A 71923-nucleotide genomic window follows, 5' to 3' on the forward strand; every position below is an offset into this window, starting at 1 on the left:
AGCAGCGTTAAGTGTTGACTGTAGTACTGAACACAACAATACCGAATGACGCTGTGGAAAGTTTGTGATTTACATCCCACGTGAGCTGGACATCTTCGTGTGAAATTACACCTTGACATGAGTGTGTGTTTGTAGTATGGGGGTGTCATAAATTGGGTTAACACTTATCATGCAATGTGGGTCACAACAAAAATTTTAAGTGGAGCTGATGTATCTGCGTCACAGTCTCTGGAGTCACCCCTTAACCATCCAACACATGCTTTGCGTCTAAGAGCAGTGTGTCAGGCTGAGTTTGATCACACCCTCTCTGTGTAGCTTGTAGAGCAGCTTGAACTCGGTGGGCAGCTGGTGGGTCTCCTGCCACTTGGTGGTGAATTTGGTCCCTTTCTTGTCGTAATAGTGGTAAGGCAAATCATTGCCTGTGTTGGGGTCCCAGCCGAAGGGCCAGAAGCCGTAGAGATGGATCTCGTCACACATGGCGGAGGCCAGCGTGTACATGAGGATTCCAGTGCTGAGCCGTTTGGGAGAGAGGTTTTTAGTCTTCCAGTATCTGTGAGGAAAACGACAACTCAGTCATTAAAAATCCAAAATTAAATCAAAACTGCCTTTAAAGGTGCAGTGTGTAGGATTTAGTGGCATCTAGTGGTGAGGCTGCAGATTGCAACCAACTTATCACGCCTCTCCTCCCCTTTCAAGCATGTAGGAGAAATTGCGATGGCCATGAAAAATGTGTGTGGTTATGGTTTTATCATCTTTATACTTGGGGTCGTGGCCAGAATTTTAGAAATACTGAGGTCATGAGATGAATACTCGACAATAGACCCTTTTCAAAACGTCATTTTGACCCATTTCTTTATATGGTCATCTGCTCCACACACAGTATGTAAGTTCGCTGCTCTGCTTGCTAACATTATGGCATTTTTCCACTGTTCTAGGGTAGTCACACAGAGCCATGACTCAAATCTAGTTGGCATGCTATGAGTCGTTTTTTTATTACACAGCACGGCAAACATCAAATCAGCAGTTTACCTGTTGGAGGTGTGCTTGTTGTCTCATCATCATCACTGTGGCTGTTTCTGCCCGTACTATTTCACCCCTCATTCTTTCTAACTGATACAAAGTGCTCCAAATATCTTCAAGCTGGCCAATCAGAACAGAGCAGGATCATCAGGAGGGGGCCTTAAAGAGACAGGAGCTAAAACTGCCGCTCTGTTAAGAAACAGAGGCTGAACTGAGAGGCTGCATAAAAGGCCAGTATAAGATAAATAAGGATTATTTTTAACAGTGAATCATGAAAAGCTACTTTAGTGAAGTCCCAGAAAAAAATAATCATTTCAATCTTCTGGGAATACAAGCTGGATTCTGAACATCAATACTTTTTTTGTGCAGACCAAAATGTGTCTTGTCTGTGTATTAAAAGAGTGTCAAGTACTGAATGTTTAAAGATATTCTAGGAAACTCTTCTTATTGATCTCAATAACTTTGTTATTTCAATCTCATATTCTGTTTTTAAGGTCACTCTGTAACATCTGTTCAGGCAATACAGATGAAAAATTGTTTCTTGGCTAACTGTGGCACATTTAAGCAGTTTATTAATGTGTAAGAAGGAATTCTGTTACATTTATTTATGGGATTGACCAATGCTATATCTACTTTGGTCTATATTTTCGACCTGCTTTCCAAAATATAGAAACAAACATACTTCCCCTACAGAGACTGTGTTATCTTTGGATGTACACTCGATCTCCTCCCTCTAGTATACAAGCACCTTTGATGATAAGAAAACTGCTCCCCAAAAAACTGATTCACAAAGACTAGCAGACAATGATTTGACCTTCTTTCCAGAGATATTGATTTTTTTCGGGAAAAAAGTTTTAACAGCTTGAAATGTCTAAATGCCCTCAAAGATCCTCAATGCCCTAAGAGATGACACGGTTGTTGTCTTTGTGGTTGTTGTTTCTTTCTTACTTTGTTAACAAATAAATACTACATTAATACTTACTTCATGGTAAGAGTATTTTGTTGCTTAATGTTACTTTTGTACTGAATGTGTTCCTGTGTTTCAGTGTCTGCTGACATCACTACATATTAAAAGCTCATGAATAGAAACAATTATATTTTTAAAAATCTGGAGATTTATCTGATTTTAGACTGTATGTTATATAGCTCTATATGTACCACTGTTGCACAGTTGTTTGTTGCTTAGATACCCTGAGGGGAGATCTAATGCAGGCCCCAATATAACCCATTATATACACATATTTAAATCGTCATTTAAAGTTCTCAAATGTAAGCTTATTCAGTCTAAACATTTCTATAACCTATATCTTAACCATATGGAAGCTTTCAATTCTTGAAACTAAAGCCCCAGTTTCCTAAAACACTGAAATTGAGTTTAGTGTTCTCCATGGTAGCTGGTAGCTCATTTTGGTACATTCCAGTTAGCTTTTTAATAATTTAAGTTGTGTAAATATTAAATTACTAATCAGATCAACATTCTTACTTGTTAACATCGTGCATGATGTTTCCTGGCCAGGCCAGTTCGATCTTCAGTTGGCCCTTGTGCTCCACAAAGAAGTCCACCAGGGTCCGGGTCACTGTAGCTGAAGTATGGAGGAAGAAGGCCGGGATCCACAGGATGGCCCCCTCAAGCTTCTTCAGGTTGAGGAAGAAGTTATTCCTATCTTGTATTGTCAGCAGGTTATTGTAGTACCTCTCCAGGATGCTGGGGTTAAACGTGGTCAGGTTAGTCTTCCTTCCCACGTCCTTGGAGTAGACCTCCGTTGGGGCGAAGTTGCAGCGGAATACAAAGTCAGCCTGGTCAATTTCTGGGCCACAGTGGCTTCCAGTCAGGATGCCGCTGTTGCCCACCACAGCACACATGCTGTAATGCTTGTTGAGGATAGGAGAGAGGTCTGGGAGCAGGGACTTGAAGTTGTTACTGATAGAGAAGACATATTTGTGGCTGGAGTAGTCAAAGTGCATCAGCTGGCCAACGCGTACACTGTTCTTTGTGAGCGAGAAGTTGGTGGGAATGTCAATGTAGCTGAAGATATCTTTCCTGGAAGAAGAAGCCATTAAAGTAAACTATGGGTACATATAGGAATTACTTATTTATCTAAAAAGGGATGTGGCCTGGTGGTTAAAATGCCAACCATATAACTGCAATGTTCTTGTTCGATTCCCTACCTCTCTCCCTTGATTTTCTGTCGATATCACTACTGTCAACTATTAACTAAAGGCAAAACGCAAAAACTCAATTTCTTTAAGAACTAAAGACAGAAATTGGAAAAAGACCAAGTTCTTCACTGACCGAAGCCTCCATAAACACAAATGAAACCACAATGTGCATTAGTGCAGCTATCACTTAATGTAATTGACTCACAGAGACATTTAAACCACAGCTGAATGCAACAGATTAATCGCTGCTTTTTTTTAAAGGAAGGAAATACTAGGCAAAATAACTCTTGGAAAAGAGTTGAACATTTCCCCTACTGCTTAGTTATAGGTGGTCAGGTGGTCAGGACACAGTCTCAAAGTTCAGTCATTCTCTTTGTTTGAGGGAGCGTGCAGCGGAATCCATTATCTATGTTTGCTAATTGATTTTCTCTCACTATCAGCTGTTCAGTGGATGCATTATCTGTGTATGCTATCAATTACCACTTATCAGTATTGCATTGTTATCTATTTGAGGGCCTCTCTCTAATCAATTATTGTTTTCGTTACAGCTTCACAATCAATAACAGTCAGCAATGCAGACTGAAAAGTGATACTTGAAAAAGACAATAAAAATGTGTGAGTCATGTGCAGACAGTGTGTTGCTAGCAGTGTTATTAAAGAGTAAGAATCTGTTTATGCTTGATAGTAGTCAGAAATCAAAAGTGACGAAATCCGATGTTGAAGAGCTGTGGAGAGGAGGAGGTTTCCAAAGCTATTAGACCGATAAAACATTTCTGATGGAGCATAAGGCCCCTTAAGGACCACACCGGTATCTAACAGGACCTAGTGGTAGTAGTGGGCCTTCAAACTGACTTTTCCCTAGTGAATGTTTTTTCTGTGGCTTGGCTAAGCTGCAGGACAAGACTTTTATTCATGTTTGAAAGTTAGATAAGAAGGACACTTTAGCAGGAAAGATGATGTGAGTTGTTCACAGTTTGTGGCTCTTGTGTTGTGTAGCAGGATGCAATCAGTCTCAGTGTGACCATCTGCTCCTCCTATGATAGACTTCCACATTATTGTTTGATGTAAGTATTTGATTGGCTGTGTCAAAGTTCTCCATTTGTATAGACATACAACTAATAGTATTCTGTCAAATTAATGCAAAGCTAGTGGGCGCTATCATAAAACCAATAATTTGGACTTCCACTGGTTTGCCACTGCAGAAACTCTTTAACAGACTACTCGAATCAGCTACTAGAAACCCCCATTTCGAGATATAACTGTGAAACAACATGCAGAACTAGTCTTCCCCCCATTTTAAAGCCCTTGAAGCTCAAGACCACCTTGCTTCCCAAACTTTAGTTTGGATAATGCTTATTGCACATACTGCAGGGTGACAAATATTCACACAGAAACCTTCACAAACTAGAAAATAAAAATGTCAGATAACATCTATATCTTACCTCTGCTGATAAAAAGCAGTCTTGTTGAATTTCCATTTGTATGGTTTTCCTTGGAGCTCCTCATTTAGGGCATTGGTTAAGGGGATGAAGGAAGGGTCCAGAAAATTCATTGCAAACTGAGACCTAAGGACAACATTACAAGAAATAGGGTATTATGGCTGAGCTTCGCTGTTCTAAACCAATTTTATTAATAGTTAATAAATAATTTACTAAACCTGTATGGGTCAGCAACAAAAGTGGATATGATGTATGTTTATGATGATGATTTCAGTTATGTTAGTATATCTCAGCAAATAAATAACACAATCCCTATTTTAACAAATAAGGGCATAAGTTAACAAACAAACAAATGAATGAATGAATAAGGGTTAGAAAAAATGGTTAAAAAAACAACAACAATATATAGTTTTCCTATGGAAATGATCAAATTTGAAGTATTGTTTGGCCTACATCAATTGAATTCTGTATGCCTGAATCCTTCACAAAATATATAATTGATAACATGTTGTAAGAAAGAACAAAAGTCATTAATACAGTTATTCTGTACAGTCATTTATTCTCTAGCTGCTATCATTTGCCTTTATCCACACTACTGATGATTATTTATCAAAAATGTCATTGTGAACATCTTGTGAAAGCACCAATAGTCATCCCTATAATATCGTACGATCCATATCGAAGTATTTGGTAAAAAATATTGTGATATTGTGATTTTGTCCATATCATTCAGCCCTATCATTGAGGTCAATTAAAAAAAAAACAGGTAGTGTCATAAGCACATGGAAAACATGAAGCCTCTGTTGCAGCATCTTATTTAATTATTTATTTATTTATTTTTTTTAACAAAACGTAATGATATTGAATTCCCCCTCCTTATGTTTCTATCTCAACATTTTATTTATTTATTTCCCAGCTATGATGTCTGCTTTTTTAAGTAAAAAAAAAAGAAAAAGAAAAAAAAGGCACTGTGGCATCCTGGGTTTCAACATGAGCACCTTGGGCAGCTCACCAGTTTTTAATTGACAGAAAGAATTTGGCATAAATTTGAGGGAAAGTGATGTGTGGATCTGGCGCATTACATCCAGGATTTGAATCGTGCCCAGTGGGCCACAACAGCTCCTGTCTGTGTTTATATGTGCACAGCATCACATCCACCACCTACAATCTCTGCTGGAGACGAGCACTCACCGAAAACCTGCGTGAAACATAATCCTCGGGCCTCCCATGTAGTATTTTGAGGAGCCGAAGAGGCTGTCTTTTCTGAGGGACACATAGCTGATGAGAGACAATATGAGCACGGCGACGCACAGGATGACCAAACCCAGGGCCTTGGCGATGCGGACCATCTTGGGTGCTTTTTCATTCCCTGTGTGGATCTGAAGCGAGGCGTTGGCCTATGTTGTCATCACCGGGACTGCACACTGCTGCCTGTCTGCAAGGTAGAGACACACTGGCGACGGCGCGCATCGGCTCATACAATCGTGTAAAATGGACGGCTGGTGGTGGTCGGCTGCATGGTGGTGATGCCCCGGCACGGTGCGCTCTCATTCCTGCCCAGCCCCCGACCGCTGCTGCTCCTCTGTCCGCTGCTGCTGCTGCTCCTCTTACAGGCTGCCCCGGTTTTTTAATCAAGGAGATGGAGGAGAAATGCCTGTCAACACATCCAGTCTGCAACAAAACGAGCCTCGTCCTCCTCCACCACCAAATCCACCTCCTCCCCTTTCTCTCTCTCTCTCTCTCTCTCTCTCTCTCTCTCTCTCTCTCTCTCTCTCTCTCTCTCACACACACACACACACACACACACACACACACACACACACACACACACACACACACACACACACACACACACTGACCCAGCTCTCAGTATAAAGGAAAGCTTGTCCAGTAATAAAATGAATGGGTTAGAAAGGAATGAGGCTCTAAGGGAGGAAGCATCATCCACTAATTTATGGCCTCTCATATTTAATATGAGCCTGGCTGTGATGAGAGTACTAAACATCTGGCCCCCTCGAGACTTGTTTCGAGACATCAAACAATACTCTGCTTTCAGTAATTTGTGTATGATATGTTTTTTTCTACACTACAAAGGTTCAATTAAAGGCCGAAACTTTCAAAATGACCCCTACTCCCACTCCCTTACTAAAAAACAAATCCAGATTTTATGAATTGGCCTATAGAGATATTTCCTGCTGGACCTTTTCACTGTCAAATACATTCTCAGTGTCTGTACACTAGAGATTTCCCCATCACACTTCTGCAAATTACATTTTGGACCATATTTGGCTCAATGTCAGACATCATGCCCCATATAGGTAAATATAATTAAGGTTAGCAGAGAAACGTTCAGCCTTCAGCAGATAAAAAACATCCTTCTGAAGGAACAAGAAGACAAACACATTTTTGATTGGAGGGGCACTTTAAATAATGCTTCACTCATACATGGGTCATTATTTAATGCAAGATGAATCATGAATTCCTTGTGCTCAACAAAAGGAAATGATCGGGTCACCATGAGTTTATGTGATTAGATGATGCATAATAAGTAATCAATTAATGATCTTTAATTCAAAGTTACTTTATATGCAACAAAATTAGCATTAATATAGAAAAAAGGGGGTGCATGCATTTAATCAGCCTTTAATTCTAGTTACTTTAGGTTGTTCTGCAGTTCATGCCAGAACTGAAAACCAGTCTCTGAAACCTGTTAATCCATCCTGCTGGTACGGATGTTCACTTTGAACTCCACTAGGGATGTTAAATATCTCTGCAATTTATATAGCAAGGCTTTAAAAATAAGAACGGGTATGTTGATGCCTTCTGGAAGACCATCTGACACTTTAAATCACAGCGTTGAGTGCAACAGTTGTAAGTAACACTGGGGTAAAAGATCTTCAGTGGTTTAAAATAGTGGCAGCAGCAATACATATTATATTGCACTTTAATGGTGCATATTCCTCAGCAAATCTGCTTTTCATTAAATAACCACAACCTAATTACCACACAGTCAAACTAGGCCTGTTTCGTAATCCAGACCTGCATGCTGGTTTTCTGATTTTACACCTCCTGACCTTGGTTAAACGCTACTCGAGAACTGCAACTAATTATTATTTTCATTGCTGATAAATCTATTGAGTATTGCCTCAATTAATCAAGTAGTTGTTTGGTCTATAAAATGTCCTAAAATGGTGAAAAATGACACAAAGCCCAAGGTGATGGCCTCAAATGTCTTGTTTTGTCCAAATCAAAATATACTCAGTCAACTGTCTTATAAGACTTTAAGAAACCAGAGAATATTCACATTTAAGAAGCTGCAATCAAGATCATTTGGGGAGTTTTCTTCTTTAGACAAAATGATTATTAAAATAGTTGATGTAATTCTTGCAGCTCTACTCATCTTTAATATTAAAGTGTGCACATAAGTGTCTAAAATAAAGATATGACGCCTCATTTTAACTCATGACGGAAGTGAATTGAGTAAAACAAACAGGATAAAAAGTACTTTTTTTATTTGGTAGAATTATTTCTAACCCTTCCAAGATATTTCATTTTTAACATTATATCAAATACAACACACATAATCTCGCATTCACAAAAGCATGACATTTTTTCTTCTATTTTTACACATTATTTACATATTTTTAAAAAAAACTTTTCACTCTTTTTTTTTTTACAGTAAGCTTATCTTGGTGAACAAAGCATACAACAACCATTCATAATCATATATTTCAACATATCCATGCATATGGTATTTTCACACTACATGGTTTTTATATGTCACATTAGCAGAATACTATATGTGTGGTATCGAGTATAAAAACAGGTTTTAAAAAAAGACTGAGGATGTTTTAGCTGGTGTTCAACAGTAACTTTATGACTCACATCCGTAAATTCTCCTGTGAGCGTCGCTATTTTTCCTGGAATGTGTCAAAACTTGGACACAAACAAACACAAAGTCTTGAGAAAAAAGAAAAAAAAGACATTCTGATGTATTGCCATCAAGCTGCCGAGATTTTGCAATTTTCCACGTTGCATTAATACAATAAAAGACACAGACAGTAAACTGAATTAACACAGGCACTTAATGATCACTTGGCATACCTACGTACACGTGGCAAGTGAAACAGAGAGGTCTGCACTGAAACATGGGGACCACCTTAAAATTAATTACACTTCAGAGGACAATCACACATCCGTCGTTACTGCACAGAAAAGAGGGCGTCACTTTCTGCGGTTGAGAAAGGTGGAAAGGAAGAAAGCTCCTTCGCCGTCACTGCCTGGTGAACCACATGGGCTGTCTTCTCCACAGCTCATGTCCTCGCAGGAGTCCTCGCTACGAGAGAAAACGGGCCATTAATCATCAAAATGCATACTCATATAATCATGTACGATTGTTCTACTGTTGCATTTTACTACTACTGTGAATCTTTGATGATGTTTACTGGATTAATGTAAAGGGATAATTAGAAAGAACAATTATCAAATTATCAATCAGGAAAAGTGAATTTAAAATGTATCTGAAGCTAAAATGAAGCTTCAGTCGTCCAAATGATCCAAATCTAGCAGATATCTTTCAAAATTACAGTCATTTTAGTGTGAATGTTCCTCTTTTTGTTACTATACCTCCACCACAGCTCAACAGGGAAACACAAAGAGAATTTGATGCTAAAAAAAGACTATAAATGTGGCAGATATCCACTTGATGTGACTAACTCAGACTGCTGAAGCCTCATATGAGCTTCACATCAATTTAAATACATTTTTGCGCATGAGGACCAGATTTTGGCCCCAGGCGGCTGAGGCTCAGGAGGTAGATCGGGTCATCCACCAAATGGAAGCACAGATCCTCTGGTCCACATGTCAAAGTGTCCTTGAGCAAGATACTGAACCCTAAATTGGGTCCCATGGGCTGTGCTATTGGTGTGTGAATAATTAGAAACTCCTCCTGATGGATGTGAATGAGTAAATGTGGCATTTAGTGTAAATTGCTTTGAGAGTCTGAAAAAATAGAAGAGCGCTTTATGAGTGCGGTCACTATCACTTACAGTGAAAGCACATTTGAAGAGGATCTTTTAATAGCCAGTATGAAGAGGAGGAATGATTACAGCGAGGAAAACCTCTTTCAGTGTTCATATTGAGTGAGTGTTGTTTTAAGACAGAGTTGACAAATTGTGAAACTATCCTTCTAAGGATTTCAGGATGACACGAGCTAAGACACTGGTTCCCAGTATTGTTATTTGTGACTTCTTGGAATGAAGCAATGTCTCATCACAGGTCACAGCCTGATTGTGTGGACATGAGCTGCGAACAGCTCAACCAAACAGCGAGTTTCTCTTTTGGACTGTTTTACTTTAAGAACTTTTCAGGGCCACTTGCACCGGCAGTTGTTAAATTTTAACTTAGTGGAGTACCAAGTGTTGCAAACTACTTCTTACATAGAGATTAGTTGTGAGGAATTATTGACACATGCTAACTATCAGGTTTAATAGCTACATAGCTAACTGGCAAGGCGGACTTTAGCCCCAGTTGGGAACCAGTGTACTAAAGGCAATGACAAAGTCAGTGGGTTATATTAACACTTATATGTACGCATGTAAATATAGTGGGATTGGCACATCATGTGACTGTCAGCTGACCTGGGTCTTTGTGTATTTAAGATGGCGACTATACATTATGTCTTTAGTCTGAAGAAGAGAAGACGGCTCGAAACGTCACTTGTGACATCCTATTAAATTATACATGCATTGGGAGCTACAGTGTGCAGACTTTTTTCTGCCATTATATTAACACCAACCATGAGCACAATGGTTGATTAAGCAAGACTGTCTTTGCCACCAGATGTTTAACCAGCTATTGATTACAGATCTAATTCAACAGTTAAATGTAATTTGTTCTTAAATTTCTGTTAAACACTTTGAGTGAAGTATCCCAGGAGTTGAGGAGACTTAAAAACTAATGCAATGACATTAAAAACTGACTATTTTGTCAATAGTTCAGCACCAAAGCATTGTGTTTTCAGTCAAAAGAAGCAGCAAGCAGGTAAATTAAGGAAATCAAAGTGGACTATTAACCTCTCGCTCTCATCCCAGCTCCCCTCAGGAATGGTTGGCAGGCCAGGTACACTGAAATGACTGGCCTGAAGATTCGTCACAAGCATTATAAGAAGCAAAGAAATGTAAGAAATGCTGGAATTGAAGGAGTAAAGAAACAACTCCTCAGTGTATAGAGTTTATATGCTGCTACATGAGCCAATCTCATCTTAAAACTTAGTGTTTGTGCTCAAATAGTAACACAAAATGGGGAATTATGAAAGTCCAGAGAAACAGTGAAATCAATGTTATTTATCCAGAATATAAATGTATCACCAGAGTCTATGAAAAATGTAATAGAAGCATTAAAATAGAGCTGCAACTATTAGTAGGTTCATCAACTGATAGAAAATTATTCAGCTACAATTTGGATAATCGACAAATTTTTAAGCCCAATTTCAAGTGAATATTCTGCAGTTTACTAGTATTTTATGATAATGTATTATATATCTTTGGACCATTAGTTGGACAAAACAGGACATATGTTAACCCCATGGATTGTGGGAACTCATGATGGACAGTTTTTACTATGTGTTGTCATTTTGTAGACAAAACAATTAATTAGAAATATAATTAGTAGATTAATCTAAATAACCTTTAGTTGCAGCCATACATTACATTTCTCTTTTCATACCTTTAGATATCTTTGGAATTGCTGAACAATCTTCAACGCGGTGATGGACTGAAGGGCGTCAAACTCCTGAGCAATGAGGGCCAGTGCCAGCACTGATGGCTGCGGAGGAAAAAAAACGACAGATTTATGAGACATGGGACTCATAATCAGCGCTGCAATGCTGTGAAATTGTCACCTGAGAACAATCCTTACTTTTGCTTTAGAGAAAACAAGCCGGCATAAGCAGGCTTTGAGCTGTGCTTCCAGTCTCCCAATGCTTGGGATCTCCTCCCTTAAAATATAGAGGGAATCCTACTGTGATCCACCAGTACAAACCTCATAAATCAGAATCTGTTTTACCAACTCCATGCAAACGGGAGTAATGCTTCAGCGGTAACAATAAAAGAAAGTAGCAGAAAAGGAAATGCTTACCTTCCAGCAGACAGGGATGTGAAGGCTGAATAGTAGAGCTGTAGAAAGGTTAAGGCCGTCACTGCTTTGGGCTCCACGCTGAGCTTCTCTGAGATGATCTTCTCCATACGACAGAGGTCCGACACAGTGAACTTGCTTTGGCTGATGCGAATTAGTTCTTGGGTGGGTGAGATATTGCTCTCCTCCTCGACCATTTTGGCTGCAATGTGGAGACAGCAGACTCCAATACAGGGCAAGTGTTTGGGCTGCACCTGTCACAATAACACAACAGTGATAAGTGAGTCAACATCTCATGATCCAAAGTCAAACAAGGTCATTGTTGTCACGTTTTGTCTGCTGAAGAATCTAAAAAAGACAAAGTTATGTAGTAGATGCGTGCATATGGAATAAAAAAGCATGTTCTGAACCAAGTGACTAAATCTAACTAAAAAATTTAAATAAAACGTGAAGAGTTAAGAGTATATGGTTGAAAAACAAACTGTAATTGAGTTATATTATAACAACATCTTGTGCTGGAATGCTATATTAAATTCATACCTTCATAATGGTGAGGAATCTGTCAAGCAAATTGACAGCTTGCACAAAAGTCTGGGTGCTGTAGCCAAAGAAACTGGTCAGACCCCACAACTCTTCCACTCGGGTGTCTCTGCTTTTCGCTGACACTCCACCGTGATTCTGAAAAATGCACCGTAACATATTATAAATGAATCGCTAGAAATAGCAAGCATTTTATGCAACCTTAATATAAAATGCATGCCCAGACAGACACAGACAGACAAAAACTAAAAAGTGGGTCAGTGGGTTACCTCTGTCGACTCCATCAGCTTCAGGCCAGTCTCCCTTGGAAGAAAGTTGTACTCTTTCACGGAGCATGACTTTAACTCTTTCAAGAGTAGGCTGTCGACGCCTTGGAGATCCCTCATCCTGGAAAACAACATTATGTCTTACTTCTTCTGCATTGCGATACAAAAGCCAGATATGGACAGCTGTTTTCGTGCAGTGAGGAGTGAAGACAACAGAGCAAAGTAAATGTTGTCTTGTAAGTTAAGACCACACCTACTAATGGGTGTCAAGTATCATAGGAAAACCCCCCCCCCCCACCTACCGCCCAAAACCTTACAAATACTTTCTCTTAAAGATTATATCGCAGCTGTAACCGTGTTATACATCGATTCATTGGGATATTGTGCAAGAAATGACATGTTGGAGGAAAATAAACGTTAACCTTAATTTAGGCATAGTGGGTTTAACCTAAATATCCACTGACCACCAGAAAGTAGGTCACCAAAATAATCACATGAAGGGTAATGTTATGTCATTTCGCTCGACTTAGACGCTTTAATCTCCTGTGTAACTTTCACCAGCTCTTATCATACACAGTTCAGGGGAAACAACAACATTCATTAACAAGAAAACAAGTAAGCTATTCAACCTACCTCTGCTAGCTTGCTATTGAAAACCCAGAAACTACCCTTCTTACCTTCTTTGCCCCCCCAATAAAAGCAGCGGCGGTGCAGGATATAAAACCAGGGCTGCAGTTTAATTATCCTTCTCAGTTATTCACATTTCCATTTTGACTCCAAAGGTTGTGCTGCTAATGTTAAAAAAAAACACAAAATCCTTGACCTCTTTTGCTCCTAAGGAGGGTCCGCTCCGAATAAACAAACAAGCCTTTTATTTACTTCATTGACCAGCATGCACCGCGGTAGACGCATTTACTTTGCGTGGTTACATCATAATAAACTGGAGGGAGGAAAAAAAGCGGATGTTGACAGTCATGTTTGAAACGGTCCGCGCTAACTTTTCTTTTTACCATAATTTTTTTATGTCATTATACTAAATAACTACTTAACCATATGTAGCGACTGCTGTAGCTAGTCAGGTCATGTTACCTAACGATTAGTGCACAAATAGATCCAATTATCGACGTTGTAAGGGGTTGCTAGGTTAGCCATGGATGCTGTTCCCATGGTGATGAAACTTTAACTAAATGCTGTTCCCATAATAATGAAACTTTAACGTTAGCTTCGAGCAGCGGTCCGGATAGTTCATAGTTTTATAAATACCCTGTCTGCTAATGTGAACAGAAATGTCATCGAGGTTTCAGCCCTCTGATCCTCACAGTGGAAACACTGAGCTATCGTCGCATCACATGAAGCTGAGAGCAGCAGTAGCAACAACAACAGGTGAGAGAAAGTTCAGGGAAAATGTCTGTCAGCACTTTAATTAGATTGTCAAGTGTTTACAATTCATTTTTACTTTTAATTTAATCTACTTTATAGAGACCCATGACACCTGCTCACCGCTGAGATTCAACAGTCTGACCCTGGATGAGTTGAGGTAACTGTAATTTTTTAAACTATTATCATTACATGTAGTAGCGAAATACTTTTAAAATCTTTGCTAAAGTAATTTTACTAATGGATCTAGGAAAGTCACCAATACAATATATCACATTAAAGTGAGAACACTCACTTCCAGGATGGCCCTAAGATGTTAAAAAAACAGATACAACACTTTCTTATTTTTTTTAAAAAAAACTTTATTGCCATTCATACACATTAACAGGCAATTTTAACTGTACAGAACAGTACAGTCAAATCAACTTGAGATTGGGCTTCATTCCGCACATATGTAAGCTACCTACAAATAAAATAATGCTGCATAGGGTCAAAGTAGACACCATAAGTCCATCACGTAGAGAATGAAAATCTTAACCCAGGTATATAATAACAGGTTTCCATGTCCTCATAAATATAGGCATTTTTAGCTGTAGGAGTGCAGTCATATGTTCCATCAGATAGACATATCTGATTTTTTGTACCCATTGAACTTTTGCAGGATGGTTAGGCGTCATCCAGTTTGATACAGCACATTTAACATAAAATAGATAATAGAATCTAACCATAAAATACATTTTTACATCAAAGCATAGTTTAAAATACAACAAATTGATAGCTCTCATAAAACTTAATCAGTAGCTTTTTATTTCTTGCCAGTGAGGAGCTTAATAGGCGCACCAAGGAAACCCAGAGGCTTCAGGAGGAGGTGGAAAATGCCACCAAAGTGGCCTTGGAAAGATTTGGCTGCACATATGACATCAGCAGCACACCTGAGCACAGCGGCTATGAGTACGAGCTTAATGTTGGTGAGTGCAAACAGCTTCAGTCAACATTTTACTTATGTAGCAGTCAGGCAGATGAAAAAAAGTTTGTTTAGGATGAATTAATGTTAAGTAAGACATATCAATGTATACACTATACATTATGGAGAGAATTACATTAAAACTATGAAATTAAAATTGACTTAGCTTCCAATTTAAAACAATTTTCTTTTACCCCTCCAAGGGCAAAATTATTATGGGCTGATATGAATATATATGCACAAATGTGTGTGTGTGTGTGTGTATACAGGTGTGTATGTATGTACATCTGTATGTATATATGTGCCACATAATGTAGATTTTGTTGTGTATTAGAGAGATGGATCCTCCCCTTGTTGTTGTTTATTTTACTTTTTTTTCTAAAGAGTGTATTTTCTCTCTGGTTTGCACATGCAAACCACATTTGAATACATCTGCTCTAAAGAAAACCTGACCTGAACCTGACGAAAGCGTTAAAAAAAGAATTGATAAATGAAAAACAACACCACTCAATCTTGAGTCTACCGATTTGTTCAGGAAAGATTCCAAGGAAATCAAAATTTGAAAAATCAAGATGAGCAGTAGCCCAGCCTATGTAAATGTTTCCCAAACCCCAGTACCACTGACAACCTGAACATGTATATTTTATACTTACTTGGTCCAGGCGCAATCAATGAAATTAACTTGCACAACTCTTGATTGCACTGCTTTTTTAGCACAACTTTAAATGATTTTGTAAATGAATGTGACTGTGACCTGTTAATGGATGACAAAGTTCACTCTTTTATACTCTTTTGATACTTCTGCTTTTAACTGTGATCTTGATTGTTTCTTATCAAGTTTGGTTGTGCTGTATGCTGCGATGATGTTCTATGTCACTGTTGTGTTAGTTGTTTTTTTGTACTGTCACTACAAACCAAATTTCCCCTTAAGGGACAATAAAGCTCTGAACTGAACTGAATTGAACTGAACTGTTTGTTTTGCAGATGGCTCACTTGATGATTCAACCATTTTCTCAGCCCACCAGCAGACAGGGACTCAGCCTCTTATCTGTAGTCCAGAGCGTTTAAACCAGGAGGTCAGCACTCGTGGAAAGGAGGTGTTGGAGAATGTGTTAGATGACTGCCTCCAGCAGATGTCTAATTTGCAGCTCAACGAGGTTCCTGGTTTTATTTCAGTCATAAATCCTGCTGTGTAAATGACTGAAATAGTGATGTATGTGTTATTTTACTTTCTGAAACACAGATGTGTGACCAACCTGAACAAGAGACATTCGGTTTTGACAAGGCCATCATGGACCTGCAGATCAAGCTGCAGAAAGTCCAGATAGAGAAAAACGTCCTGTCTGACCTCAGGTGAACACCCTGATAACATTTTGCTTGAGTAAAGAAATTGTTTAAAATCCCTTTGACCCACAGATCTTATCATGTGTAGAATGAAGGATTCGAGGAAACACGTTGATCAGATGGAAAAGATGCTGCGCATGTTGGAGGAGATCCAAAACATCAAAAGTTCTGAGGACCAGAAGCTGCAGAAAACGGAGAATGAGACGTTGGCACTTAACAGGAAAGTAGAGACACTGGAATGGAATATAAAGGATTTGTACCATACGTTGTTATCTCATGAGAAACAGTGTGCACACAAATCCATCACCAGTCCTAAAGTCACCAATATTCCAAGACAGCCACCGTTAGCTGTTAATGTAACTGAGGATCATTATGAAGAAAAAGAGGAGCTACAGGAGAAACATGTTTTAGTAAGTAATAGAAGTCAGTTAAAGATCAATGTAGTTTAGATTGTGGAACTTCTCCTCTTAAGCTTTCATCTGATTGTTTTTTATCTGTTTTATGGCAGTCAGTGGAACATCTGGGGAATGAACAGTGCAATGGAGTAAATACGCAAAAAGAAAGGTAAATAATAATTTTAAATAGTTGCATATTAAAATCAGAAAAAGATGTGATAAACTTTTTACATTTTTATTTTTATTCTTGTAATGCAGTTTTATGCAAGACTTTTTAGCATGTGTTTTTCACTGATTGAGTAGTAGTCAAGTTCATTGTTTAAACGAGGATGTGAAAGTGTAAACAGAGTTTTACCTGTTACCCGTAAATCATGAAGTGTGTCCTGACCAGTAAGTCATCTCACTGTTATGGACAGATATAAATGCTAAAAATGTGAGTACTCACAGCTAATTTAACTTCATGTCAGTCAGGTTCATACGAATAGTAAAAGAGGTTTTCCTTGCTGTAATCATTCCTCCTGTTCACACTGACTAAGATCCCCTTCACATGCACGTTCAATGTGCATGTGAAGTCATTTTGTGCAAAAATACATTTAAAAGTTGATCTGAAACTTATATGAGGCTTCAGCAGTCCATATCAAGTGGATATTTGCATCCCTCTTTGTGTTTCCCTGTTGAGCTGTGGTAGAAGTATAGTAACAAAAAGAGGAACTTTGACACTAAAATATACTGTAATGTTGAAAGATATCTATTTGACTTGACTAGTAAGCTTCAGATAAACTTATAAAAACATTTCTGCACGGAAGGACAGTGTGATTTTGGCCCCCATCACTTACATTGTAAATGCATTATGAAGGGCTCTTCTAATGGTCAGTATGAACAGCAGGAATAATTACAGCAAGAAAAACCTGTTTCAATGTTCATTTGAGCTCCTAACTGTTGGTTTAAGACTGACTTTTAAAATTGGGAACCCATCCTTTAAACTCTGCACATCTCTGTCTTAGAATGGAGCAGCTGATAGCGAGTCTTGGCCAGGAGGTGGCGATGTTGACCGACAAACTGAGTTCATCAAAAGACAGCGGCGTCAACTTAAGTGTCAAACTGGAGCTGCTAAAGTAAGTTCTCACATGGGTTTACAAATATAAATCTACTTGGCTGTGTTTATTACTCAGCAACCACATGTGTTTAATCACAGTATAAGTCCTGTTACTGAAGTGATCAGACATGAATTTCATGTGTCAGAAATCATCACACATTTTTAAACATTCATTTTTATTCTCAGGAGACTTGCAAAGGGACAGGCATCATTGCACCAGCGTAAGGTCAGTGAGATGGAGTCAACCGTCACCAGCCATAAAGATAAGGTAAGGTAGTATGTAAAATATTATGAGCAGTGAGTCACTGGATCTGTTAAATTTTCATATAAACCAACCACATGTTACACACTCCACTGAATGCACAGAGCACAGTGACACATCCTTATTGTGTGTAGTTGTTTGTAAAAGTGGCTCAAAGATTAAACAAACATAACAGCCACCACCTTCATTTTCTTGCTGGTGTTAAATTTCAGCAATTATTTAACTCTTTGAATGTGGAAAAGCAACAGAGTTGGAAACTTCTGAGTTTTTCTGATTCAGAATGGCAACTAAAACTTGTTTTTTGTTTTGGTTTGTAAATGGGATTTACTACACTGTAGGTTTGTCGTCTGGAGCAGCAGCTCATTCAGGCTCAGTCACAGCTGGTGAACGTCCAGAGAGAGAAAGAACGATCACTACAACAGACAGAGGAGCTTCGGTCTCAGCTCGGACAACTTAAGGTGTTGCAGCCAATTTCCAAGTTGGTCTATGTTTCATAACATTAAAAAGATCCCATTTAAAGTGGCAACTGCAGAGTCAGGTTAATTTCACATGATGTAATTTTAGTAATACTAAAGTTGAATGTAGCCTTACTCTGCTGGAGCTGCATTACAATCTGGAGGTGTGTAATCTGCTGCTGAAAGAGCTTAAGACTGTGGTGGAAACAGTCAAAGAGGATTGCCAGGCTCAGACGGAGGCTCAGGTTCGGGGGTGGGTTTTGCTGACTGAAACCACACTTACTGTTGTAGTGCAACCTACTGATTCAGAATGGCAAATGCAGTTAGAGGTACCTGTATCATGGTGCAGACATTTTGTGGCTTATTGGAAGTTTTTAGAGAAAAGATAATGAAAAAAGAGTAGTTTCATATTAAGATCACACAAATCATGCTTATGTAAAAATCCAGTGTTTTATACCATTATTCTAAAGTTTAATGCATCTATTCATGTTGCATTTTTACAATTGAACTGCTCAAACTTCATCGTCTCTACTTTCACATGAGCCTGCAGAGCCAAGTGTCAATGTTCAGTAGTTTGTTAAAACACAGAGCATGCTCGGTTCATCAGCAATACAAGAATAACAACAGATGAAATGTCAAACTAGTTTCTCTCCGTTATTAATATCCTATTTCTTCACACTGCCAAAATATTATTTCCTGCCCATTTAAATGCAGCAAGCCCACTGTGTCACTGTGCTTCATCTTCCAGAGATGCAGTGAGCAGCAGCAGTGTGACCTCCGGGAGGAGGTGAAGGTCCTGAGAGGAGAGCTGGAGGTGGCGAGGGAGCAGCTTCACAGAGCTGGGGAGGAGAAAAGAAATCTACTGGCCCTGCTGGATCAGAGGGCCCAGGAGGGGAGGAAATACCAGGAGGAGGAACTCCAGCGCAGGCAGCAAGAAGCCGAACAGGTAACACACCAGTGTGTGTGTGTGTGTGTGTGTGTGTGTGTGTGTGTGTGTGTGTGTGTGTGTGTGTGTGTGTGTGTGTGTGTGTGTGTGTGTGTGTGTTATCCTTAATATCATCATCAGTTATGAAACATACTGCCTTGATCTGATAACTACCTGCCTGTGCCTGTTTTTGCTCATCGCTTTAATCAAGAGTAATTCATTTTTTCAGCACCTTGCCAGACTGGAAGACGCTCAGAGCCAGTGCCAGATCCTTCACGCAGAGAGAGAGACACTGAGGCTGACACTGAGTGAAAGAGAGAAAATGGTAGAAATTCTCAGGTTGCAGATGGAGAACAGTAGCCAGATGACGGCGCAACACAGCCACACCATCGACAGCCTTCACCAGGAGAACAGCCACCTCAGCAACCAGCTGAACCAGCACAAGTTGGAGATTCAGGAGCTCAGGGTTAGCAGCGATACAATTTGATGAAAAATTACTTGACTTTTCCTAACTATTTCCATGTAGTATAGGTCTCCACACCATCGCTAACTTCACTTTCCTCCTGTGCCATCAGGCCGAGTTAGATTACCACAAGTCAGACCTGGCAGCTGCGGAGCACGAGAGGTGCCAGCTACAGGCGTCTGTGATGGAGCAGACTCGACAAGTTCGGGAGGAGACACTTGAGAAACAGCACCTCACCACCCGGCTAGAGGTGCACCGTGTGCAGTTACTCACCCTCAATAGTGAGTTGAGCTTCACTGAATGTTTTTCACCACACTGGAGGCCCATATCCATCACAAGCAAACTTTATTCATACAACCAAATTGAAGTGCTCTTATAAGACTATACATCCTCTTCAGCTGGTAGTCTTGTGCTGGGAAGGGACAGACTCCTTCATATTTTAATACTGATGTGTTCATTACCACTAAAAATACAATGTTCTGGCTGTGAATTTTCACCATTTTGTATGATGGGAAGTTAAGAAAGGACTATGGCCTGTAGGAGTTTTGCTACCTTTAAGCAGCAGACTGCAAAAACTGGTCCTTCCACACTCTAGGAATTATAGATCACCACAGTGCTCTTTCTAGAAGAAAGCGGTCAGGTTTTTTGGCCAAATCAAATGATCTTCTTGTCCTGCTGTGTTAAGAAAGCAAAGAACCATGTTTGGTATGTTTATATTGTCAACCAAGCCCTTCTATTGTTGCGTGTGTTTGCTCATGTGTTAATGTGCGTGTCTCTCACTGCGGATATAATGCATGTGTTTTTGCGGGCGCAATTTCAGAGGAGCACAAGGAGCTGCAACGGCTTCACAGCTGCAAGAGCGAGGAGCACGAGGGTGTGGTGCTGAAGCTTCAGAGTCAGCTGAAGAACGCCCAGGCAGAGCTGGACCAGGTCAGGAGCACCCTAAGGACCCTGGAAGGAGCTGATGGACACGGTGAGATCCAAGTCATTATTTATTATGAGGCTTAATTAAAAGACACACAGAGAAACATCTGTCGTTTGACATCCAACCTCTGATTGAGTGTAGATAACTGTGAATTATTTGGATCTTAATGAAATCTATGAATGCCGACACCAAGAACTAAAAAAAAACATTAGTGAATTACAGTAAATTTCAAAGAAAACTGCATTTATTCATGTCCTCCTTCTGCTGTATTGCAGACTAAGAGATGTAATCTGACATGTGTAACCATTAACACAACCTTGATGTGCACAGATACTCTCTGAGATCAAAACGCTGTTGATTTATATTCTCAATACATTATGTCCATGATGTTTTCTTTCACTTGTTAACCCCACTGCTTTCTTTTCGTCTGTGTTTCTCTCACGTGTTTGTCTCCACCTCAGGCCTTCAGGTGGCCATGGGCATGCAGAAAGAGATCACTGCCAGGAGAGAACAGGTTGACTCTCTGCATAGTAGGATCCAACATCTGGAGGAAACTGTGGAGAAGCTGCATCAGGTGAAAAGCTCGATGTACAGCTGTTTGTGTAGATTCTTTACTGGCTTTTCTCCAGGCAACTTTATTTTTTGGTCATCAACAGTTTATTCAGTAATTTTACTTTGCTGTGTAGTTTTTCATTTATTGTAACATTCATATACCTTCATTTTTGTTTGGGTGAAATTGAATGCCTGGAAAGCAGACAACTTGAGAAGCTAGACATTCACCTCATGGAGATCCGGATATCTCAAATCAGGCACAAAAGAGAAACTACTAACCATTTAACTTTTATAAATTACTTTTTAAAATCTTACTCAAGTAGAAATGAAACAGTGAGCAGTAACGACATTTGAGTGCTTCCAAAGCATCGGAGCTATTATAAATCATTAAGTTCTTCTAACGTCTGTAGTGCTTTATCTTGGAAATTCCATTTTTTTCTACTGAGATAACATTTCTCAGTCCCACAAAAATATCTATATTTCAGATGCTGGTATTGTTTCACCATTTTCTCCATTTCTATGCTTTCCCCATCCAGGAGAAGCACTACCAGAGCCTGGAGAACCAGCGTCAGCTCCAGGAGCTCACCTTTGTCAGGGAGGAGAAAAGACAGCTTGCTAATGAGCTGGAGGCCCTTCAGTCCAAAGATAAACAGTTAAGGGACAGGATCAGCAAGCTGGAGGGAATCCTTCACAAGGTGGCGCTCATTTACACTAAATGTTTGTCATTATATTACCACCAAATGAAATCTGGCTTTTAGAGTAACCTGAATAAGATGGTGACAGGTGTTTTTTTCAACAATGAATAATAAGAATTTACATTAAAATAGATTCAGTTTTCAATAACATATAGTTGGGGCAGCCTAGAGATTGATGTTTGCAGCTCAAGTCCAGCTGGGGCCTTCACTCCCCATCATTTGCTGTTATCTTTCTGCTGTCAGCTGACTATTGAAGGCATACTTTGCACCAAACAAGTACATGATTAGAAAAGGTCAAAAAAGGATAACAGGCATATTAATGAAATTTAAATAACTTTTACTATCTGTGGTGTCTCCCCCTCTGGAACGAAACTAATGTTTGAGTTTATAAATTCAGGTAAAAAAAGAACAGTATCAGTGTTTTCCTGCTCTGCTTCTGCTCTATTTGTCTCTATCACTGTGTTATTGTTTCATATGCTCTGTATCTTACCAAAGATGTCAGAGAGCTTCACAGACTGTCAGGATTTTATCCAGCTGCAGGAGCAGGAGTTCTTTCGTCTGAAACTCAAACATGCCCTGGATTTGAAGGTAGAGCGGATCACACACAAATAGCCCGTTTTAAATATACAGTACCAGTAAAAAGTTTGAAAACACTTTCTCTTTCAAGTGAAAGGAAAAGTATGTCCAAACATTTGACTGGTACTGTATGTGTATGGTAAATATATGTATATAAGTCCTCTGTTTTCTCTTCATTCTGCATGTGTGATAGTAATATCTTAATCTAGTTCAACTCCATGTCATTAGATATCTTGAGATATAACCTATTTTATCTTTTCTTTTAGGAACTCCAAGGTCAAAATTTGCGCACTGCTCCGAATGTAACTCCACCTGTCCTGGACTCTCCGAACCCGACCGCACTCCCTGCTCCACCCTTCTCCCAGCACGTCTCCAACACCCACATGAAGGTACAGTCAGAAACTCCCTATATCTCACCCTATCTCGCATGATTCCGGCTCATCGAGTGCATGTGTGAATCATTGTTTATTTAGCCGCACAGACACAAGCTCAGCACATCTGCTCGGCCTTTAAATAAAAAACATACACAGCGTTACATTCCTGCGGCACAGAGAGACATCAGACAGTGAAATACTGCCATGTTTTGTTGATAAAGTCACACTGCTAATACAAGATTATGTTTTAACTCTCTTCATCATGATTAAAGATAATTCTCACAGAAATTGATTGTGTGATATTGGTTTCTATGTTTATGATAACTGACATCACTACAGCAGTATGTTGACTTTGTCTCCGTCTCCTTTGTCCTCCTTTCGCTGTTGGAAGTCAAAGCAGCAGCAGGAGAGCCACACCTGGGAGCTCAGGTCTCTCGTGAAAGAGCTGCGTGGAGTGATTTCGGAGAACCGCAGACCACACACCGATAACGGCGCCACCGGCAACAGTTTCCACAGGAGGCGGTCCGCACCGGAGAGAACCGCATTGTACGTCTGGCTCCATTCCCACACACTGGAAGGATTAGCTTCATCCTTAGGCTAGCTTAGGTCAAAAGTTCACATCTGAAAATCATGTGACGCTACTAAGTGACTAGGAAGTTATTCGAAGGAGGGAGGGAGGGAGGCAGGGAGGGGCTGTCCATACATGATTAGTGTCACTGACCACATTGTGATTCATGACCTGTACTGTAATGTACTTGTAATGGACTCCATTAAGAGAAAACAAGCTGTTGACTGTTTCATCTCTGTTGGAATGTGATAAATTCATTTTGTGAAGTCTCACTGTATGTTTTAATGTTCCTCTGTTACTACAGCAGTGCTGACGAGTATGAAGATGTAAAAACTGGCTCCAGACTGAGAAGAAAGACTTGTGGCAGGTAGGGAGAGCATCCCAGTATAACCAGCTCTGTTTTTGTTTGAATGCTATGAGCATGATTTGCCTTAAAGCTCGAGACGGTCACACCATCTACCCTCGTGACCTTTTTAACCCTCATGCAACATGCAAGGCGCTGCTAAGTGCTACAGGCTGTGTAATTTGATGTAATGCGTGTGTACAGTGAGCCACATTTCCTGAAGACAGCTGAGCTGAAAACAATAAGCAACAACTCCTTCAGTGAGGGTGAGTCTTCATCACTAGTTCCTGTCATTTTCCTGCAATCCAATGAAAAGCTCCCTTTTTTCCATACAATTTCCTGTTACTCCTTTCATTAAAAACGGTGTTCATACAACGTGACGATTAATGGGTTAATTAAATGGTCAATTGGCAGAAAAGTATACATTTGGCAATTATTCTCTGTTTGCAGCTTCTCAAATATGAACAATTCCAGCTTTGCAACTTTTAAGCAGCTGTTAATTAATTATCTTTGAGATTTGAATTATTGGTGAGGTAAAACAGGCAATTTGAAGATGTCACCTTGGACTGTGATGGGCATTTTTCATTATTTTCTGACATTTTATGGAGCAAATGATTAATTGAATAATTCTGAGAACTGTCAGCAGATTCATCGATAATGAAAATAATAATTTGTTGCAGCGTTACAAAGGATGGAACAAGTAAATGAATGGATTTTCACAAGTATCACTATTTAATTCTCTAACATAGACGTTGTGGCTCTTCTAGGTCATCTAATATCAGGTCCACAGTACACTTCCTCCCCAAAGCTACACTCACCAGGCCGCAGGTCGCCCGTGCACGCTCTCCTGACCTTTGACCCTAACAGCTAACAGTGACACAACACACTACAACAGTCCTGAGGCTGGCTCCTCTCAGCAGTAAGTTGTTTTGTAAATATGCAAAGTTTATCACATCATTACGAACACAGTGTAATAGATTGTGTTCAAGAACACAACATTTCTTTGTAGCAGGAATAAAAGCAATGAAAGTCTGTTGACCTGGTTACAACGACTGGACTAAGTCATTGTGTTGTTGTTTTTTTTTTACGATACCGTATCAGTTCAGTGGCTCCTCCAGAAGCTGAGATAAGAGTCACACTTAACTTAAAGAGAAAGTTTGGCAACGTACACACAAAAGTCAAATACTAAGAGCTAATCAGTAACAGACAACGTCATAATTTCATGTTAAAGTGCAACAAATGTCACAGGACGGGTCTGAGGTGTTGAGAAGATGCAACGAGCGAACTGAAATCTAATTTGTTCCTTCAATAGTTATCAGACTTAACTGTGTAAATGTTGTTGATCATTATCTGTGTCATCTCATAAAACTTTCGAATTAATATAATTAGAAGTCATTTTGTTTGTCTTGCAGAAAGCTCACCGGGTGAAGTTGAACGCCAAAGGAAGGTTTCATAAAACTACTGATCAAGTGTCTTTTTGTGATTGTTTAAATAAAGTTTTTTTTCAAAATGCAAGTGTTCAAGTACTTATTTCAAAAGAGCAATGATACCAGTTAAGTTTATTCTACATAGTTTAGGTTTATCCTACATTTAATGATGATAACAATGCAGCACAGACAGTATGTTGTTTCTATTGTTCCTTCTCAGAGATCATTCAGAAACGACGAGACATGAGTTCTCTTTTCTCTTTCTCATATGTCTGCATTTCCTGTTTTCAAATGCTCTGCGTTCACACTGAAACCAAACACTGGTCTTTTGAAAGCCTCTTCTAACTGTGGCCTTACTTTTACCCTTGACACTGTCAGTCTATTGTGGATTACATATCTCCTTACAGCTGAGTTAACATACATCTGTTTCAGCTCCTCATCTTGTCAACAAACCAACTGTTTCACACAGAACATCGAACGGATGGTGAAGGGACACGAATTGTCGAGATTTTGTGTTTGGATTTGAAAGAGGAGCTCTTTAGACGTGTTGCTTGAGTCTGGCAGTGGTTAACCTGCGTCAGTTTTCATCCAAGTTTTGGGTTGCGGGTGACATGTTTCATACGTTACGTGTTCATGTAAAACCTGCACATTTCATAAATCCCTGCTATTCATGGGATTAAGATTTTGTGAGTTTTAAAGTCCCCCTCCACTCAACTTCACTGTGCTGTATGATGCATGTGCAGTTTGACACACCACAAAAAAAGTTCAGTTATCTCGTTAAAATTCTTAAAATGCTTAATACCCCTTCTACCCCATTAAAAACCTATAATCTATTAGTCTACAAATATACTGTATTTCATTTCAGAAGTTTTAACTGCTGCACACATGATGTCTCCTACTTCACTGTTCAGTCCATTCTCAGTGTTTGTGCGCTGAAAGCTTCCCATTTCCGCATCACACTTCCTTGTTTCACTGGACCACAACTGGCTCCAAACAAGTGGGGATATTATGCTTGTCGGTACATGTCTTTAAAAAAAAATCTGATTTAAGGTGAGTTCAGAGAAACGTTGTTCCACTTTACGGCAGGTGAATGTGAAAACAGGCCTCTGGGTGTCAAACTATGTGCATGCGTCATTCAGCAGATTGAAACTCAAACATCCATGATGGCAAAACATATTTTTGAGTAGAAGGTGACTTTGTTTTGTACTTACATGCTCTCTTTGTTTTCTTAGTTTTGGGTTTAAACATCACTGTGCTTTCCTGACTTGAGAAATCGTTTTTTTTCTCCTCTTGAATGGCGAAAGTTGATGTTGAAGACTCTTGAAGGCCACTGTCAAAACATCCCCCTGTGATGGATTCAGTCTCTTCGTCCTGCAAGGAGTCAAACACAAGTCGCTTGTTTGTTTATTTTAGCAGTACACTCGTTGTTGTGTAAAGTCTGGAAACATAGAAATATTCATGTTGTCACTCCACTTTGTTTGCTGTCTCTTAAGTTGCTCTGCTGCTTTTACCTTTGGGGCCAACCGGTATCTTGAAAAGTTTCGCGGCTACTTTTATGTCCTCATGAGAGCTCAGGTGATTTACTTTGACTGCCCGGCCTTTGTCGGTATGATTCCTCTTTATCTGCAGCATATACAGGTTTTTGAAAATCAGTGCTGCTGTCAAATGATTCAGAAGTAATGTGCAGTCTTATTACAGAAAAGGTGCATTTTTTTGCTAATGGAAAAAAGGATTCGGGTCATTAATAAGTTCTTTTTGTTGTCAGTTTACTGGCAGTATTTTCTTGTTTTGCTCTGTCCACCTCTTCCTTACTTGGCTCTGTGTAGGTTTCCTCTTCCTCCTCCTCCACACATACTAATGCAAGTGCAGGAAGTGCAGAGGAGCTGTTTACGCACATGTCTGAGTCTAACACAAATGCCATCTTGTCAAATGACGGGGGAAATAAAAGAAAAACAAGACTGAAAACACAAGATAAACTTATTTTGCTTTGTTCAGGGCCTTCATTCTCTCATCTGTTCTGGCGCATTAACCCTTTACATGCTGTTCATATTCTCACTCATGATTAGTCTCTATATTCACGTATATAAATTCCCCATCAGTCATTAATAAATGTTTGATTAATCCTTAATGGAGCTGTCAGAGAGCAAACAGAGTGTATTTCATTTATTTATTGAAAAAATAGACATTCACAATCACTATTTTATGATCCAGCAGAACATTTTATAGAATATAAGAATAAGAATACAACATGGTTAATGGTGATTTTTGAATTAATTTGAATAAACAGGTCAATTGTGTAGAATTACATATATTAAAATGTGTATTAGCTGCACAAAAAATCAAAAAAATGCATCTTATATACATTTTTGTATTCTGTGGGTCACATTCGGAAAAGTCTGGCTTAAAGAAATGTATATAGGGTGATTCAGCTCTCAAATAAAAAAATTGGTCAAATTTGACCCTGAACAGTATTTAAGGGTTAAGGGTCTCCGCTCACCTCTGGGGATATGTGATCTTTGTAGTGTGGGTACCGTGCTGTGTGAGTTTCCTCCACACCGGCCACGTACTCACTTCGGATCTGCTTTGGGATCATCTGTTTTGAGAAGCAGGCGTGTGTTTTAGAGATGTGCTTTTGAGGTGTTTTATTAAAGGAGTGGTTCAGAGCACTGTTGCCTGATGTGACGCTTCTCTGGGCACTGGTTAGATTTGTAGAGCTTTCATTTAACTCATCGAGGCTACTCACGTTAACAAAACACCAGCAGCTGTTGATCAAGGGTATCTTGCTCGTTGGGTCTTAAAGACACTTGTGCTGCAGCTTCTCTTTGTACCTGAGAAGTGACAAAGAAGAGATTTACTAATGCAAGGAAGCAACAATTCACTTCATTTTACTTGTCAGAGCTGACGAACCACTTGTTTTTGGCATAAGAGTTGAACCAAATGTGTAAAATAATAAGAAAACAAGTTCAAGATAATGATGAACAGAGGTAGTTTTCAAGTAAACAGCAGCATGAAGGAAAAAGCCTCACCTCAGGGATGCTAACACAGACACTGTAATAAGGTCACTGTATAGCTGCTCCTGAGCATCTCTCTGTAGAAATAATGTTTTTTTATTTTTTATTGGTCACACACTGTTAAGATGACCATTCTCCATAATACACACCATGACTCAAAATGATTACAGTTTATTTAAAAGATTTGAAATAAAAAGTTATTTTCAACCCCAAAGAAGGACAAAGTTTATGGAGTGAGAGACTTAGCAGTGTGTGATTAAGAAACTCAAACTATCAAAAGTTGATTTTAATTAAAGGGAAGGAATCACATTATTAATTTAATGTGATTCTTTTATATTAGCAGATCTGAACAGTATCCTTAAAGAAAGGACTATTTCACTTTCACTTTTAGCATGAGTAGACTTTTGCTGTATTTGAGCATTTTTCAAATTCAAACAGTCAGTGCGTTTCTGTTTCTGTTCCTCCCCTCCCCTCCTCTCATCGACCACAAAGCTTTGCTCTCTCCGAGTCGTCTTTTTATATCTGCCTTTATCTTTTTGCCAGTTGGATGCTACAGCCTGTACTTGCTGCAGATCCGTCTCAGCGTCGCGTCTCACTGACGAAAAGGAGATGATAAGACAATTTTATATTCTCTATTCTCATGGCCCGAGAATAACTCAGACCTCTTTGATGTGTGGTCTTTTAATGTTGTTTCACATGAAGTTAGTGTCATGTTACATAATGAATTCATAGATAAATAGATAGATAGATAGATAGATAGATAGATAGATAGATACATAGGTAGACAGATACATAGACACATAGATACATAGATGCAGAGCATTGTGTGTATGACTCCTATAAAAACATTTCCCTGATTAAATGTTATTTCTATAGTTTTATAGTATTTGCAAGTCTGGTTTATTGTGGTTTCATAATTACAGAGCAGTTTCAATTCAGGTCAACTGTCGCTGTTTCTTCCCAAATTAAACTAAAGTGGCCTTCTGTACTTTTCCCGGTTTACATCAGATTAAGTTATGGTTTACAATGAAAGTGTGTTTTCCTGTAATGCTACTCAAGACTGCATGATTTAAACATTATATGGGTGGACAACATTCTGTAACCTGGATAATGAAAGCAGGATTTACAAACTACACCCTCAAAAATATGCCATAAAATTGTATTAACATCTCCCGGCACTGTCAACAAAATGAATGTTGTAAGCTTAGAGACTTAAATATAGTATTGATTGTATGTCTACTGTACTGATCACAAGATGAAGTGATTATTTTTATATTTTTATCATTCATTTTGGCCTTTTACACAACATTTAGGAGGAGTCAGCTTACCTACAGTTGGGGTCATATTTGACTGAATTGTTACACTTGTCAGCAGTAAAAACACAACAAAATGAACTTTTTTTGGCCTGAATTTTTATGGCGTTTCTCCATAGACAAATAGCGTAAAGCCAGAACTGTTGCTTCATTAAGAATGAATCACCTGTTTATTAATGACTTGTACTGAATGAAAAATATATTTGTGGTTCAGAAATTTGGTGTAGAGAATAATTATGAAGTGAGAGTGTAAAGGATCTGAATATAAACACTATAAGGTTAATGTTTAGCATTCTGACTATATACCATAGAATACGTTTGTCAACTCTACATAGTATCAACCATTGACTGTATAAATATATTTATATACAGTATCAACTATAACATTTATAGTGCGGTATCTGTCTCAGTATGTCTGGGTGTGTTAGGCCGTTGTGGGTGATATTACAAAATAATTAACAGGGTTGTTTTATATCAATATTGGATTTTTAAACACATTTTTGCAGCAATATGAAGTAACTTGATTTGTTTTATATTTAGTCCGATGGATTAGCAAACGCAGACAATCCTATCTGTTTATTTTAAGTTTCTTTAATTAATTTCCAGAAAGTCAATATCGTTATATAAGATGACATGCACCCCTCATGACAGAAGATTGTATTAATAGCTCCCACACTCATTTCAGATACTGAGTTTTTGTGATGTCTCAGATTTGTCATTGTTTGATGAGTTCAGAATATGTTTAGTCTATTTTTTTGTTTTCTTAACTATAGTAGAGGGAGTGTACTTCTCCTCAACAGAAACAGAAATCACCAGCCTTCTACTCTTTGATTTACCCAGAGGTCTAAATGAAGCAGCTGGATAACTCCTGATAGCTAGCTGTACATGCTTACAGTGATTGGGTGGAATATGTTTGTTTTATCTATCCCTTCCTCCCTTTTTCTCCCATCTTGAATGCCAAGCATTTCTCTCCTCCTCTGATATCACGCCATCATTTCTGTCTGTTTCAGCTCAGGTAAGCATACTGAGACAGAGTAGCTATAAAGGATGAAAGTAATATTCCATAACATTTTCTTATGTAGTGGGCGGATTTAAAAGTCTGAATCCAGGCAAGTAAAATGTATCTTCATTACAGTTGGTATGCTAGGCAGTTTATCACAGAGGTAGACAGCACATTTACGTATGTCAACACTCAAATAGCTACAAATTTGAAGAACTTGTACTCAACTTGAATGATTGCTTTTTATGTTTCTTTATAATTCTCCTCCACTATATTTCAGAAGGAAATATTTATCTGAAAGCTGTCTTTATTCTTGTGACTCTGCAGATTCAGATTTTACATAGCCTACAAAATATCTTATAAAATATGATACATTGTTAAATATTAAACTACCCTAAAATAGTGAGAAAGTTAAAATGAGCCACAAAAAGAAAAAGGCAATGCAAACAATAATATTATTAATAATAAAACAATGAATATTGAGTTACACTGCTTTTACTAAATATATACTTTTAGTAGCTACATTTGGCTGATAATATTATCACAAAATGTTCAATACTGGATTAATGCAGTATTTTAAGTTGTGTTTCTACTTTTAGTAGAGGTTATAAATACTTTATAGGCTACCACCACTGATATATTCACTACAAATCACCAAGGAAACAACTGCTAATTACTAGTGTAGCCCAAATTAAGACTTCACTTTATATTAACCGCAAAAAGAAAGACTTTACAACTCACCAAGGGAAAATTGTTCATGTGTCTATTGTTTTATCAACTTACTCAGTTCAAGTAAGGGCTAACCAGTGTAAAACTAAACTGTTATTTTTCTTAAATAACGTCACAAATTCATCAAATCTGTGGCTTGTGACCTGTGCCAGATTGCAATATATTACTTCTCCTAGGATGGCGAAGACATGACCTGCCCTTCTCTGCCTCAGATGCAGGTCATGGGTTGGGTGATGACTTTGTCATCCTAGAAGAAAAAATAGCCCACAAAGGAAAATGCTTACACTTATCTTTACAGGTTTCTAGTATCAGTTTTAAAAAAAAGAAGCAAACATAGCTTCTTAAAGGAGTGTACATAAACCTAGAATAGATGTTTCCTTTAAAATTAACAATACTTCTTCCACTATGCTGGTTAGCTATGTGTGGACTGTATGTGGAGTGTAGAAAGCCTATATACAGGTATTCAAGTTGCTACGGCAAAAGGTTATATTTATAGGTCCATTTATAGAGTGTTAGACTATGTGGTTACAGCTGTTGTGTTGTTTGAGTAGTAGTAACTATAAACAGGAGTCACCCAGCATACGTATAGTAGTTATGTTTGTAGGTTCAGGTATGTTTAGCTGATTAATTTTTACCATATAAGTGCACAGACAGGAGCACGTTTACAGTGACAGAGATAGAGCCATAGAGATTTCTGCAAGTGGAGCTCACTGTGCAGGTATTTCAACACCAGGGGGCTCCGCACTGTTAGAAAAATTGGCAAATTGAGTTCATGCCACCCTGAGCCAAATCCCATACAGTCATGATCTGTAATCATTGTCCATAAAATATGTAATTTTACTGAAATATACCACCTAAATAAGACATGAATCTATAATTTAAAAAGCTGAAATGGAAGTGCATAAACTATCATCAGCTAAATGTACTTTGTTTTTAAAACAAACCTCCAAACTACAGCATATCAATGTAGTAGCTGGGTGGAGTGGAGGTAATTTTAACTGCTTTATTTCCTTTTGTGTAGGCTATTTTAAACTATTGTAAAGCATAATTTTATATCAAATGGTTGTATGACTTCTGTAAATACTTTAATCTGTGAAGTAAAAGGAAACTGTAGCAATATAAATGGAAATAAGCCCAAATACAAGTTCCTCAAATTTGAGATACGGTACAGTACTCAGTTATTCTCAACCACTACTTAATTTCCTGTATGCTAAACAATCTGCTTTTGCTTTTATGGTAATGTATCACTGCAAATGTACCAGAAGTGCTTTTACTTCCCACATAGATATTTTACCCAAGTTTACTGGTTTACTACTAAGATTATAGACAGAGACATGCATGGCATGGTTGCATAGAATAGTGATTGTTGTTGACTGGATGTGATCAGGCCATTCCCTTCTGGGCTGGTGAATTAGCTAATTAGCCGGAGTTCAGGTCCCCGGACTCTCCTGCTGTTCAGACATCAGGGAAAACACTGCTGAGACAGAGGGACTTCTGTTTCCCCTTTTTCAAAACTAATGATCCCTATTTATAGCGACAAACTAACTCAGTAAACAGTTTCAATGCAGTCAGTGAACTGTCTAATGTGCTTTTTTAGTGTGTTTGCCAGCAACGCAGCAAGTTTGATTGCAGCCATAAAACAATCAGATTTGAATACACATTTGAGATTTGAGACAATTACGCTCACTTCAATTCATTGAGGACAAGAGGTTGAATTTGGTTTAATGATCTACAAGATCCCATTTTTGATGGAGCAGTTGAAGTAGTAGCACCTGTTGAGTTATTACCAAATGAAAGAAATTGTTGAAATCAACTCTCCTAGTAAGTTTTCAATTAGAGCAATGTTTTTGTGTTTCGGAAAAGTCCTAGAAACGCAGCCGTCAGCTGATTGAAAGGTCAGACAACTGCATGACTTTTATTGTCTGTTTTTTGTAGTTGGTCACAAAGAAACCATTAAAATCTTATAAATACAACAAAAACTATTCCGGTGTTTCGATGCCAGCAACTCCACGCCTCTTGAGTGTAGACTGTGAATGGGTTTGTTTATCTCTCCATCTGTCCTGAGCGTCCGTATCTTGCCTATAGATTCCTCGTGCTGTCACAGGACCGCTCTGAGGCGACATGATGCAGCAGCTATTTGGATCAATGAATGGATGATGTTGTCATGACGATGCGACGTCACTATGGCACCATGTTCTCTGAGTAACTTCTAACTTTAAATTGATGTTGAAACTTCCCTCATGTGACTCAAATCCTCCCAGGAAAGTGTTTTAACAGCCTTCTCCCACATACCAAAGTCATACCGGGTGATGTATAGTGACCCGCAAAGGCCGAGTGTCGGGTCAGCAGAGTGCCTTCTCCTTTGTGGTCTGCATATGACCCGAATTTTCTGTTTCTATTTTTTTAAACTTTAAGCACGTGCCAAACCTTGCACCCATGTAGAGATGTACTGTGTTTGCTGACATTTGAACTTTTCAGGTTTCAGTATATCCTCAGTGTGAAACTGCAAGCTCAGTTTCTAAGTAAGCTCCTCATAAGGAAAAGAAAAGAAAGGAGATTCTCTTTTTAACTGCGGTTGATATTGGAAAATGTTTAACTCAAATGGAGGTTATTTTCATATCTTATCAACTGATATAAAAAGCTACCTGGCCTTCTGAGGAAATTTCAGCCAACCTGCGTGCTCATAAGGAGCTCAAAATCAAGTTATCTTTTTTATCTGTCTTCTTGTGTGCAGTGAGGAAACGCCTGAGACCTTGTTTACCCCACGTTTACATACCGTACCTTTCTTTCCTGTAGAGGAGGATTTCCTTCTCATGCTCCGATTTACAAATATTGAAATATGACACTTTGAAATTTGTCATTGTCTACAAACTGCTCTCTAAATGGTTGTTCAAAGATGGTCTGACTTTGGAAAGCTCAGCCCCTTTAGAAAAAAACATGAATATAAATGGGCGGCATGTACTGTGCATGTGGACAACCATATCTACTGTTTAATTGTGTTTGCTGTATGCCTAGTGTGTTCAGTGCAGCGGTGGAGAATAGATCAAATTTGAAGACAAATCCCAGTTTTATGAATGGATCCATACACAAATCCAAGATGACACTGACATTAGTAATTTTCAATCATTATTTTATCAACTTTATATGAATTTAATTAGCCTAGAAAAGGTAACAATGAAGAAAAGGACACTTTTTATTGTTTGCTAGATGGCGTGCATTCTTTTATTTGTTTATTTAGTCCACTCAAGTACAATAAAATCAAAAAAATCAAAAGCAACAGGACAACATTAATTTTCCTCCAGAGACTTTCTACTTCTCATCAACAGGACAAGTACAATTGGGGGAAACTGGTGTCATACACAGGAAATATTTTTGTTTACACTGAAATCAGAGGGTTTGGCAGCATGCTGGCTTTCTGGTGAAAAAAAGAGTTTGCTGCCATTTTTAACAGCCTTTCACAGACTTAAGGATGTGAAGCTGCTGTAGAAAACAATACACCAGATAGGATGTGCAAACCTCCAAACACCCTATCTGTACAGGATGTAATTCAGGTGTGGCGTGATTTTCTTTTCTTTATTCTTTGAGGGCCTGAGGTCAAGGTCCTGCCATCTTTTAATACTATGAAATGTATTTGTCTGACCCTCATCCCACTTAGCGCCACAATGAGCGTCACATGCCGCACATGTTATTAGTTAGAACTTTATAAACAATTGAGATCTTGGCACTACATGGTGAGGCTATTGTTTTGAATATGTTTTGTGTATTTCTATATTCTCAATAAATCTGGTGACTTTTTAAAATGTATTAATTATATAATCATACATTTACAAAAACTATCCATCACAAGGGCACAGAGATACACAATAGATACACAATTTATAATGAAGCAGCAAATCCTCACATTTGAGAAGCTGGAACCAGAGCATGTTTGGCATGTTGTTTGTTAAATTACTAAAACAATTAATAGATTATCACTGTAACTGGTAATTAATTGTCTGCCCATCCAGTAATGGATAATTGAAAAACATAATTTTAAGGCTTGTATTAAGGCCACCTGTTAATGTTGCAGATTAAATCTTTTCTTATTTAAGAGATAATATAGTCTAGTATAAAGCTTTTTAACATTCCTGGTACCTGAAAATGATTTTGTGTGTTATTTCCTGTCACTGTTTATTGTAATATCTTGCAGCTTCAGTTTTTCCCCTTCACAGTTTAATGAGTGAAGCAAAGTTGTGGGCCGACTTTGTCAGGCTATGCTTAATGCACAGTGCATATAGCCTTTTGTTGCATAACTCTCAACCCTGAGGACAGCAGGGCTAAGCAAGGTCACCACAAAAAAAAAAGTTTCAGTCATGCCAAGCAAACATCATGTTTTGACAAAATTGACAATATATTGTAGATCACCCTGACTTTTTTTTTTTTTTTTTGCCATTGTGATTTGGTGTGACAGTGGTTCCTCCTTGAATTCTTAAATGAACATGTTGCTCTGTGTGGGAACCATGAGCGGCTGTGTCCTGTTACAAAACACATTAGCTGAATGCTGGGAAATTAACCACACCTAGGGGGGGTGGGCAAAGGAATGCTATGTTCGGTCCATCACTTAACTGCTGTTGAGTAAATAAACTAAAAAGTCTGACCGTGAGAAGGCGTATACAATATGTACAATGACACAGTGCACAGTTTGATTGTTCTTCAGTGCACAGTTTGTTGTGTTTAAATTACAGTACAGTTAATGTGTAGTATATCAGATCTGATCTAAGCTTTTCTTATTATCGTTCATTTTGGTTTCTTACATTACAATTCTTTTTTCTGTTGCATCCAGAGGTGGAGGAAATATTCAGATTCTTCATTGAAGTATAAATACCAATGCAACAATCCAAAAATAATCCTTTTCAAGTAAGCATCCATTCAAATTCCTACTTACGTGCAATGGTATCATCAGTAAAATGTAGTTTTATACGGTTTTAAGTAGTTTAGTCCATTGCTTCCCAACCCAGGGGTCAGGCCCCGTCCAAAGGGTCACCAGATAGGTCGTGGAATTACAAATGGAGTAGGGGGGGGGTGGGGAGGATTGAGAAAAAAAACTTTAATTTTTAGGCTTTTCCCGAAACTTTGTTGTTGCGAAATATTGGTCAATTTTACTTGGAACTAAAAGCAATTACTTAAATGAAACCATCTGGAGAGTTAATCTCTCTTTTATGCAACAGCTAACAAACTCATGGATGTCTGAAACATGGCATGAGGCCCTAACTGCTTTTTTTGTAGGAAGTCACAAGCCAAAGAGTTTGGGAACTACTGGTTAAATCGTTAACAATGCATTGCGTTTCATAATCACATCTATGTTTTCTCTTTTCTAAAATCTAAATCTGAAAAGTAACCACGAACTGTCAGATCAATGTAGTAGAGTAAAAAGTACAACAGTTTCCTCTAGACATAGTGGAATAATATATAAAATGCTTATACTTAAGTACAGTACTTGAGTAAATGTACTCACTTACTTTCCACCACTGGCTGCAATACAGCAAGTTCTTTCGGTCACTGTATTCTCTCCAAGGAGAGCATGCAATAGATTAACCCTGATATAAATTCACTGTAGTGTACTCTTCCCATAGCACTTAATGACTCCGTTTGCATTCATCACCTCTAGTGAAAAGGTCTGGCACTCCTCACTAGTCTCCACCCCCGCAACTATGCCTGTATATCAGTCTCTTGCTTTACAGAGCCTGTCTTAGCCTCGAAAGTACCGTGACTTAATGTTTGGTACCAGGCTCCACCGTGGTGCAGCCCTGGACGGTGGAGGGCAACGCTTATGTCAAGCAGTATTAACATGTAGTGTTAATGTTGTTTCTGTTGTGTTGATATAGGGAGGCAACTGCAGATAGGGAGGATGGATGCTGGAATGTGACTAGTGATTGGATGACGGGGGTTGATTTTCACTTTTTAATCTTAGAGACAGCAGTTGTTGCTGTCAAGTGAAAATACGGCTCCTGCCAAATTTTATGTATAAGAAAAGCTGCCTTTTTTGCACTTGATTACAGTGTAGTTTTTAGATCGTAGAAATTCACCAACCATAAAGAACTACATTTCAAATTGCAATATTTAAAGCTGATATAGAGCGTTTAATTGTGTTTTTCTAACTTAAGAAGAATTTACTTCTCTTTTGCATTGTGCAAATGTAGTGATAATACATTCAGTTAATCTTATTATTTTAGATTTGACAAAAAAAACAACAACCTCAAGTTAAACTCCATTAGCTTTTTCTGGAGCTTTCAATTGCATCCAAACTCAGTCCACTGAGAACAACTGCAGGATGTATGATTAAAAGCTCTGGAAAAAATGTTTAACTTAACCTTAAGTAGACATTGTCAATAATGAACTTCTACAAATTATTTAATTATAGATTTCTTAATTTGATGGTGTACAAATTTCTCAACAGGTCGCAAGGAATGTAATTACCTAAAATGACTGAGATGTTTGACTCAATATTTAAATTTACCTTTCTATTCCCTCAGTTCAAACACGCCTATTTATTCTTACCTTGTTGATACATGAAGATATGTCCTCAGATAGCTTTCCAAATAAGGGCGTTGGCAACATTATTTGTTCAATGCTGCAGATGAATACAGTATATCAGTATTTGAATGATATGTTAGCCTAAAAAAATGAATCCATGTTTGCATACTGTGTGTTCCCAAGCTAGGGCAAAGTAGTTTACATTTAGCCTCTGCAGAATTCACAGTGAATCAACCCATAAACCTCAAACATGATTTTCTTGACAGTTGTGACCATCTCTGTAGTCAAACTAATGTCTGTGTTTTACTGGAAAACAAATTAGTTCATCAAATATGAAACAAACAAGACTTACTGAGTTACTGACTCACAATCGAACTCTTATCATAATTATTGGGTGTGTGAGGATGGTGACCTTAAATTGCTTCTAAACACAATGTGAAGTAAAGCCCACATGAGTTAGCACATAATCCATTTTGCACTGTTATCACGGACGAGTCAGAAATGTTGACTGCGCATAATGTATGAAACATTCAGAGAATACTTTCTTTTCCTGACTCATGAATGGACGTTTGTGTCCACGTAAATGTGTTTGCTGTTTGGCTGCATTTGCACTTTTAGCCGTGTCTTCAAAGTGCAAACTAAAAGCTAATGGTGCAAATTTTTCTGATGGGGAACAAAATCTGTCGGAACACAATGAATGATTTGTGGGGACAACAGACACCCAGATGTGTTCGGAGAACTTATCCAAAATGATTTACCCTTTGGATAAAGTCCTCCTTGTTGTAGCGTGTATGAATGGTTGCCTTCTTCTATCCATGAACCCCTTTTATCGTGGTCTGCATAGAGATATTCACATAAAAATGTTGATCCGAAGTCATCAAATAGCTTTGTGTAGGCCTTCAAAGCTGGTTGTCTTCAGCTTCCAACAAGTCCAACAACAAAACAAAAAAAAAACAAAAAAAATCAGTGTCGCTCTGTTGACCAAACATAAAAAGAGACCATCACAAAGGTTGAACTGTTTTACCCCTCTTCACCCTCCCACCCTTTCTTTTGGCAGAAACAATGTTGCTGCATTACTTGACTGTTATCCTTCCCCCCTGATGATTTTCTTTAACATTTTTTACTTCTCTTGTTTGAACAGATGCCGCCCCCCTCCTGCAGTTCCCATCCTCTGGGATTGCCATAAGGCTTAGTACAATGAGGTAACACTCAATTACATTAATGTTAAGACTCCAGCCCAGCCAGTTCCTTCCAGTAAGCAACTTCAAATGATATGATGTATATCACTTCCTGAGGGAAAATGGTAGTCTTTTGTCCTGTTTTATTTATGAACGGATTATGCAAGAGGTGACTGCATGACCGTGGTCACCTTTCAGTCCGTCCATTACTGACCACACAGCATTTTATAGCAGGATGTGTCTAATCTGCTGGCCAGCAACCAAACCGCAAATAACTGAGACAATGAGAAACAGATCACTGATGAGGGATAGCTTTCTTGCACCTGATTCAGATTTTTTTCTGAAGGTTTAAAAGAGATGCAACCAGCTGGATGAAGGACTGGTGGAGCTGGGGAGTGGAGATAGATTTACCTGCCCCTCTCATTTCATTAGGTACCTTGTATCTGAACGGTAATCTCGTCCACCAGAACTGGGTAAAAGCTTTGCTGATTGAGATGAGCAGTTGGTGTTGTCTGTAAATAAGGATGGTGGTGGCTCACAATTCCCAGTGTCCAATTTCAGCCCTACACCAGTTAGATGCTTTGAGTGCCACAGAATCCAAAAAGCACCATTAATCTTGGAGAAATGTCACCTATGACCTTTTCTGACATTTAAACTTGATCACATTTCGACCAAATTCTGGTAACATATTCATGAGCTTGACGTTGTGAAGACCTGATGGTATTTAAAAGTGTGAAACATTAACTTAAGCAAGCGTTAGATTGTAGCAGACAATGTTCATGTTTTCCATTAGGTCATCTGGACAAGTAGCTTTTTCAAACTGGCTTCAACAGTAGCCACAAGCCTGTTAGTTTAACTCTATATTCTGGTGCCAGCTACAGATCACCAGTGACATGTCGAGTCACCACTTCCCTATACTTCTCTACATGCTTCTAACATTTCCGCAATGCAAGACTCTCACACTGACCTGTAATGAAACAATTGCACATAATTTAGGTAAATAACAAATAAACACTCTACTGTCTCTCCTGTGTTTTGCTGTTGTTTATGGTCGTGCTAGTTTTCTCTCCTCTCCAGACAGACAGCGACAAAAGCTAACAGTAATTCATTAACGTAATCTGCACAAATCATGTCTAGGGGGCAGCTTTTAAATTACAATGTTATGATTGTATAGAGTTCAGTGATCAACGACTGTCAGCCATCAGGGATGCAACCTTATTTCACACTTTAATATGACACTGTTGGCACGTAAATTTGTATGTAGCTACTTTCACTTTTGCAGAGAGTGTCAGCTGAGTAGGCTTTCCTTTAATGTGGCATCGGATGTATTTGTGTTCACACTGCTAGAAGAATATAGCCATATGGGGCCCAGACCGCCACCGAATGTGGTCTGAACAATTAGATCTCAAAGCATCCTCTATGTGTCTTGGGTGCATCCACACCTGTACTCAGAGCTCTCCGCTTATGGTCAGATAACCCAGGTGTGAAAAGGCCACACTAATGTTTCCAGTTTAAGGAAGTCTTAAAGTACAACTGTACTAGTGTTCCTATCTCTGCTAGAACCAAACCATAGTGAAAAATGAACACTCAGAGAAAAATTTGCTTTGAGCAAAAATCAATAATCACTGGACCAAAGCTCTGAGAGAAGTGTCCAACCAGCACTGCATAGCACAGATCAGCTTGCTGGGCTGAAACAAATGGATTTCTTTCGAGTGTAGCTGCAAAGTTAATGTCATTGCGTTTTTTCTTGCTCCATGTCACATTCACGATTCACACCACATCAGCTACCATTTACACATTAAAGGCTTTACGACAACACGTGGGCCTATAAAAGGTAACTATCATGTCATATATAGTTGGTATGATGATGCTGCAACATCCTGCACTAAACTTGCAAGCATGTATTGTAAATCAATTGAAACAGCTTTTTTTTTTAGATTGTCACTCGTTTTAAAGTCATTTACATTCACTTTATTCTACCAAGATCCTTCCAAACATACTACTGTCTAATGAGTCACTGAAATTCCTTCACAACAAAGGTAACTGTTTTTGTTTAGCTCTGTTATGCCCAAAACCTCGACTCAAGGTTAGTTTTCATTATAACAATACCGTTGACAACCGTCTTGCTGTTTTGAAAAGGCATCTCACGGCATCCTGAGGTTAAAATTAGGCCTGCGTCTTTCAATTGCATGGAAACTCAGTCCACTGAGAAAAGCTGCAGGATGATGATTAAAAACTCTGGAAAAAAGCTGTTGACTTAACCCTAAGCGAACTGTGGTCAATAATGAACTTTTACAAGCGATTTAATTATTGATTTTTAAACTTAATAGTGTACACATTTCTCAACAGGTAGCAGGGAATGTAATTACTTAAAATGACTGAGATGTTTGACTCAATATTTACATTTACCTTTCTATTCACTCAGTTCACACACACCTATTTATCCTTGTTACCTTGTGGATTCATGATATTAAATTACTTGTTTTAATGTAATTTACATTTACTTTATTCCACAGAGATACTTTATTCCACCGAGATACTTTATTCCACATACTTTATTCCACCCAAGCATACTACTTTCTAGTGAGTCATTGTAATTTCTTGTAAAATCTCAACAAATATAATTGTTTTTGTGCAGCTCTGTTATGCCCAAAACCTTGACTCAAGGTTATTTTACATTACAACAAATGAACTCTGGTCTTTCTTCATGTCACATTCAGGATTCACACCATTTCAGCTCCCATTTAAACATTTAAGGCTTTACAACAACACGTGTGCCTATAAAAGGTAACTATCATATAATTTATGGTTGGTATGATGCTGCAACATCTTGCACTAAATTTGAAGGCATGTAGGCTTTTTGTAAATCAATTTAAACAGGTTTTATTTTTATTTTTGTTACAGATTAAATCATTAATTTTAATGTAATTTAATTCATACTACCTTTCTAGTGAGTCATTGTAATTCCTTGTAAAATCTAAACAAATATAATTGTTTTTGTGTAGCTCTGTTTATGCCCAAAACCTTGACTCAAGGTTATTTTACATTACAACAATATTACAGTTGACACCTGAACTCTTATCTTGCTGTTTTAGTCAGAGTCATCTCCCTATCTTTATGAAGAGTATATAAAAGCTCGTGTTTGTCAATATTTGGTGGCTTTTTGGCCTCATGATGTGCATAATCCAGCTCATAACAAATCATCCGCATTTTTCTGGTGTTTCTAACTACATCATCTGTGTGGTTAATGTGGGCTCCGCTCACTGCCGGTCAGAGGCATCACGCCGGCCGGTCCCCCTTTAAAGGAGCCCCGCCCCGAAATCAGTCGATCAAATTCAACATCGCACTCACCAGCGTCCCACCAATCAGCGCGCAGAGGGGGTGGTCTCGAGACGGTGGTCCGTGAGGCCTGTAGCCAATGAGCGCGCGAGCTGGTCGGACAAAGGGCTCGCGTCAACCATCGTTGGTCGCTCGAGTACGGCATTATTCATGACCACGCGGAGCTTATTTAAGGAGACGCGATGAGGCGATGATAGCGGAGGCTTTATATATATCTAAAAGGTAACGGATCTCTCTGCCGTCTGCAACATTTCCTCTCATAGTTTGTGTTGAGAGGAAGATGTTTAAAAACCCTGCGGTGACACATGTTTAGTTTAAACATAAATTAATGTATTATGATCATTCTCTCTCTCTCTCTCTTTCTCTTTCTCTCTCTCTCTCTCTGCATGTGCATCAACACATCCCTGAGTTAAGCTCATTAAAAAAGTGGCCAGGTGGAGTGTGTACTACCATGAGGATGAGCACGCTGCGGCTGCTAATTCATTCATAATCCTGGTCTGCTTCAGTGCTTGTGCTGCACAAATGCAACAAACTTCATGCATTGTCACTACAGGAAAGAAAAACTGTGTTAAAAACAAGCAAACAAATTGGAGCTTAATCTGACAAATAAATGCAACAAATGCAAAATAAATTGAATATAAAGGCGCACGATTAAGAAAATATAAGTTTTGCTTTTGCTTACATTCATCTTTATTTTTTGCACTGGTGACATCAGCCCCCCTCCCTCCTCTCTCTCCCCCCCCTCTCCATCCCCCCCCTCTCCATCCCATCACCGCCTTTCTTTCTTTACACACACCCACCGCCCATACACTAAGCTCAGGCTTGCCGTAGCAGAGAGACACACAGAGAGAGCGGGGGAGAAAAAAAAGAAAAAGAAAACGACGCTTTTCGCCTGACCGAGTTCATTAATGCGTAGAGGAAAGGGGAGGAGGTGGACAGCTCTTCATTTACGTCCCGATGTGCTCAGAGCCGCTGTTTCATTTCACCACCGCGTCCGAGCAGCTCAGTCCATCCTCACTATAGCGTTAGATATCTCGGATTAAGTGCCAATGAATTAATTTATATATATATGTGGTTATATTCTCAGCTTCAACCAGGGCGGAGAGAGAAGTTTAAACCAGAGATCTGACGGACCCACACCTCGCTCTCGCTGTCTTTAGTTAGTTTATTTTTTAATTGTTTTGTTTTTTTGGAACCAGGTTGAAGTTAACCTTGACTTCAGTGAAGTTTTTTTTCGTGTGTGTGTGTGAGAGAAAGGACAACCGGCATCATGACTCGGAGATCCTGTGCCATTTACGCCACCGGGATCGTGTGCGCTCACCTCCTCATCGTGGGGATCGCCCTGGTCGTGGCGCAAGTCTTCCAAACAATGATCCATAGCCGGTTAAAAAAGGTGAGCCTCGCCCTCCTTATGCTTTAACATGGTGGTCATTACAGCTGCCAATTCCTGTGTGTATGTATATATGTGTGTATGTGTGTGTGTGTGTGTTATTTTTGTCTCACACTTCCTCCATCTGTCACACTTCAGAGGTTTAAATGTTAAAGTATCTGCAGTGGCCAATCATGCGCATTCAGCATCTCACTGGTGGCTGCACATGCAGAGGTCACAAGATCAGATCAGCCGTGTAAATGTGTCTGAATGTGATGGTCACTTTAGTGCTATTTATTTTTTTTATCCCCACTTTGTAACCGTGCTGCAGTATCAGCAACCTCCAGTCCTGCTCTGCGGGGATCAAGCCTTCATGTATCCGCATGATCTGAGTCTGTGCAGCAGCAGTAACAGCAACAGTAACAGCAGCAGCAGCATGGTTGAGCCGCTTCAGGGTTTTGTTTAATGCTTGTATTTAGACAGATGATTCAGTAGAGTGTACAGATGCGCTAAAGCACCTAATAGACGCTTAGCTCAATGCAAAAAGCCCCTACATTCCCATAAGGGGGACTAGTGACTCTCAGAGATGAGTCATGACCTTTCCTGATATTCTGGCAATTAGAAATCCTCTGATATGTTTTTTTAATTTTTTTTAAGCTTCCTTCATGGATGTGCAGCATTTTTGTGATTTCCGTTAATCACAGGATTCAGCTCTTGAATGGCAGACACTGTGGAAGAATGAGGAAAGAAGTGTGATGTGATATTTCCCTTGGCTGATACTGAGTGTAGTTTTATTTAATTATTTATTTATTTATTTGATAATCCGACCATCCAATCCAAGCATGACCTGGTGACACATTTTCTGATATTAGAGGCTGAACGCTGTGGATGGTTGGCTTATTCTGTGCAGGTTTTACCGGTAGTGATAGTAAGAAATCTCAGTCAGCAGGGATGGTGGGTAAATGGAGGGGAGGTGTGTGCAGGTCTGGAGGGAGGGATGGGGGAAGGGAGTCTTGAGTGGCAGGGAGTCCCTGACTTCTAGTGGCGGATCTAAAACAAGTTTTACACGGTTGTTATCCCTCCTTTTTTAATGAACACCAAACAGAACAATGATGATCAGGATTGGGACTAAATGATTGAGATTTTAAGCTCCATGTCCACACAGATGCACTAGTTCGTGTGTATCGCAGTCCGGCACAACCTGCGCTATATTATTAAAATTGCAGTAGTGGTCTGTTGAAGTCTTACAGCGTCACTGAAAAGCAAGACTTGGATCAGTTGCTGTAGCTGTCCACCTGAACTGAGACCAATTATGTTCTTACAAAGTTTCTCAATCTGCAGTCTGCTTTTTTTGTAATGAGTCAACGTTTAGGTTGATATTATGGCATCCACTCAGGCTAAACATTAATTTTGTGACTTTGGAGTGGATTGAAATCTACACAGAAAGCAGCTTCCTCCTCCTCCACTCACACAGCTCCCACAGGCTCAGCGTACAAAATATAAGGCAGCGTTCAAGTCAGTAAAACATTGTATTTATTCTTGTTTGTGATCTCGGCAAATTGAGTTAAAAAAAAAAAAAGGTTTGACTGTGACGTCTTCGTTTCTGGAGACCGCTGGGATGTTTACGGGTGAGGCCGGACTGAAGAACTGTATCTTTTCCTGTGTAGTTATGTAGGGTTGATGGGGTGTCAGCTTTGTAGGGTGTATGTCTGGGGGGGGCGGAGGTGGGGGACGGTGGGTGTTGGCAGCTGACACAGTATCCCACCCTGCAGACCCACCACTGACCTGACCTTTTTAAAATTGTTCGCATTCCTCTTACTGACATGAATCGCAGTGTTGGATGCTCTGTGCGACTAATAATCTGGATTTAAAATCTCTCCACAAAGTCGTTTCCCTGCGCTTGGGAAGAAAAGAAGAAGAAGAAAAAAACAAGAACCAGAACAGGTCAGCAACAAAAAGCTTGACACACTAATTTTGTCCAAGTTGGAGACAAACAGCTGCTTCACTTACACAATTTGGCCTCCTGAGGTTAAATTTAGGTCTGCGTCTCATTTCCCCCCCTCATTCTGAAGCACAGCGGCGTCCCCAAATTAAGAGAGTTCATTAACGGGTGGGGTGGGGGGGGATAATTCTGATGTGGCTCGCGATTACACAAAATGACAGCATAGCTAATCCTCTTTCCACAGTCTTCCCATTGAATTAGACGGGCCCGGACATGCTGAACTGACTCCAAAAAAATCTACCTAATCTGGTGTTTGCATGTGGTTCTCTGTAATAATGATGTAGCCTAGTTGTTTGGGACAATTCAAAAGCTTCCTCCAGGACACAGACTTTTGTGTGTGTGTGAGCGCTGAGTTGGGCGTGGAGGGGTGGCAGTGAAAGAAAAGTCATGCAAGGAACTTGACAGACTTCTCGGCCCCGAGGGCACGATTTTTTTGCCTGAGAGCGACCTCGTTAGAGCCTTGTTCTTCAGCCTTGTCCAGTCTCGGCCTATCCCAAGTCTGCTACGAGGTGAGGAAAGTGGAAAAGGAGAACTCCCCCTCACGCCACTCCTCTCTGCAGTGTTTTGGAGAGGAGACCTTTCAAAGTAGTATGACTGATTGAGCGTTGAAGAGAAAGGTCATGCTGGTAAAACACAGCATGTTTGTTTCACTCAGCCATTGACAGACAGCTTAAGGACGCTTATGAACATAATGATGATAAAATATCCTCATTTTTTATTTTATTAATATTGACTCTTTTCTTTTTGCACATGCTTCTGAAAGCAGGATCTCGTCACACTACACCTAAGCTGCGCCTGAAGTTGTTTGACTAAGGCCCGGCTTACACTGACACTGTTTAGTTTGAGTCTTCAAAACTCGCTCAGTCTTTCCTCCAGCCAATGAGAAACACTGTTTGTTTTTTTTGTTTTTTTATTATTTCACCGACAAGCCACTCCGCTTTGTCCCTCAGCTATGTTTTTATTAGTGATAGATCAAGGTTTTCTAAGAGATAAGTGGTGTTCATATACCTTGACGAAGGCCTTTTGAGAAACCTTTGTTCAAGGTTGGCAAACACAAGGATTCACACTGTCTGCAGTCACACGTTCAGTCTTTCTCTGATGCTGCAGGGCGAAGACCAGGGGAGACAGAGAGTCCTGTTTCAGTGTTTCAAAGTGACTCTTTTTTTTTAAAGGGAACAAATTAGGTGATTTTTGCTGGTTTGGCACAATTTTCTTTCCATCCATCAGTAGTGCTTTGACCGCCGCTCATAACGGTCACATGCCTTTGCCGACCGTCCTTTTGCATTACCTGGCTTCACTTCAGCTCTTAATTAACGCAGAATGATTAAGTCCCGGGGGATTCGCAATTCTTAAATACAGCAAAGTTCGTCCTAAATGTGTCACCTCTAATTCTGAAGACACTTCTTTTAAAGTGGTTACTGTGACGACAAGCTGGCGTGATTGTCATGATTTCCTGGTTTGAATCTGAGGTCTTGGCCTCCGCAACATCAGTAATTCTTAGTTACTGAAAATGGGGAGAAAAAAAGCACAAAAGACACTTTAAACCTGCTGAACTCTCTAATCATTCTGCACAAAGGGTATATGATTCATTATTTCATAAGCAAATCAGACAAATAGGTCTAATTGTCCCTCCTGTATCTAGTTGAATCATTTCACCCTTTTGTTTAATAGAAAACTATCAAAGTGGTTATTTTGGTTGACCGTGAAAGATCTAACATGGGATTTTGTAACGTAGCAAAGGGGAGAGGATGCGACAAAACCGGCAAACAATTGTATAGATAATCAAAACATGTTTGAAAGTTGGATGTTGTAAACTAAACAGGAACTTCCTGCCACACCTTAAGCTATAGATTTTAATGGCAAGTGCCTGTGAGAGTATAGAAAACAATGTATGGCCCCCCTGAAACGCACCTTACTGTACTCAAGGAAGGAGCGAGGGTTTTTCAGGAACTCACCATGTAACAGACACGAAAGGAAATGGGTCGTTTTCTTTCCTAAGTTTTAAAAATACCCCCCAAAGAATGGAAAAAGCTTGTTTGTGTTGCTTGACTACGAGCACCTTAAGCCACTTTTTCTTCACTGTAATTGAAAGCTGTTTTTTTTTTTTTTGTGCTATTTTGAACAATTTAGTTCAAGTTTACCGTCGCTCATGTTCCAACATGTGGCAACCAGTTTGTGACACACATGGTTACCACTGTCAGTTTTCAAGCTTGTTTTTTCTCCACCCGATAAGTGGAAACATCAAACTGAAACCATCTTCCACTTTTATGTGGTCATCTTCAGCTTTCGTTGTTTGTATTTAAAATCTCACCTGACTTCTCGTCTCGTAGCTTAATGGTTTATGTTGCGCAGACGTCATGTCACCTTATTGCAACACATGACAGGATTGTGTGGGTTGTCTAGCCCACAGTCAGTCTTGCCTAGGCGTGCTGAGGTCAGGGATGTGTGCAGTTTTTTAAAGAGATTTTCTGCCTGTCCTGACGGTTTTTCAGCTTTGAAGGACTTTTCCCTGCTTCCCTCTGGGTTTTTGGGGCCTTGGCTCGGCACCAGTTCTCTGCAGAAAGTGCCATGTGTGCTTTCAGATGGCACTCAGAGTGGTGAAGTGCTTTGAAAGTGCACAAATGTGAATAAAACATTATCCCACCAAAGTGAAAATTTGAGAAACTGAATGCTTTTTTTTGTCATTTCTTTCCTTGCTGATTAAGATACTCGACACGAGCAGTTTTTTTTTTTTTTTTTTTTTTTTTTTTGCTGTTTCTCAATCTGAAACTGAATTTTCTTCTCTTGTTGACAGGAACTTACTCTGACAGAGAAGAGCCAAGTGTTTGAGTCATGGAAGAATCCGCCTCCACCTGTTTATATGGAGTATTACTTCTTCAATGTGACCAATCCAGAGGTCTTCTTAAAAGGTGGCAAGGCGGCTGTCCAACAGATCGGGCCCTACACCTACAGGTAACTTTTTAAGTCTTACTGATACATACTGTTGGAAAAGGAAAGAGGTTTTAGCCATATCAGTTAGGTAAACCATCTTCCATCTGGTCCAGCTGGGATCATTTTGTTGGTGTGAAATCAAAACAAGAGACATCTGTATAAACTGACCAATGTAAACTCTCGCTCCAGGGAATACAGGCCGAGGGAAAATGTCACTTTCCTGGAGAACGGCACCAAGCTTTACGCCCTGAACCCCAAAACGTTTGTGTTTGTGCCCGAGAAGTCAGCTGGTGACCCCGAGGTTGACCTCATCAGGACTGTCAACATCCCATTTGTGGTAAGACGTCGTGTCCGTTCTAACGTTTGTGTGTCATTGTTACCTTTTAGCTGCTGTTAGATTTGTGAACTTTAGTCACTGTGATTGTCACTTGTGTTGAATTCTCTGTCAGTATTTCCGTATGTGCTGGAACATTTTTTTGAACACACGGTTCATCGCTCCACTATCACACTCCAAGCCATTGTCCTCCTCAGTTTTATTGTGACATTTTGATATCTTGAACATATAAACTTCAGTCAGCACAGGCCAAAACAAACAAGCCAAGTTTTACCATTAGCTCCCACCAAATGAAATATAGTGTCACAAATGGAAATTAAACTGTATGTGGTGAGAGTCTACACAACCTTTACCCCCAATCTTCCTCCCTTCCCCAGGCGGTGATGAACGAGATGAACTCCTACTCCTTTTTCGTGCGTACGTTTGTTTCCATGTACATGAACAGCCTGGGCATCGAAATGTTCATGACCCGCACTGTCCACGAGGTTCTGTGGGGCTTCAAAGACCCTCTTCTCTCCAAGATCCATTCCATGAAGCCAGATGTGGATGAGTACTTTGGGCTGATGTGGAAGGTAAGCTGGAGATTTTACTCCCTTTACGAGTTGCTGTATACATCTCTTCTTTTTTTCTAAGTTACGTTAGAGCAAAAACCTTAAGAAAGCTGTTGTGTGTATCTGTAGTTAGGGGTTACTAACACAATAGACGAGAGGAAGCTTGTGGTAACATTATGTAAGAGAAGTGAGATTGCCTTCATGCTGATGGAAGACACTTGTACTTCCTGTTTATGCATGAAGAAACGTCAGCAACTTGGACTACACAGTGACAACACCTACCACATGACCCTGTGGAGTTAGAGGGATTAGTCAGCAACCAAAACTATCGACTAACGATTATTGATATTTTTATTTCAGTAATTTTTGTTCAAATGTGGGGATTCAATTTCGATTTTTGGTATTAAACTTAATGTATTTTAGGTTTGGACTGTTGGTTAGACAAAAACAAGCTAATTAAACAACTCTGGCTCGAGAACATTTTGACATTTTGTGTCAAAATGATTAATCTACTATTAAATAGTCGCTAGTTGGGCCCCTAAACATAAAAATATTGAGTAAAATATCAGTGCAGCTTTCTCTGAGGACAAAACAGTTGATATAAAAATCCTTAAAAAGTTTTTGTTCTTATTTTCTTCAGTAAATTACTGACGCTGACTGAGACAGTGGGGGGAATGTCAATAACAAACACAAAGCAGCATTTCTTTGACGTTTTCCACGCTCCTTTGTCACCAGACATAAACACTGTTTCTGATTCAGCGCCCGCTCCTCTGTATCCTTAACACTGGTCTGTCACAGCAGCTTTGTCTGGACCTCATTTCTCATCTTGTTTTCCACAGAAAAACGGGACCCATGAAGGGGAGTTTGTGTTCCACACTGGCGAACAGAACTACTTGGATTATGGCAAGATCGACACGTGGAACGGCCTGAGGTAAACGCTGATATCAGGCAGTGTCAAGTTTCGAGATATTTCCTTTTTCCTGCTCTCTCAGCAGTAGGGAACTCTTTCCTGTCGGCACACTGCTTCCACTTCCTCCCACTCACATCTACTTTGTTACACAACTTGTACAAGGGTCCAGAGGGGAGAGCCTTTGCTCCCTATCTCTATGTAGAACACGATTGCAAAATAAATGTTTGGATATCCGAAGTGACTTTGCACTCTGAGTGTAATCAACCTGAGTAGGTAGATTCAAGTGTTGGAACAGCAAAAAGCCCTGAATCCAAAACACAAGTATTAGCTGCAAAATGTACCTAAAAGCCCAGTTACCAAAGGTGAAAGTACTTGTTTTAAACTACTTACAGTTATACCTCCCAAAGAGTCACCAGATATATCAGAGAGGTCGTGAGATGATTAATGGAGCAGGAAACAAGAAAAAAGTCCATACATTAATTAGCTTTTTTTTTTTTGGACTGAATCTTTTTTTTTTGCGTGTGAAATATTGGAGTTTTATTTCTTTGGCAGCTTAAATGAAACCATCTCAGAAATTAAATAGTTTGGTGCAACAAGCTGACAGAGACTAAAATTAACACCAGCCGCCAGACTAATGCTGGTAAAAATGCAAGCTGCTGGTAGATTTGCTTCATTCGCCAGCCAAAAAGACAAACAGCGATATTTGAACATTCACGAGCCATTTCGCTGACTAAAGAAAGTCAGCTGACAGCAAACAGTCAAACACATCCGAAACCTTTAATTTCTGCTTTTTGTGGGAGGTCACGAGCCAAAGCGGTCTTTAACCAGTGGTTTAAATAAGTCAGTTATCATCAGTTTTATTTTATGAGTAATCTTTATCAGAAACGTAACTATTGGCTGCACCTGTCGAATAAATGTAATGATGTAAAAAGCACAATATATAGAAGTATATAGCAGGTTAAGTAAAGTTCAATGCTTAAATAAATGTTTGAAGCTACTTTCCTGCTTGCTTCACAAACACTAATACATCCTGTTTGTTCCCCTCTGTATCAACAGGGAGATGTCGTGGTGGTCTTCCAATCAGAGCAACATGATCAACGGTACGGACGGCGCGGTCTTCCACCCTCTGATCAGCAGGAACGAGCTGCTTTACATCTTCGCTGCTGATCTCTGCAGGTACGCATTTGTGCTTGCGTGGCTAAAATTTGCTTATAGTCAAAACATCCAGGCGGGGTCAGGACTTCGAGTGCAGTTTAAGTGTAGTGAAACAATATCTCAGTCATATAATATACTTGTGAACCCACTGATAAGGTCTACGCCTTCTGATAAGACTATCAAGGAAAAAAACCAAACACACCTGTGATGTTTTTGAGGAATGTCAGTGATCGTACAGGAAGTTGTTAGTGACGCCTTTTTTTAATAGTCATAACTGCTCGAAAAGATCAAAGAACAATAAGACGATTTCCTTGTTCCCGAGGTCACTTAAAACCTCTCATGATCTCAATTGTCGACACTTGTAATTGTTATTATTTTATAATTCCCTAAAGTAGGCGCTAAGATCTGTTTCCTTCCTTTTTAGGTCTATCCATCTAGCGTATGTGGAAGATGTGGACGTGAAAGGCATCCAGGCGTTCCGCTTCGCACCCCCCCGTGACGTTCTCATGAGCCCTAAAGACAACCCCAATAACGAGGGCTTCTGTGTGCCAGCTGGAGACTGTCTCGGCACCGGGGTGCTTAAAGTCAGCGTTTGTCGAGAAGGTAGGAGCACCGCCTGTTTCACTACCCCTCCTCTCCCTCTACCCAGACCCCCTCAGTTACCATAGTGCCTGACCCAGTTCCCTTTGATGACTGTAAACCAGCCCCATGACATAGTCCCCCCCCCCTCTCTCTCTCTAGCCCCCAAAAATGTCCTCTCAGTCAGAGGCCGCGTCCCTTGACTGGTATCTGACATTTCCCACTGTTTGAGCACACCAGATTTTACTCAATACACGGTTCAATGATTAACCGCGCTGACTGTGTGTAGCGGCTATTGAAGGTATTTTATGGTGGTCATTGAGTGGAGTGTGATTGCTCTGATAAGGCAATCTACACTGGGCTTGGCTCACATGAATATGTTGTAGTATCACAGAGAGTAGTGCTACTGTTTGGATTATTTAAGAGCATTTCATTTAATTCATCCTTTTTATTATCAGTATTTTCTCATATTTCTTCCTCTATAAAACTGTTGTAGGAGTAAAACTATGTCAGAACATAATGGAAATATTTGTGAAAGTAGGTTGGCCCTGATTAAACTGTCATAACACTCAAGTCTGATTGGCTGTCTGTGTCAGCTTCTCTGACTCATATGCAGCAGAGGCGCCTGATTGGAGGGATTTTAGTGATGCTTCATCGAGAGCCAATCAAGCTCGAGCCCCGTCGTCATGTGTTAGCTGGTGCCATTCTGAAACAGTGTGGTTTTAAAAAAAAGAAAAAGAAAGAAAAAAAAAATGTCTCTTCGACAGAAAATCATTCAAATTTGAACTGTTTTTATATCTGCTGTCATAGTTTCTACTTATATGGAAAAGATGTGAAAGCTGCTATTTAAATGCAAGAGAAAAAATATATATTACCTGGTTGCAGCCACTACTGATGACATTAAGGTCTTTTTTTCAATTCTAACCCCTAAACCCTGTTAGCAACAGCTGCAACATGTTTCAGATTAATTCAGTATTTTTTTAGACTCAGTATGTTTTAATCTGACTAAAATTGTCTCTGTTAGTGCACACATGTTAAAGAAAACCTAATTGAACAGTTTAGTAAATACATTAGTTGTGAATAATCCAAATAATGAAAAAATGTCCCAAAGAATTGATCAAAAATCTCAATAAAGGTGACGTCAGTATTTCTAAGGTCCTGACTAAAGTGAAATGACTCGATGAAGGCAGGTTAATTAATATAGACGATGAACACGCTGAAGCTGTTTCAAAGTGCTTTACAAAAGAAGCCAAATTCACAAAAGAGATTAATTAAAAAGACAAAGTGAAGTGCTGCTTATAACGTGAACCAATTAATGATGATACCTTTGTCCTCGATTACTGACATAAGCAGATTTACAGGCATTACTGAGGAGTGTTTGTTGGCGTTTAGGATGAATTTTATTATTTTATTTCAGTGCACAAATGTACAGAGACCTCAAGATTTCACAATTTTGAAGGAATATAGCATAAATATCCAGGTTTGGTTGTTTGAAGGATCTGTGAAGTTAAGACGAGAGTTTTCAGTATCTTGTCCTTTCGCAGTTTCTGTTTTTTCTCTCCTAAGATTTTCCTTGTGATCATCGTGGTCCTTGGCGCTGTGTAGCTCAGGACACCTAAATCAATCAATTAATCAATTAACAGAGTGAATTTAAAACAGAATGTTAAAGAAAACATACTGTACGTGCACTAAACTGATCATATGTGGCTCCAGCAGATCTGATCATCATTATTAAATCGATGTTTCGAGCCTTTGAAGCTCTCTTGTTTTGACTCTGTCAGCTTATCATTATTTGGACTCAATACAAACTGAAACATTCTTCAGCTATCAGCAGCAGTATAGCAATTACCGAGTGAATTCTTCCTAGACACAAAATACCGGATAGGGTTTTATCTTTTATCTTATCTCCCGTTTCTGTTTTTATCTCCTTTTTTTTTGCCCTTGTCGGTAAGAATGAATCAGAGAAGGATATGAGCGTCGACTGACTCATGCGTTTGTCTTGTTTATTCCCTCAAGGCGCTCCCATCGTGGTGTCTTTCCCACACTTTTATCAAGCGGACCGGAAGTACATCGAAGCCGTCGATGGGCTCAACCCCAACAAGGAGGAGCATGAGACGTACCTCGACCTGCAGCCGGTACGCCTAACACTTAATATCTTAATATCTGTTGTCTAACCCTTTATGGCAGGAGAAAAGTTGTTTTGATTATAATTTTAACTAATGGCCACTTATTTTTATTTGCATTTTAGGTCATTTTTGTATTCTTACTTGACAAGTTTACATTATTAAACAGAAAGTACTTTAAGAAATGTTAGTGCTGAGTCAGCCAGTCAGGAAACCACACGAATGATCTTGTATTTCCAAACCTAAAACTTTTTCTAAAAACAATGTCTTTTTTATCTTTTCTAGACCACAGGTGTTCCCATTCGTGCCTGCAAGAGAGCTCAGCTCAACATCATTATGAAGAGAGTTCAAGGCTTCCCGTAAGTCGGACTTTGTTGAACTGTGACCCACATCGCTGTTGACACACACTGTCCTTATTTCAGCCACATGTTGAGCCAGATGTCCTGCCTGACCTCCCCGTCTCTCTTTCTCTCTCCCTCTCTTCCTCTTTTTCTGCCCCGCAGCAAAACCAAGTACATCAATGAGACCATTTTCCCCATCATGTTCGTCAATGAGGTGAGGAACCCGTCCGGTAAAAATCTGATCAAGCTGATAATAAATAAATACAAGTCGATAACCATCTCTCTCAACTCTAGACGGCGACCATTGACGATGACTCGGCATCGCAGATGAGGACGCTGCTCTTAATCGTGACTCTTGTGTCAAACTTCCCCTTGCTCATTGTGGGCTTGGGTATCATCCTGCTGCTGGTCCTCGTCGTTTTGTTCTGCCGAAACCGCCAGAAGAAGGTAGGAGAGCAGCCGTGCGTCTGTGGACTAAACTGTAGCATTAATCCACACAGTTACCCCCCCAGTGTGTGCTACCCACTGACATTAGCTGACAGTGTAAATGTGAGCTTAGACGTGATGATAGAAGTTAGCGATGTGTTACAGTACGAGGTTTTGAGTTTGTCTGGGTTTTTTGCTTTAACTTCCCTGAGCTGCGGCAGGTTTAACCCCTCGAGCTACGCGCATGTTAACTAACACATTGCATGATTCCTGCATATCAAAGCCAGCATGAGCAGTTTTTCCCCCCAATTCTGGATCAAATGGTGGTTTTTTTTGTCTTTGTTGAACATTTTCTAACAGTCGATGCATCCTCAGTGAATCTTTATATTTAGGAAGAAAGCGTCGTAGTTCCCCCTTTTTTGCGGTCAGTGCATCTCACGAGTTAGACGAGTGCTAAAGCGCACTGAACTACAATAGACCCCAAAAGAGGGACGGACAGCACAGTTTTACCTCTTATCTTTAGCTAGCAGTGCAGGATTGTTGATATGAACCCTGACCTCACCCTCAGTTTACTGAAGTTCAGGTCAATTACTGTCAGAGGCAGGCCTGCGAGCTGTCAGAGGAAGAAGTTTGACATTTTTGTGAAATACGACGTTTTAGTTTTTTGCTGAGATTTTAGAAGAGAAGATTGACACCTCTGTACGGTAAATATGAAGCTACAGCCTGAAGCCTGTTAGCTTAGCTTAGCATAAAAGCTGGAAACACAGAGAAGCTAACCTGTCTCTGTCCAAAGGTAACAATAATCACCAACCAATGCCTCCTAAAACTCAATAATGAAAACTTTAATATTCATAATAGCTTAATTTATATAGCATTAGAGCTAGCTGCCAACTATTAAATGAACCACCAAATATTTAAATAATCGATTTAATCATTTTGAGTCATTTTAAGGGGAAAAAAAAGAAAAAAAATCTTATATTCCAGCTTCTTAAATGTGAATATTTTCTGATTTATTTTGATTTATATGACTATAAACTGATAATCTTTGAGTTGCGGAAAAAACAAGATATTTGAAGACATCATATTAAGCTTTGAGAAACGTCTCATGAAAACCATTATCAGTTGCAGCCCTGTACAGCATTTTACTACATAAAGTGATTTAATAAAGGTAATGAGAAACTAATAAGATTCTACAGTAAACAGAAAAAAGCATCTGAGACACATGAGAGTAAAAATCTTCTTATTTAAACTCTCAGCAAAAAAAAATCTAATTTCCCCAAAATGTCCCAAACTCTTCGTGTAACGTCCACACATGCAGCAGAGTTCAACTTTGACAGGATGTTAAAAATGCTTAATTGCAATGTGAAGAAGTGTTGTATTAACCATGTCCTAATTTTAATTTTCTGTAACCCCCCCTTTTTTCCTTTCTGTTTTAGAATGAAGTAAAACGTATTGATTTTACTGAAGCTTTTCATTCTTTTACTGTAAGTCTTCATTTTTGCCTTGTTTGCTGTTCTCCTTTTTTTTTTCCTATAATTTATTATCCATCATCTCTTTATTATCATTTTTTAATTATCTTAATTGCTCATGAGTTCTCGCCTCACAGTGTAATTGCTTTTACTTTCTATTTTTAAGTTAATGTTGTGGTGGTTTTTGTGCTCTATATTTAGATTGTTGTGTTTTTTACTGTGAACATTTCAGTCAGAACATTACTTCCATTTTAACGTCAGTGTTAAATATAAAGTTGTGCTCTGTGTGTGTGTTGGACGTATGCCACTTCTGTGATTTGTAGTAACACGCTGTTTCCTCCTGACTCTTCCTGTCCAGACGGCAAAAGATGACACGGCGTACACTCAGGTCAGCGACAAGCCCGACGTCGAGTCGTCAGAAACGCCGGCCACCCAGCCAATGAGGAACGGCTCCTACATCGCCATGTCTCCAGTGGAGGCCCAGAAGTGTTGATCGAGGATCTCTTCCCCAAGTCTGGAGCTCAGGAAGGGGGCTGAGGGAGCAGTGCGGGGGTGCTACTTTACCATACCACGGGTGGGGGTTTACAGTACACACCGGGGCTCATTTTCACTAGTTTTTGGGGGGTGGGGGAGGATAGGGAAGGGGGTGGGACACAAGCCCCCAGTAAATGTTTAGTCAACAAAGACATTGCTCCTCTCGCAGAGCCCTCTTATGACTGTCCGTCATCCTCTACTCTACCTGCTGAGCATGGCCCTCACTGCCTGCCGTACTGCAACACAACAAACTCCCACACTCTATTCCACATTTCCGTCCTGGTCGGGGCCCCCGAAAACACATGAAGGGACTCTGGGGGGGGCTCGACCGGGACACGCCTTTTTTCCGTAAATCTTGTGAGGGAAACACGGTAGCATAGGTGTCGCTGTCGCATACTGATGCATGAATCTTCTGAGCGGACTCTGCAGACTAACGCGGCTCACAGAGTGTTTTTAGTATTCACCTGAACAACAGCGGGCGGCGTTAACAGTCCTACTCTCGCTCTTTTTTTCCTCTCCTATCAGTGTTGTGTGAGGAGAAACCGCTAAACCAACAGATAAAAAAAAAAAAGCCCCCTCGTTAACTGAACCCTTAGGATGAAAACCTCTGAGCTCCTGGTGCTCAGAGGATAACACGGTTTTGCTAACAAACCTGAACTTGGCATATCCTTTTTTTTTTTTATAAAGAAGAAGAAAGAAAAAAAACAGACTGAGCCAAACTATTTATAGCCTTGTTTTCCTAAGATCGGTTCGTGCACCCATACACACAGTTAGTGATGATGTGTGTGCACATTTATCTTTACACTTCAGTGTCCTGTTTTGACAGACAGTGGTCAACTATTTTCTTGATGCAGGCACAGTGTAGTGTGACACCTGGACTACTCGTGAATTTAACGCCCCCTCCTCCTCCTCTTCTTCTTCTTATTGTCGTTTTTTTGTTACATTTTTTCCAAAACACTAGATATACAAAGTCCTCACTAGCTAGCTGTGCTACTGTAGCTTGATAAAGTTGCACCTTTTTTTTTTTTAGGCTTTATCACACGTTCAAAACAAAAAGGAAAAAAACAAAAAACACCCACAGAACTTACAAGGGAGACTTGAACCTGCTTTCTGCCTTACGACGGTTCAGCGTGTTCTTTATTTTCAAACTTTGTTCAAATAAGCTGGAAAAATCTCTTCTGTCGTTTATTGTACATATGTAAAAGGGGAAATGTTGAGATACCTCTGACCAAATCCAGCAAGCAGTCCTCGGTGTGCTGAAAGACACTTCTTAAACGTTGTTCTGGTGTTGACCGCTCCTGCACGTCTACACTGTTACTTAGACAAAGCACAATTTGGATTGAAACCAGTCCTCACACAAGGCTACCAGGTTTTTTTTTTTTTTGTCCTCTCTTTCTCTACACACATATATATAAATATATATATATTTACAGTCAACCTGTCAAAGACACTGTCGAGTGCCGTGACCATTTAAAAAGTGGAATCATTGGGTGTAAACGTCGGAGGGAGCCCCTGTGTGCTGTAGGCATTCAGACAGACGCAGCACACAGCACTTGAATCACTGTTTGTCTTACGTTTCATGTTTCGTGTTATTCTTTTTTTTTTCTGTCCAGCCACACTTGTCCTGGGACACGTCAAACCCCCCCCCCCCCCCCCCCCCCCCCCCCCCCTAAAGCCGCCAGCGGGGAAATGAATTCAAGGCCATAAAACTGTCCCTGCACTTTGCCTGGAAATTGTGCCCTGTGTATTTTTATGTTTGTTTTTTGTCCTTTTCATTTCAATGAAGGTGGTCCATGTGTACAGTACATTTCACTGGTTTGTCCTGGATAGTATTACTCATGAAGGATGTTGTGTGTTGTCGTACAACAACACATCCACGCCTGTGTCTCTTGCTTTTCAGCCCATGGAGTGTCTTCTTTTGATATACTTTTGTATTTGTTATTGCTGCTAGAAAATGCCATAACCTATGGACTTGTATTTGTATATGGGTATTTACCATAAGGTGCTCGTATTCACTTTCAGGTTGGTCCACAGAGGCTTTTTTTTTTTTTTTTTTTTTTTTTCCCAAGTCTTACATTTCCAAAGGCTTTCTGTGTTTTTCCAACCGTTTGACACCTGGGAATACCTGAGCACAAGATACAAAGCCCAAAGCTTGCTGCCATTTATTGGAATTAGCAGTTACAGTTATCACTAGAGACGTTTTTTGTTTTTGTAAAGTTATCACACTTAACCACTCATTCCTGTACTAGCAGATGATTTTACCATATCATATGTATTATCGCTGGGGTTTATTTTAGAGCTAGTAAACCTTACAGTTCGCTGGAGGCTGGAGGTGCCCCCATATAAAAGGGCGAGCCGCTTTAGCACCGTGTAAGACCGGTGCTCAGGAGTCTGACACTAGGTGTAATAACACTGTGGACGGGGAGGGGTGGGGGATCCTTTTTAAGGTAAAATCAACTCACTAAAGGCCTTTTTTTACTCCATCTACATGCAAGCAGCCACAGCCTTGTGCAAACTCGTCGATATCCACCTTTTTAAAGATCTTGACTTGAACCTGAGAGACCTTAATCCCGCGAGTGTTGCGTGTATGTATGAGTGTGTGTGAGTGAGCTGCTCATACGGCGTCTGTTTAAACACACACCTGAGCCGTTACTCCTCCACCTGTCTGACTTCTACTACACTGACCTTTGAGTCCAATCCCTCAAGCCCATTGGCTCGTCCCTGCTTGACCAAAGATAACCTACATAGATCTGCCCCAGCGCTGTGTTTACTCTCCTCTGCGATAACGGTCGTGCCACAACCTCACCCCCCTTTTTTCTTTTTTTTCTTTTTAAAAAAAAATATCGTGCCACCACCTATGTGAAGTATTTGCGACAGTGTTGTGTGAGCTTGTGTGTATGTGCCTTTTTTTACATCAAGGCAAGAAAAATGATATATATATTAAAAGAAAGGTCACACTTGCTGGTTTGATTGGTATTGCTTTCTTATGTCACCCGATGCAAGAGCAAACAAAAGTAATCAGTGCTCTTTGTGAGCATTAAAAGATTCTCAGTATTATGTAAGACAAAGCAATACGGAGTTGTGTAAAATAAATTGTGGATGTTTTGTTAAGGGGCCACACAATATTTATGTATCTTTTTATGTTTTATTTTCTTCCTGAATTTGTGATTTTTATTTTTGTTAGTTTTGGTTGTGTAGGAGTATTTCTTTTAGTGTGATTTAGACTTTTTTTTTTATTTTTAAAGAAAATATATTAAGCTTGAGTCAAAGCACATTTCATTTTTTGATCAATTCAATTAATTTTTCACAATGAAAGTATCAAAAAAAAGTGTGTAAAAGACGTACCAGTATGTCTCACTGCGAACAGTCAGATCCCTGTAAAATAAAATGTCTGTGAGAGTGTTTATGAATGGGTAAAGATGTGTCTGTGATGGATGAGAATGAAATGATGTGCGAGTTGACTTGAGTTTGTGGAGCCGATGCACCGTTTCTGTCAAACTGGAGCGATTTTTACTGGAAGGCTGATTATCTTGATGACTGAAGTAAAGCGAACATGCTGTGTGAACTCTCTAGATGAATGAAGCCCTCCTTCAGGGATGAGCACTAGTGCCAACCATCCTCTGTTCTTTTTTTGTTCCTTAATTTGCTTTTTGGTTTAAAAAAAAAAAAAAAAAAAGAAATATATATGAAAAAAGACAAAACTCATCTCCCCCCATGACGATGTTCTGGAGTCACTAACAGACATTTCCTCTTGAGATATATACTAATTTGTTTTGCTGCTGAAAATGACAATCCCCTTGTCATGTTAGGTGCAAAATGATTTAAAAGTAATATCCATTTTTAGTTTTGATAATTCACACTGCACAGATGTTTCTACAGTGCTTTTGTAAACATTTCTAGTGTATTTGCAAAAAAATAAAAGTGCAAAGTTCAAACGGTTGTCTCCTGTTTTTTGTCAACTATTTTCCCTAAGAAGGTGAAATATATATATATATATATATATATATAATCCTATTAAAGTTACTGCAAGGAGCTTTAATTTTGTGTTGATTTTAGCGACCCCTGTGGATAAAAGTGGTATTTCTTTTTGTCTGCCATCCAAATGAATGTTCAGATTTTACCAACCACTCAATAGATTACCATTAATTTAGGTTGGGGTTTTTTTTGGCTAATGATTGAAGCAAATCTACCAGCTACTTAGACATTTTACCAGCATTTGTTTGGTGGTTACTGTTAATTTTAAGCCCCAGAATGAAGACTTGATCTCCTATGAACACCGTCGCCTCGTGCTGTAAAGATTTTGATCTGATGTTTGTTTTGTAAACCAAGGAAAAGAAAGATAATCCTGTTTTTCCCTTTTTCTTTTAAACCGCTGTTTAAAGGATGCATAAAGAAATTAGGTAGTAAATCTATTTGTGGCTTTTTAGGATTAATAATTGCAACATGAGGACAGTATTATGGTTTATGATGATGGATATAAAGTAGTGTAAACTAGCTCCACCTCCAGCAGCTACAACAGTAACATGCTGCTCTAACACTGATGCTTCACTATTAATAATCTAATGATGTCATATATAACAATATATCAGTCAGAGGGACCAAACCACTACTTTTACTGTAATACTGCATACTACATCACTCATATCACTTATTTACTTTTACTGTAATACTGCATACTACATCACTCATATCACTTATTTACTTTTACTGTAATACTGCATACTACATCACTCATAATACTTATTTACTTTTACTGTAATACTGCATACTACATCACTCATATCACTTATTTACTTCTACTGTAATACTGCATACTACATCACTCATATCACTTATTTACTTTTACTGTAATACTGCATACTACATCACTCATAATACTTATTTACTTTTACTGTAATGCTTTAACTAAATCAAGCTCATATCACTTATGTACTTTTATTTTTTCATGCAGAACGTTCTACTTGTAATGGAGTATTTTTACATTGATTTATTAGTACTTTTACTTTAAGTAAAGGATCTGAATACTTCCTCCACTGTATTAAATTACAGTCTTGACGTGTTTTTGGAGAAGATCTTTGTCACTATGACTAAGCATTCAGTAATGAGGCCTTGTTACTTTTTTTTTCTTCCAGTGAATCACTAAACAAACAAACAAACAAACAAACAAACAAACAAAACTCAATGAGTAAGGACTTTTCTCTCAAACCCAGTAATTCTAGACAAAGTCTCTTTTCTTTTTTTTCTTCTTTTAAATGATGCAACACAGCAACAAGATCTGTTATCCTCACTGTTATGACTTCTCCCACATGTGAACACCCCACACGTCTGAACCGCAGCGAGTACAGGCAGGACTTTCATGTTATCTAAGGAGTACATTTCAGCTGTAACAAATAAATTCTCATATCCTCACAGGCTCTTCACATGTGTACACAGGGGCAGCCGGTGGCCTCGGACAGTTTACACTCTCCTGGTCTGAACCCTCTTCAGAGCTCACATCAGTCATTTCTGCCCTTGAGATGATTGTTTCAGGCTCTGCAGGCGTCAGCATGTACGCACGTGGCTGCCTCAGTTTATCCATTAAGTGTGTGTTGTATTTTTTTAAAGGGGGCGTGGAGGAAGTTGTCCCACCTCTCTGCTGACAGTGCATCTCCACTCAGCTGATTACATCATTTATTCTCACGAAAGTGTTTCCCTTTATTTTACACAAGTCACTTCTGTTGCCCAACTACAGACCAACAACTCTGATTCATCGTTGAGGGTTATTTTAGATAATCTATCTGGATGTAAATGAGCTAACTATAATAACTTCTCTTTTCCAACTTGCTTGTGATGGACAAATAAAGTGTTTTAAATTGGGAAATATTGCATAGTGTTAATCCAGCGCTGCAACTAATAGTTATTTCCATTATTGAGTAATCTTTCATATAAAATGGTGAGCAAATGGTAAATGTGACGTCTTCATATGTTTTGTCCACTATCAAAATATATTCAGTTTACTGCCATTAAAGACCGAAGAAACCAGAAAGTATTCATAATTAAGAAGCTTGAATGAGACAATTTTAGTAACTTTTTTATTTAGAAAGTGACTCAATGATCCAAATAGTTCTCTGTCGATTGACTAATCTATTAATCGACTGATAGTTGCAGCTCTATTCCTAATTGAACAATAACAAACAATAAAAAATGTTGTGTGGACAATACCTGCATAACTTTATGTTAAATGTATAATCATTTCTTATACTTCATGTGTTGAATTAACAGAAATGTGCATACAATGAAATCCCTAATTCCCAAAACTGTCAATTTAATGCAATTAGTCTTTAATTAGACTCAATATGGAGTGTTGTATAGATTCAATACGACTCTAAAATAAAGTAAAGCAGACACAATGTAAAATATGTTGTTTATATCAGTGTTTCACAGCCACACAAAGTTTACTCATGACCCCCTTTAAAAAGCCAGATATTTATACAAGTTGCAAGTTTTTTAAATTTTTTTATGATTAACTTTTTAGCACGTTTGCCTTCATCAGATAGAGGATAGTGAAGCATGAGACAGGAAATAATGAGAGAAAGAGAGGGCTACATCATGTAAAAAGTTCACTAGCTGTAGTCGATCCAGGGACGTTATGTTTATGTGGCACAGTAACCAGGATGCTCCTTTACTCTGTGTTTTTAAAGGTTTTTGGAGGTAAAACTGTCCAGTATTTCACAATAAACAAAGAACAGATAAGTTAAAAGTTTAAAAAAAACAAACTCACAAAACGTTTGCTGCAGTAAAATGTTTTGTTTCTCATTTCATGACCCGTCAGATTGATCTTGTGACCCCTTTTAGGAGGGTCTGGACGACCTCTCTGTCCTGATGACAGGTTCAACAATGGAAATGAGCTCACAAGTCCATAATTCATGTGTTTGTTTGTTTTTTTTACACATTTATTAGGATGTCGTCAACAAACCAAAAGACTTTGGATCCACTTTTACACTTTATACGACAAACGGAGATGAACTTTGAACCATTATTTCTTCCTCTTCCTCTTAAGGTTCATGAGTTCATATGAGGCACCTTCTGGTCTCATTTACCTTGCTCCTGATTGGCTGTTTTAACAGTAACAATACTTTATTTTACAAGCCTGTAATTTCAGTTTGCTGGAAAATTTCCTGCTTTTATGGTACAAAGTGTGGGTAAAATATTGTCGACACAGCACTCCGTTGATACATCTCTAATGAATTAAATTGATTCATTTCTAGTGTAACTTTAAAGGTCTTAAGTCAGCACACAGCAGCTGAACATTTGTCTGCAGTCAAACATACGATTCAACATATGTGGAGAATAAAGTTTCCAATCATACACTTATATATAGGGTTTAAATGGAGCTTGTATTTTTTTTAAGATGTTTTTTTAGGTCATTTTTCAGAAAGACAAACAGAAAAACAAATAAAGTGCCCCCTACCGTTCAGCTGACCTGATAGAAAAGACTCCTTTGTTCACAATTGAAAAATAGAAAACATTACATTTATTCAAGTAAGTTATGAGGTCCTAATGTATATCAATAAACAATATATTACAACATGAAGGAGACAATAAGAACCTACAGGAGGACGAGTTTCATCATCAGTTATTACCCAAAGAAGTTGTTATGATGGTAGTAAGGCCAGAAAAAGAGTCCTGTATTTCTTCACATGTTGCTGGTTTCCTTCTCACACTGTACAAGATCTTTTCAGGTGTTTTATAGGACGTTCATTTAGATTAAATTCAGATTTCCAGTAATGGAGCATGTCTTTAAAGGAAAAACTGATGAAACTCTGCACAGAAAACTAAAAACTGATCTTAGTAACAATCTCAAAACTTGTATTTTTCCTACAATTAATACAAATATAACTTCCTCTTTTTAGGAAACATTATAAGACATTATTCAGAAATCCTGTTCTCCTAAAATAAACCAATTCAGTTTAAAAAAACAACTTTAAAAGCCTCTTCTAGTTCTTTAATGGGCCAGGCCTTTTTTTCTGAATGGTGTTTGAAGCAGGGAGAAATTTATGGATAATTTCAATAATATTAGGGCTCCACGTGTCCTCAAAACTGGGAAAGTATTGAAGACAAAATGAATTGTCAGGAATGTTTAAAAAAAAACAACCCAAAACTGAAGAAGCAGATGATGCAGGTGAAAATAAAATACACTGCAAATATTTACGGCCTCCTGGAACACACTGAGCTCCACAAAGTAATCATATCTTCCCATATTAATGATTTCCTTTAAGGCTACTGAAGCAATTCCTCTTAAAAGTACACTCAGGCATTCGGCTGGTGCCAAATCTACCGAGACTGAGATCACAGCGTGCTCTGAGATGCTCCAGTTGACTGATTCAAATGTCTTCATCGGGGCTGAGCTCCAGCATCTTTACAACTGTAAGACCACCTGCAGACAATGAACAATAGACACCCCCCTCTTACTCCTCAATACAATGGAAAACTAGGTCTAACTGCCTCCTCTTTTGTCGCTTTTGTCAGCAGTGTGTGAGTTTTCGTGTAGGGGGTGGCGGGGGCTGGATTTTAAAGAACATCAGATTGGCAGAGGGCAGGCGGCTGCATGTCAGCCTCCATATCTCAAGTGTTTACGATGACGCTTGCATTTTTAAAAAGGTGATGTTCAAACAGAGTGAAGTGGATTAAAGACATAGGTCCACATTTTGGGAAATACTCTCCTTCTTACCAAGAGTCAGATGACATATTGATACCACTCTCTCATGTTTATCATAAATAGGTCAGTGTGGTTCTTATCTTCTCTATCTAACCTGCGTCACGCTCTCGAGAATTTCTCTGAAATGTTAAACATTTCCTTTTATGAATATGTTTATATTACAAATGTCTCCACAAAACAAGAAACTGCAGTAAAACCAGATTAGTCTCAGATGTCCTGAACCCATTTGTCAGGCCATTACAAGACTGTGTGTAAACTTTAGTTTTGTGTAATCCTCATTACTCTCATAATGCACTTATCACAGTCTTCTTTCTAAGCAAAAATGTATTTGAAAGTTTATTTGAAGCTAATATGAAGCTTTAGTCGTCCAAATGAATCAAATCAAGTAGATATTTTAATGCCAAAGTCCCTCTTTTGTTACTTTAAACCCACCACAAAGAGGACATTTGATGCTGAAAAGACTGTAAATGTGGCAGATATCCACTTAATATGACTAACTCAGACTGCTGAAGCCTCATATAAGCTTCAGATAAACCTTTAAATGCATTTCTGCACAAAATGACGTAGACAGTGAGACTGTTAAAGCCTCATACAAGCTTCAGATACACTTTTGCTTGAAAGACATGCTTGAAAAATTGTGAACCCATCCTTTAAATCCAAGCTTGTTCTAACAGCAGGGGCAGCTCTGGACAAGATATCCGCCCACTTAAAAGAGGCTCATTTGGTAGGAAAACTATTGTCCCAACCACAAAGGTAGTTTAGGAAATTTTCCATCGACTATTGCTGCAGCTTTAATTCAGGTTTTAACGCCTTTGTTTGCTTTTAAATAAATCTGTAACAACTCGGCCAATTATCTTGTGGATTCTTATCTTTCAAATCGCAGTAATTGCAAATTTGGGCTTACTGTATTGACATCCAGACTGATAGATGACTCCGAGCTGTACTAATTGGCCTTTTGCGCCCCCTGGTGGTGACTCTGACAACTCCTAATCATTGAATTGTCACTAGCAGCATGTATGGCCTCATAAAAATCATGTGTATACAAACAGAACAAACATATCAAAAGTAAATGAAACACTTGAGGCAGAAAAAAGCAAATTATTTTATTGATCAGATCACTGAGTTAATGTATATTAGTTTGTTTTCTCCTCAATATTAACAATTCTTTATGAGTGATGGCTTCTTTAAATTGCAAACTAACCTCAAACACAGACACACACACAAATAAATACTACAAATGTGACTTTGTGAAGTATTTACAAACTTTTACATGGTCAGCAAGCTAAAATAAAACAACCGAAAAAACCCCTCATATATACAAATTAACTTATCTTTTTAAAAATGTTTCTTGTGATAAATAATGTATGAATTAAAACTTTAAATGAAATAATTTAACAATGTTGTCTTCATGCCTTTAGATACAGGAACAATCTGAAGATGCATCAGACGCCTTGAAAGTCAAATGAATAAAAGCCTGAGTTCTCTGTTATGGACACGGTGAGGGGGGGGCTCATATCCTGACGGACCCCGGTACATAGTTGGCAGTTGACACGCTGTGCAAGCTACTCTTAACTTCATCACCATAAGTTTATAAAATGCTCCTACTGCTAAGGCACCGGCAACTTTTAGTTGCTATTAATTTGTGCATATGATGTACAGTAGAGCTGCAGAATTACATACATGTTAAGTTTCTAGTGTCTGTAAAGTCTTTAGAGGAAGAGTGTAGTTATTCACACATCACACATAGATGAAAGGCTACTGCATATCAGCATCAGTGGGAAGAGTAACGTCTGCACGCTGACTCACAGAGATTTTTAAAAAAAACTGTAAGTACAAAGTAAACTGATGGTTGTGCATCTCATAGAGGTAAAACGTCCAGAGTCTGGCCTGAGATATCAGAGAGCATGAAGAAGAGGCGACTATCATACTCTTCTTCTACATTTTAAAGTAGAGCACACAGAAGTCCAGTGCTGGAAGAAATATTCAGATCCTTTACTAAAGTAAAAGTACTGATACAGCGAGTCCTGCATGAAGAATCCTCCTTAGTAAAAGTACACTATTAGATGCAGAGTGTAGTTAAAGTATTACAGTAAAAGTAGTGGTTTGCTCCCTCTGACTGATATATTATTATATATGACATCATTAGATTATTAATACTGAAGCATCAGTGTTAGAGCAGCATGTTACTGTTGTAGCTGCTGGAGGTGGAGCTAGTTTACACTACTTTATATACAGCTAGCTAGTTTAGTCCAGTGGTTCCCAACCTAGGGGTGGGGCCCCTCCAAAGGGACAATAGATATATAGAGAAGACAAATCTGTTTTCAGTGTTTGGACTTTTTTCTCTAATCTGATTTTTGATGAAATATTTGATCATTTGAACATTTATTGAAATGAAACCATGTGAGAAGTTAAGAGGGGAAAATCACTATTTGGTGGAGCTGTTAACAACTCATAGACATCTGTAAATTCTGAAATGTGAGTCCGACTACACACTGCGTTTTGTAAGACGTTAAAAGACAAAAAGGTTGGAAACCACTGGTTTCATCTTTAACAATGTGTTGTATTTTAAAAGCGTGTTTTATTATCATTGTGTCAAATCTCTTCAATCTTCATCTGAAAAGTAACTTAAATAAATGTAGTGAAGTAGAAAGGTACAATATTGGAAGTGTAAAGTAGCATGAATAGAAATACTCAAGTTCAAGTACCTCAAAATTGTACTTCAGTACAGTCCTTTTTCAGTATATGAAATATCTATGATGCACCTGTTATGTGTGATTGTCTGTCTACTCACATTGAGTTTTCACTGTATACTTCTTGAACTGTAAATCATTTTAATACGGTTTTCACCTTTTGCAAGTTGGCCATTTTTAAACATTTTGATCTCACAAGATCCAAAACATTTATTCAAAGTCCTCTTCCACTCAAAATGAGTTCTTGTTACAGATATTTGAGCTTCACAGAATCATGTACTTTCAGTTTGACACTAGAAAGACTGTTTTCACATTCATAACTAAGGGAGAAGGTGCATTTTAAGAATTTCTATTGAATAATTGAACTTTTTTGTGAAAAAAACCTTATCAGACACACATTTATAAAGTACACATGTATATTTTTATTACTTATATTTAAAGATCCCGTCCAGATATGTTTTATGGTTTGGAGTCAGTGTGCAGCAGTTATTCTTTTCATCTTTAAAGTATTTTGGTGTTGAAAATAATGAAAGATGTGAATATAAAATGTAAAAATCCCTAAAATAATTGTAATTTTATTATTATTATTTTTTTGTTGTTGTTTGTTTAGTTTGTGTTTTTTTTGCATGCAAAGTTAATCACTATTCTAACTGTCCTCAGTGAATAAAATGGCTTCGAAATATGAAACGAGCATTCGCTGTCAAACATCCTGACCTCTGACCTCTACCTAATCCCATGTGATCCACACGGCTGTTGCTCGGCATCATCCTACATCTTTGTGTGCGTCACTACAGCAGCTTGCGTTGGCTGCACTTCTCACCCTCTCCTTCGCTCCCTGCCTGCCTGGCGAGGAGAACGAGCTCCGCTGTCTGTGTTCAGTCTTTGCTCCGCTCAGATGTTGGGGTTTCCCTCCATCTTGGTGAGGTCGGAGGCCGTCCCCATGAACATGCTGCGCCCTCGCTCAAGGCGGCTCTTCTTGTCCGTGAGGCGGAAGGCCTCCATGAACTCCTCGATGTCGATGCTGCCATCGCGGTTGGTGTCGATGGTGACGGCCAGGTCGGAGATGGCCTCCTCTGTGATCTCCATCTTTAGGTAGACGCTCAGCAGCTGCCACGTCTGCCTGAAGTCCTCCATGGTGATGAAACCTGTGGAGGAGGTCAAAGGTCAAACATCTAGGATAGAAAAGAGGCTCTTATGGATTGAGTGATGAGAGGAGATTATAATAAATGGAAGGAGAAAGCAGAGCATGGGTGTGAGAGGAGGGTTGGGGGATGGAAAGACGATCAGTATATCAGTGGGTTAATCCTCGTTTTAACTCGGAGGATTCAGGAGGCGTAACCTGCCGCGGCCTCGTTTGCTCGCCACAGGTGGATTAACGGAGACTGAACTCGTCTCTATCTGGACACAACAAACATGTTACAAGTCTCTGACACACTTCACACCTCTGCTGAGACAGACGGACGTTGGTTAAATAAGTCAGTCCAATAATTGAATCGACTTATTGACCACAGGGAACATTTAGTTTGAGTTAGAGTGACACGTTTATCCAAAAAGAAACACACCTTTGTGGATTTACTGCATTTGGTGCACAGACATTAAAAACCAAACTTCAAATTATTATTAAGAAACGTCCAGTTATTAGTTTCATTTTGCTGATATCCGATCTTGTATGATTATTGTCAGCTAATTGGTACCATGTTACTCTGTTTGTTTTGTCTCTCTTGTTTTCCTTTATTTTGTATGATTTTCTGTCATTTTTATTTTACTTGTTCATGTTTTTATATTCATTTTTAAAACTATTATACTTGATTTTGGCATTGACCCACTGTATATACCTACACTCTCCCGTCTCATCTGTTTCATTTCTGTTTTCTCCTTTTATGCGGTTTGTGAAGTGTAAATAAATGTATTAATAAACTTGTACATCATCCTTCTTTCCATTACTGTCTCCGTTAGAAGTTGATGCACACTATTAAGTCTTAAGAAAATCACTTAAATTGGTGGAGAAATGGCAGTAAAATCTGATATTTAGATTTTCGCCACCTAAAAAAAATACACAAAAGCAGCAGAACAGACCCAGAAATGCACGATAGCATTTTAAAGTGAACTGTAAGAGAGCGAGAGAACAATAAAATATGTTGTCTGTTGATAAGAAAAAGCAGCCAGTGGTGTTTTCAGAGGTTTTCAGTTAAAATGTAAGTTGTTTTAATGATGATGACGAAGTGTTTTACCTGAGTTATCTGTGTCTACGATTCTGAAGATGGTCTCCAATGTGGAGCGATGTCGGTACAAAGTCTCAATCAGACCCTGGTTGATATGCTGCGAGGAAAGAATGTTCAACACAGAGTGAGAAAAATCCTGATAAATGTATCCAAAATGTGATTTATCAGACATCAGTATATCTCTAACTACTGCACTGATGTGTCATTACATCTGTGTTGGGTCCTTTGATGGCGAGGTCGTTGAACCACTCGTAGTAGTCGATCATGCCGTCGCTGGTCTTGCAGGTGACCAGCTGACTGCGGATCATCCTCCAGGGCAGACTGAGGTGCATCACACTCTCCACTGCAGAGGCCCAGTCGCTCAGAGACACCAGACCTGACAGAGGTGGACGGGACAGGACAGATCGTCTTATTAGCAGAGACCTCAGTGTTCCATTATTATTAAAAGTGTTCCATTATTTTATCTTTATTTAAAATTAAATTACAGCTGACATTCGAGTCCTATCAGAGCAATGAGGCACATACTGCATATTTCCATATATCAGCCTTCTATCTAGGATTAGATGTGCACGTTTAATTTTCATGAGCTCTACACATACAACATTTAGTTTTGCAATATTTTTCATAGTAAAACGAAGAAAGATAATCAAATGCAAAATTGCCATGTTTTTGTTTTTTTGTATAGTTTTATGATGGGTCCTGATTGATTGTGTGTGACGCTGAATATATGTAGAAGCATGTTTGTATGCAGTAGTATGTCAAAATACCACTGTGATGGCAGTAGCAATTTCATTGTATTTTAAATACAATAAAGGCATCTTATCTTATCTTAAAGCATAAACTAAAGAAAGGGTGAAAGAAACGACAAAGGCAGCATCAAAATGGAGCAAAAGAGAGTCCACTTTTCATTTGTATCCCTTTCGCCAATCTGTTTTATTGTAGACATTTCAGTCAGACACTCTAATTTTAAGGAATGACCATTTATAGCACTGTAGTTATAGTGAGCAGCAAGGAGAATTCTGCTCAGAGAGATAAACGACACGTAATAAACACACATGAACATTAATCTTAGTTAAAATCAACTATATGAAATGAAACACCACATAAGGAAGAGGAGGAGGAGGAGGAGGAGGAGGAGGAGGAGGAGGAGGAGGAGGAGGAGGAGAGGTGGAGGGAGCTGCAGCAGCAAACTACACTGGTAAGCAT

General features: G+C 39.0%; 4 protein-coding genes and 1 pseudogene across 6 annotated transcripts in view; 2 read left to right on the forward strand and 3 right to left on the reverse strand.

The window, feature by feature from the left end:
• Nucleotides 1-267: 267 nt before the first annotated feature.
• On the reverse strand, nt 268-5968 carry LOC133979532 (sia-alpha-2,3-Gal-beta-1,4-GlcNAc-R:alpha 2,8-sialyltransferase-like). The gene is made up of 4 exons (XM_062418066.1): nt 5811-5968; nt 4623-4745; nt 2504-3061; nt 268-550 (listed from the first exon to the last, which is right to left on the reverse strand). The coding sequence occupies exons 1-4, from the start codon at nt 5966-5968 to the stop codon at nt 268-270; spliced, it is 1122 nt and encodes a 373-aa protein (XP_062274050.1).
• Nucleotides 5969-8114: 2146 nt separating this feature from the next.
• On the reverse strand, nt 8115-13382 carry LOC133978940 (cyclin-G2-like; annotated as a pseudogene).
• Nucleotides 13383-13845: 463 nt separating this feature from the next.
• Nucleotides 13846-25364, forward strand: LOC133979407 (coiled-coil domain-containing protein 158-like). The gene is made up of 23 exons (XM_062417918.1): nt 13846-13942; nt 14039-14096; nt 14756-14904; nt 15885-16057; nt 16144-16253; nt 16333-16654; nt 16753-16808; nt 17644-17754; nt 17922-18003; nt 18336-18455; nt 19201-19398; nt 19607-19843; nt 19953-20121; nt 20661-20813; nt 21227-21339; nt 21854-22012; nt 22508-22600; nt 22855-22977; nt 23354-23508; nt 23835-23897; nt 24078-24139; nt 24641-24792; nt 25286-25364. Exons 1-22 carry the CDS (start codon nt 13846-13848, stop codon nt 24742-24744), a joined length of 2907 nt encoding a protein of 968 aa, XP_062273902.1. The 3' UTR covers nt 24745-24792; nt 25286-25364.
• A 17887-nt stretch (nt 25365-43251) lies between these two features.
• The window catches only part of scarb2a (scavenger receptor class B, member 2a), a 99451-nt gene continuing 70779 nt past the window's right edge, over nt 43252-71923 (forward strand). Inside the window, exons 1-13 of one of the 3 annotated variants that reach the window (XR_009925057.1) lie at nt 43252-43776; nt 48549-48706; nt 48875-49022; nt 49397-49591; nt 50410-50501; nt 51537-51656; nt 52060-52238; nt 54231-54349; nt 54623-54696; nt 54841-54892; nt 54973-55125; nt 56541-56588; nt 56932-58539. Coding sequence is in view for 2 of the 3 variants with exons in the window: in XM_062417995.1 (XP_062273979.1) it covers nt 43654-43776; nt 48549-48706; nt 48875-49022; nt 49397-49591; nt 50410-50501; nt 51537-51656; nt 52060-52238; nt 54231-54349; nt 54623-54696; nt 54841-54892; nt 54973-55125; nt 56541-56588; nt 56932-57066 (1596 nt within the window). In the remaining variant the exon portion in view is untranslated. Of the gene's footprint in view, nt 43777-48548; nt 48707-48874; nt 49023-49396; nt 49592-50409; nt 50502-51536; nt 51657-52059; nt 52239-54230; nt 54350-54622; nt 54697-54840; nt 54893-54972; nt 55126-56540; nt 56589-56931; nt 61043-71923 lie in introns of those variants that run through there. The other 2 variants (XM_062417995.1, XM_062417996.1) reach the window with 2 other exon arrangements.
• ppef2a (protein phosphatase with EF-hand domain 2a) overlaps nt 69387-71923 on the reverse strand; it is a 13489-nt gene continuing 10952 nt past the window's right edge. The window contains exons 15-17 of the mRNA XM_062417994.1: nt 70927-71093; nt 70727-70814; nt 69387-69640 (exon numbers count right to left, since the gene is read on the reverse strand). Of these exons, the coding sequence (XP_062273978.1) occupies nt 69387-69640; nt 70727-70814; nt 70927-71093 (509 nt within the window). The remainder of the gene's footprint in view (nt 69641-70726; nt 70815-70926; nt 71094-71923) is intronic.

This window comes from Scomber scombrus, chromosome 4 (genome assembly GCF_963691925.1).
Source record: "Scomber scombrus chromosome 4, fScoSco1.1, whole genome shotgun sequence".
Taxonomy (NCBI): Eukaryota; Metazoa; Chordata; class Actinopteri; order Scombriformes; family Scombridae; genus Scomber; species Scomber scombrus.

What these genes read in the sequence shown, in the direction of transcription:
- LOC133979407 (XM_062417918.1), top strand. Translation starts at nt 13,846, where the DNA reads ATGTCATCGAGGTTTCAGCCCTCTGATCCTCACAGTGGAAACACTGAG. An exon ending in TGGAGGGAATCCTTCACAAG is followed by an intron (nt 22,013 to 22,507) that starts GTGGCGCTCATT and finishes ATCTTACCAAAG; the next exon opens with ATGTCAGAGAGCTTCACAGA. An exon ending in AGAAGAAAGACTTGTGGCAG is followed by an intron (nt 23,898 to 24,077) that starts GTAGGGAGAGCA and finishes GCGTGTGTACAG; the next exon opens with TGAGCCACATTTCCTGAAGA.
- LOC133979532 (XM_062418066.1), bottom strand. Translation starts at nt 5,968, where the DNA reads ATGGTCCGCATCGCCAAGGCCCTGGGTTTGGTCATCCTGTGCGTCGCC. An exon ending in ACTGCTTTTTATCAGCAGAG is followed by an intron (nt 3,062 to 4,622) that starts GTAAGATATAGA and finishes TTCTTCTTCCAG; the next exon opens with GAAAGATATCTTCAGCTACA. An exon ending in ATCATGCACGATGTTAACAA is followed by an intron (nt 551 to 2,503) that starts GTAAGAATGTTG and finishes TTTTCCTCACAG; the next exon opens with ATACTGGAAGACTAAAAACC.